Raw genomic sequence first — 72089 nt, forward strand, 5'->3', positions numbered from 1 at the left:
TTCGCTCCAAGGTAGATTGATACAGAAGCCATAGATGAAGCGATCAGAGCTTGCTTCGACTCTTTTGAAGGCTGGTGATTTTTCCCCTTGAATTTTTTCGCCCATTTCCTCCCAGCCTGGATCAACAAGTTTTTCTTCCTCAAGCTTTTGTTTCTTTGATGCACTTCGAGCAATTGGCCTATTCTGAGTTTTTTGGTAATGGGTTTGGTGAGGGTTTCTTGCTCGATGTCCATGGGTGAGTCTTTAGGTGGAGTGGTCTTAGTTTTTGGCGATACGTCCATGGGTGAAAAAGGTGAATCTGCTAGACGAAGGATATATTTGATTGAGTGAGGAGGTGAGGAAAAGTGACTAGGGTTTGGTTGCATTTTACAGGGGAAGGAATTTTAAAGGGTAAAAGAAGTCAGTAGAATTGTGTGGAAGGTGAATTGAATATGTTAGGTGTCATTAGAAGAAGAATGATAAATGCTTTTTGCTTGGCCTTGATCAGAACTTTAATATATGAGATTTTGAAGTTTAAGGGTCTAGGGTACTTAAACAAAAGATCTTGATAAATTTACATTTAAATATTTGAAGATATTTCAAAATCAGAATAAAGAGATAAGTTTTTCATAGATAAAATTAATTAACTTACTAGCTAATTAATTTGAAAGATAAAACAAATCTTGTTGAGATAGGATTTTGCGGAGGAACTTGGAACAAACCAACATAGTTTGTTAGCAACATATACATACTCAATGCAATTTGATTTCTTCACATACATCCACAATCCCATATGTAATGCCATGCTTTCTAATTCTCAGGACTATGTTTTCACATATTCAAGTAGTGTAAGACACATATGATGCATACAAGATTGACTTATACCTTTTGAGGGGGAACGAGGTCTTCTTAACTCAATTTTATCATGCCAAGTTCCATACGCATCTTTTCAAATTTATTCCTGCTCAAAGACTTAGTAAGAATATTAGTAACTTGATTTTTAGTATCTCAAAAATCTACTTTAATTAAACCTTCTTCCACATTATCCTTAAGGAAATGATGCCTTATGTGAATATGTTTCACATGAGAATGATGAACTGGATCTTTTGAAATGCATATGGCACTTGTATTATCACAATAACTGGGAATGTAATCATACTTCATACCATAATCCCTTAATTGTTGTTTTATCCAAAGGACTTGAGAACAAAAAGCTGCAGCAGCTACGTACTCAGTTTCAGCAGTTGATAAGGCCACGGTATTTTGTTTCTTAGAGCCCCAAGAAACTAGACATGGCCCGAGGAACTTGATCATTCCTGAAGTACTTTTTTTGTTCACCAAATCTCCTGCATAGTCAGCATCTGCAAAACCTTTCAAGTTAAAAGTATCACTTCTAGGATAGAAGAGACAGAGATTGTCAGTTCCTTTAAGGTATCTTAGGATCCTTTTAACTACAGTAAGGTGTGACTCTTTCGGGTTTGATTGAAATCTAGCACATAAGCCAACACTAAAAGCAATATCAGGTCTACTAGTAGTTATGTAAAGTAGAGATCTGATCATACCTCTATATTTGGTTTGATCTAACTAGTTCCTTATAGATATTCATCCAATCTTGTGCCAGTACCTATAGGAGTATGGTTGGCTTTTGCTAATCAAGATTGTACTTTTTCAGCAGTTCCTTGACATATTTTTGTTGGTGAATTGCAATTCCTCTTTCCGTTTGTTTGATTTGAAGTCCAAGAAAGAAATTGAGTTCTCCCGTCATACTCATCTCAAATTCACCACTCATTAAATCAACAAAATACTTGCACAAGGTTTCGTTAGTTGCTCCAAAAATAATATCATCAACATATATTTGAACAATTAATAAGTCAGTTCCTTCAGATTTCAAAAACAAGGTTTTATCAATTTTTCCTCTTTTAAAATCGTTTTGTAGAAGAAGCCTGGAAAGCCTTTCATACCAGGCTCTTGGTGCCTGCTTCAGCCCATAGAGAGCTTTATCAAGCTTAAAGACATGATTAGGAAAATGGGGGCTTTCAAAACCATGTGGTTGTTCCACAAAAACATTTTCTTCAAGAAAACCATTTAAGAAAGCACATTTGACATCCATTTGATATAATTTAAATCCCATAAATGAAGCAAAAGCAATTAACATTCTAATAGCTTCTAATCTAGCAACAGGAGCAAAAGTTTCTCCAAAGTCAATACCTTCTTGCTGATTATAGCATTTCACAACAAGTCTGGCCTTGTTCCTTACGATTGTTCCATACTCATCCAGCTTGTTTTTTAATACCCACTTGAGCCCTATCACCTTTTTGTTCATAAGTTTCTCCTCGAGATGCCAAACCTTGTTTCTTTCAAACTCATTGAGTTCATCTTGCATGGCAATTATCCAGTCAGCATCTTTGAGAGCTTCTTCATGATTTCTTAGGTCAATAATGGAAAGGAAAGCTTGAAAGGCACAAAAGTTCCACATTTGTCATCTGGTTTGATTTCCTCTACGTATATAACTTATTATGAGATCAGTAGGATGAGAGCCTTGATATTTGAATGGTTTTAGTTGAAACTCTCTTGTTAGAACTCCAATCTGAGGCACTTCTGACTTAATTCCTTCTGCCTCTTCTTCATGGCTAGATTCTTCATTTTCTTGTTCTTCATGGATTTTAGGTTGAGGAACTTCAGCATTTTCTTCTGGTTCTTGTACTGGTTCCTTCTCTCCATCTTTGGCTTGCTTAGAATTTTCATCTTCTTCATCCCTGTTTCTAATCATTCTAATTTCATAATCATTATAGTCTTGTTCCTGCATATTCATTAACACATTAGATTCATCAAAAATAACATGAATTCTTTCTTCGACACACATAATATTTTTATTGTAAACTCTATAAGCCTTGCTATGTGAGGCATAGCCTAGAAACACAGCTTCATCACTTCTTTCATCAAATTTTCCAATGTTCCTTTTTCCATTTTTATGAATAAAACACCAGCATCCAAAATCTTTAAAGTGAGAAATATTGGGTTTTCTGCCCTTAAACAATTCATATGGAGTTTTATTGATGAATGGTCTCATTATAACTCGATTAATAATGAAATAAGCAGTATTAATAGCTTCTGCCCAAAAGTTCCTGGGAAGACCACTGGCTATAAGCATCGTTCTTGCCATGTCTTCTAGGGTCCTGTTCTTCCTTTCAACAACCCTATTTTGTTGAAGGGTTCTTGGAGCTGAGAAATTATGATACGTGCTATTTTCCTTGCAAAAGTCATCAAAACTTGAATTTTCAAACTCTGTTCTGTTATCTGATCAAATGTGAACTATTTGATTTCCACTTGATTTTTGCACTCTCTTGGCAAAAGACACAAACTCATCAAAGGTTTCATCCTTGCTAGACAGAAAAATCACCCAGGTAAATCTAGAAAAATCATCAACTATAACTAAAACATATTTCTTTCCACTTCTTCTTTGAACATGCATGGGGCCACACAAATCCATGTGAATAAGTTCCAATGGTTTTGTGGTGCTGACCATGTTTTTACTTTTGAAAGAAGATCTAACTTGCACACATGCCTCACAAATATGTTGCACAAGGAACTTGACTGAGGGAAAACCTATGACCAAGTTCCTCGTACGAAGTTTATCCATGAGTGAGAAGCTAGCATGTCCAAAACATCTATGCCATAGTAAAGGATCATCATTAATGGCACTTAGGCAAGTAAGGTTGTTCTTGGGAACAGAATTGAGATCCACAATGTGTGTGTTTCCTCTTCTAGTTCCTTCGAGAACAACCCTTCCTGTCTTATCATTAATGATGTTGCATTTATCAGAAGTAAAACTTTCAGAGTTTCCTTTATCACAAAATTGTGATATGCTCAGCAAATTGTACATCAAACCCTCAACCAAAAGTACATTTTCAATTCAATGGAACTTGACCTTCCTACTTTTCCTTTTTCTATGACTTCACCTTTCTTGTTGTCTCTAAAGGTCACAGTTCCTCCTGAATAGGCCTCAAGTGAGATGAATTTTGATTTGTCTTCTGTCATATGCTTTGAATAACCGCTGTCGAGGTACCACGTGTTGTTCCCCCTCACTTAGAGCTGCAAAAGAACTTTATTGATTAGTTTCAAGAACCCAGGTTTCCTTGTGTTCCTTGGACGTTAAAGCAATGCCAGATTTTCTGACCCACACTTGCTTAACATTCTTATTAACAGATTGTTCCTTCTTATGACAAGTATTCACTAAGTGACCTGTTTTTCCACAAAAGGAACACACTTTGTAACTAGTCAAATCAACATACTTCTTTTGTTTACCTTTAAGCTTAGTTCGAATGTAACTTAGTCCTTCAGTTCTTTTGGTTTGAGCATTCTTAATGCACTTAAGTATACCATGCTGACTAGTGCTTCTTTCTTTTATGATAGCAAGTTCCTTTTCCAAATTTGCCTTTTCAATTCTTAACTCATTAAGATTATGTTTTAGTCTTTCAAAATCTTCATTAAATTTAGGCAATGATTCATAAGAGGAACTTGACGATTTCAAATCAGCATTAGCAAGCTTGTATTGAGTCAATTCTACATTAACCATAATATTTTCATACTTGAGTCTGTCATTCATTTCTTTTAGCAGGGAATTCTTGTCAAAGAGATCAAAGAATCTGCTTTGAACATCAGTACGTTGGTTCTTAATCCAGGTACTGTGTTCCTTGCAAACTTTGAGAGCTTTTTCACATTCATTTAGTCGTTTAATATCAATTCTCCAATCATCTTCCATTTCTAAAATAAAATCAATAAGCACTTCTTTAGAGAGAGTTCTAAGGTGGTTAGGATCGATGAATACCTCTTTAGCCAGTTCTTCATTGTAGGTCTTCTCATCATGCTTGGCCATTAGACAGAGATTAGTTGTTTCTTCTTCAGGTTGTTCCTCTTCATCTTCACTTTTAGAATCTCCCCAAGCAGCTATCATAGCCTTCCTGATTTTTGTCTTGTTGAAAGGAGTTTTGTTGCTTTTTCTTTGTTCTTTGGCCTTCCCTTTTCCTTTCTCAGTATCCCACAGTGGACATTCTCGAATAAAGTGTTCTAGAGATCCACATTTGTGACATCCAGAGTCAGCTTTTGAAGTAAAGGACTTTTTGGTGAAGTTCCTTATTCGATTATTTCAATTGAACATTCTTTTGAACCTTCTCACCAACATGGTAGCCTCTTCTTCGTCTACCTCTGAATCCTCTTGATCTCCAGCTTTGAGAGCCAAGCCTTTTCCTTTGTTCCCTTCACTGTTGCTAGTTCCCAAGTGTAGCTCATGGGTCATGAGAGAACCAGCAAGCTGCTCGATGTTGAACTTAGTGAAGTCTTTTGTTTCTTGTAATGCAGTCACCTTGGCTCTCCATCTGCTCATCAATTAGGATTTGCTTTCCAAGAGAAACTATCTCATTAATAATATTAGTAAATCTGGTTAACATTTCCTGGATAGTTTCTTTTGATTGCATTTCGAGAAGTTCATACTTAGACATAAGCAGATCAATTTTTGAACGTTTCACTTCATTAGTTCCTTCATGTGTAACTTGAAGTAAGTCCCAAATTTCTTTAGCGTTCTTGCACCCCATAACACGATTGTGTTCGTGAGGTCCAAGACCACAGTGAAGCTGTTTAACAGGAAGTGCATTAATTTCCACTTTTTTCAAAATCTTCCTTTTCAAATTTAGACATGGGTTTAGGAACTACCTCATTATTAGTAGTTGTTTTGGTGATTTCGAAGTCACCAACTTTAATGACTCTCTAGACTTGGTAGTTGTTTTTTTTGATAAAAATCTCCATCTTGTTCTTCTAGTAGGTTTAGAATTTTCCATTGAACAGAGGAGGTCTCTGCATAGAGTAACCTTCTTCCAACTTCTCGTGATTGTTCATCTTGATTCCAGGAACTTAACTTGTCAGGGTTTCCTGATTTCTTCGAGGAACTAGCTCTGATACCAATTGTTGACTCGAATGAACAATACAAGAAGGGGGTGAATTGTATTGTAGAGGAACTAAGGTAATTTTTTCGGAATTTGTAAAATAAACTCAAAGAAACTAAAGTGCAAAGATAGATTTTTACGAGGAAAACTTCTTGGCCCTAATCAAGAAGAAAAACCTTGACCACAAGGGATTTTAAACTCAACCCTTAATTATAATAGCGCAAACAACCTATTACAAACTAAGACACTAACCTAAGTTCCTTAACGAACTTGAGTTCCCTTCAACTGATTCCTCAACCAGTTGAACTCTCTAACTCTTTCTCTCTTTCTCTTTACTTCACTCAAAGTAAAAACACTTTAGAGTTTACCCAAACTCTAACCCAATACAACTCAAGATTAAACTCTAATACTAAGTACTAAGACACTCAAGGACTTAAGTGGATTATGACTCTTTTCGAAAACTAAAATATTACAATGCTCAAGTGTATTTTACTCAACAGAAAACCAAGCCTATTTATAGAAGATAAAGGAAGTTAAAACTGTCATTGCTCAATATCCACTAAGTCACAACTTCCTCAAAACTAGGAAGTGTAAGTAGTGGGATCTTGGGCAGCAAGCAAAATTGAACTTACATGTAGTGGTTTTACTGCTTCCCTAATTTTCTCTACTTCTTTGACAAGGTAAAACACACGTTTAAAACTATTTTCCAAAAACAGATTTTCCAAAAGATAAGCTTCAATAAAACAGAAAATTTCTTAACCCAAAATGATATTTTATACAAAAAGATATTTCACTAAATTATTTTCAAAAATAAGATAACCAAGTTAAGATATGGAAAATAAAACTTTATCATATAAAAGAAAATCCACTTAATTCCTATTAATCATCAAAGTACTTATCATAAACATAAGAGGCCTAAAATATAAAATAAATAAATTAGACTCCTTGAACTCTCTTTGAAGCTTCGACTCTAGAGCTTCAGTTCCTCACTTAAGGAACTCGTCTTCTGATTGTCTTCTTTATCAGACTTAGACCTTGTTACATGCTCCTTTCTTACTCCAGTAATTCGTAGCATAAAACTTGATTCAACTAAGAACCTGTGATCAATCACAGCTAAAATAGAAAGTTAAGCTATTATGAATTTCCTTAGGTTCCTTTGAGTCATCATCAAAACTTAGGGTCAACATTATCATTGTGCTTGGTTTGTAGGATGTTTGTTTATAAATGTGTTTGATTGAGTGTAGAATGTGCGACCGTTCTAACCACATCAAAATGACGCCCGATGATGAACAACCTTTCACCGCCATTATTGGTCGGGTGAAGTACTTAATCCCGGGAGTGTTTAAAGTCCATGTTCAATCAAACTCAGCCCACAAAATAGTTAACGGATCAGTCCTAATGTTTAGTCAAAGCATAGTCTAATTTGTATTTTGGCTCGAACCCTTTTAATTCATTTCGTATCATTTATTAATTGAGCCCGATTAAAGAATAATAAACCTAAATTGCCTGAAATTATGAAACGACACTTAAAAATACTGAGCGTAATTAGGTTAAAAATGAATTTGGACGCAAAATTAGAAAAACTGTACACCGTGACACGGCACCATGTGCCGCGCCACGGTGGACATTGCCGTGTCACGGCATTTAGCCCCGTGTCACGGAACACATACCACGACACGGGAATTTTCTGTGTTTTCTCCGCGTACACACCTGCACCGCGCTTTATCCATCTGAGTGTATTTAGGGAAAAATAGTGCACCGCGACACGGTAATCTGTACCGTTTCACGGCATTGATTGCCGTGTCGTGGCGCCCTAAAATTAGGGTTTTATCTTTTTAGTGTTCCTTGTGATCCCTCATTTTTGCAGTTCGGGGCATCAAATAATTCTCTATTCTATCTTCTATGCTCTAGCCTAAACACTAGCCTACCTTATTCTTCCACAATACTTCCCCCAAGCACTCCAAGGAGTCCGTACTTTACCCGAGGTTGTGTCCTTAAACCAAGGCGTGAAAGGTAGAACTGTTTGAGGGTTTGGCCCCAAATCAACCTTAATTTAATTTAATTTTAATTATTGTTTTATTGATTTTATTGAAGTTACTAATGCGGTTATTATTTTATAGTTGCAAGCAAAAAAAATCAAAGTAGGAACCATGTTCTTATTATTTCTATTATTTTTCTAACGATTGTTATTATGTTTGTCATATATTAATTATTGGATTATTGTTAAATTGCTTCCAATATTAATGTTAATTCTATTGTTATTATGATCACCTTATTGCATGTTAAAGGGAATATGTGATTGAAAATCACGCCTAATAAGATAATTTGGATAACCGATTTAGGTTCCTTTAATCTTGCTATTAATTCAAGTGATCACTAATATTATAGAATTATGTGTTGCATTAATATTTAACCAATTTAGCATAATAACTGTTTGGAGCGAATTGAATATTTTGTTTGTATGCCTTTGAGATCACAGGAATGCTTTTCACAATAAGAATCGAGTAGATGCCAATACAGGCGAATGACTCACTTCGTACCATCATCCCTGATCCTCCATTCATGGTTCCGAACCATATGGAGTTAGTAATCTCATGGGTTATGAATGGGGTGTAACCTTCACGGGTCAATCGTTGTTGCCTATCGTTGTCCCTTTATCGTGGTTACCTTTTATGATCCGTGAACGGTTTATAAGTTCCTTTAAAACTTGTTGGCGGCTCCCTACTTTGCTTTGTCCCTAATTGTATTATGTCCATTCCCACTTCCTATGAGTGCCAAGCATATTCACACATGCTTAACGTAGGCGCACTTCGAACAACGCCTACAATTTGGCGACTCCACTGGGGAGGATTCTTGGTTACTTATCGATTTGAGTGATCGGTATTTAATTAATTAAGATGAGTGGATGAAACTTTAAAGATTCTTGAATTGCATTCTTGTGATTAATTTGGCATTTTTGCATAGCATAAACGTTTTAACGTCGTATTCAGGTCTGTCCTGTAGGAAAAATTGGATAACTTGATCGTGAACGAAGAAAACATAAGCACCAGTCAGATTTCCTGACTGCCGCGCCACAACAGAGCATGCCGTGTCACGATGCAGGGCACCGTCACGGTATTCAGCACCGTGACACAGTATATTCTACCGTGTCGCGGAAGTCTTGAAATATTTCCAATGGCTTTATTTCTCTTCTCACGGTCACCTTCCTTCAATTTTTCTGAAAAAACGTGTGCGTTCTACATAGTCTTAGCGCTGGGGGATTTAAGCTCTATCAACCCAAAAATGCTCATGGAAATAATGGTTTATCCGAGTTATTAAATCCACCCAAACCATGGAGTCGAGTTCGATTTAATCACGAACTCGCGGAGTCGCCTGTTGGCATACACCCTCAAGGGAGGCTGCCTTGCTAAGGCGTCCAAACTCTTAACCATGGTACCCTTTGACACTAAAAGCTTGACCATAGTTGAACATAGATCTTGACCTTAGGTTGTGAACTTTTTTCTTTACATCATCATGACTAAGTGCTACGTGGTTTATTTGGTGCTAACCCCACATGTGTTTGGTCATTTTGTTTTTGGACTAACCTATGACCGAGGGTTTTTATTCCACATAGAATTTAATACGGACTTCAATCGAAGAAAATCTGGAAAAATCACAAAACTGAACCTAGAACTGTGCACCATGTCACGGCAAATATGACGCGCCACGGTGGTCAGTGTCGTAACAGTTAGCACCGTGACATGGTGCCCGGGAAAAGTACCCTGTCAGTCTTTTTTTTTTATTTGTGTGCATACTTATATGGTTTGTATGTCCATTTTAGTGTCATGTTTAGATGTACGGTTATAAAACGTGTCCATAACCTCACTTAATCACCCACAAGTCATGTCGAGTTCACACACTTCTTCTTGAGTCGTGCACCGTTTCGTTCATGACTGCACATTAGGAGGGTCTTGTGTTTTTTCTATTTTTTTTAGGAGTAAGTCGGATGGTATCCTCCCATACATACTTTTATTTTCTATAAAAAAAAATTCGAAAAGTTTCTTTTTCTTTGCCAGATGGGTCAAGGTTTAGTCTAGTCATTAAAGGTGCGTTTGTTTTTAATATGGCAGCGCTTGGTCGAGAAGCAGAGGTATATTGTTATGGTTCGAATCATTACCTCAACAACCTCTTAAACCTAAGAGGCGTACAAGGAAACCTCCACAATCATCTCCACATAAGCCACCTTCGTCTCCAGTTCATTTTGAGTTCATTCCAATGGCCACTAAGGAAGACATCGAGAACATCAACAAGACCATTGAGGCACTCGCTGCCATGGTGCAAACGCTCACTACTAAGGTCTCCACCATGGAACAGACTAATGTCACTGTGGCTACAATGGATAAGATCAAAGAACTAGTGAGTAAGATTTCTGAGGACTTCACCTATGTGGAGCAATCTGCCACTTCTCTGACTGTCAAGAACAAGCTTCCTGAGAAGTTTTCTACAACTGACATCCCAAAGTTCAAGCCTACTGATAACCCTATATTTCACTTGAAGGTTGTTTCTGCAACTATGGCTCTCAAGGATTAGATGTAGCACTCTTCCCTACTGTGTTCCCTCTTTCCTTGGAGCACGCTTATCAATAGTGGTTTTATTCTCTGGATTCCAAGCATACTGCGACTTGGGAGGATGTTACTGAAAGCTTCATGAGTCGTTTCAAGTGTAACATCCAAGCCAAGACTTCTAAACGTGAACTCTCCATTCTCAAACAGAAGGAGAATGAAGGCTTCACTACATATCTGAACAGGTGGAGAGAAACAGCTGCACTCTTGGTGGATCCTCCTGAGTAAAAGGAGATGGTTTGCCTCTTTATCCAGAATCTGACTCATAAGTACAAGTAGCATTTGAAGTTTCTGCCTTTAAACACTTTCGAAGCCGTGTACGATATTGGGATCAACATTGAGGACGAGTTGATAAAGACTGCAAGTAGAAATAATAACAATAATACTTGGAAAAACAAGAACAAAAGTCCTTCTTCTTAGTCTTCCAAGCCCAACAATGCTACCAACAACATCAACCTCAACGATGTGTTGGCTCTCAATGCTCCTACTAAGAAATTCCAAAGGAAAAGGAGGATTTATACACCTTTGGGAATAAGCTATGATACTGCTTTTGATCGCCTGCACAGTCAAGGATTGATCATGCCTATTGGGCCGTTTCTGGAGCCTAGACTTGTGAACAGAACTGTCAGTTATGACCCCAACACTCATTGCAAGTTTCACCAAGGAAAGGGTCATAATACTGAGCAATGCTGGAAGTTAAAAGAGGCAATTCAAGACCTGATTGATGCTAATTAGCTTCCTGTCCCTCTAGGGGCCAAGAAGCCTAATATTCAAACAGTTCCTCTTTCTGATGCTTTGGCTATCATAGGAGATGAATTCTCCTCTGAACAGTCACTACTCATCCAATCTGTGGATGAACCTCTACCAGAAGTAATTTTTGTTTCAAACTATGAAGAAGTGAATGGAATTTGGGATAGTGACGACGAAGACGAATATCTCAAAGACTTAGCCTGTTCATCTCTTGGCGCTATCAACCATGAAGATAGCGAAGATGTTTGGGGGGAACCTTAAGGTCAAGGTTCTCACCAGGAATGGAAGGTTACAGCAACATAATCTACCTCCACCGCAACCACAACAAATAGTTGATCACATCGATTCTGTAAGCGATGATGTGATCAAACAACTGCAAAAGACTAAGGTGGAAATGAATGTTTGGAAGCTTTTGGCTACTCCCATGAGCATCGAAAGGTTGTGATGAATGTTCTGGTGAAGATAGGAGTTGATAGTGATATGAATCCTCAAGGGCTAGTCAGTTTTGTCACTACTGAATTACGAAGTACTAACAATTTGATTTCCTTTTCTAATAAGGATCTGCCCCCGGAAGGGGATCAGCATAACAAGGCCTTACACCTTACTGTGGTGTGTAGGCAAATGAATGTTCTTATGAGCCTAGTTGATAATGGCCAAGCAATCAATGTATGCCCACTGCGCACTACGAAGAAGTTGGGCATAAAAGATGAAGAGTTGATTCCCTCTACTCAAGGGATTCGTTCTTATGATAATACTCGCCGTCAAGCCGTGGGTACTATCACATTGAATATCACTACTGGAGCCATTGAACGTCGCACCAAGTTTCAAGTGGTGGACATTAAGGCTTCTTTTAATCTGTTGTTAGGGCGCCCTTGGCTTCATGAGCTAAAGGCGATCCCATCATCGCTGCACTAGAGGGTCAAAGCTATAGTTGGAGGAAGATGAGGATCTCTGGAGTTTCTCTCTAGAAGACGTTCTCATGATCGAAGAAGATGAGAAGTGTCATCTCGACTTCGATCCCTATTCGAATGTCAACGTCAACGCAATTATTAAGAAGCAAGGGCATTTCCTTGGAATGACCCTTGGATTCAGAAAGAAAATGGCTGAACTTTGGGGCTATCTTGGTGCACACAAAAGGACACATTTGGCTAGGAAATCAAGCCAACAAAAGAAGACATGAAGGAAGCTGTGATCAAGATGGTTGCTCGCAACACAGCTCGTAATACAAATAAAGAGATGCCTATGAGTCCTTATCCCCTCACTCTGAATAGCCAATACATCAAGGAAGGGGAGAATTTCCCATGCTATGAATTTCCTAAGCCTTTCATCTACAATGGGAAGCGTGAGCCAGGGTTTGAGGTGTTCATGGATTGTAATTTCATCGACGAAGGTGATGTGTTCTCAACAGTTAGGGAACCAACTAGTCCAGGCTCTGATGATATGAATATTAGTCTACTTTTCGGGATGGAAAAGAATGAACCTAAGCACATCGACAATGATAATTCTGAGCTCATTCAAGCTGTCATGTCAAGCAAAGATTTTGACCCCTCTGAGTTGATTGTCCCAGCTGATGGTGTTCTGAAGGGTCGGCGCAAAACAGTGAAGATCACTAAGCCGAGTGGAGAAAAGCTGGAAGTGACCACCGGCGAAGGCCCTATGTTTGATGAATCTGAATCGTCTGAGTCCAAGTCCGAGTTTGAATCTGTTGATGACCCTGCAGGATCTAAGGCCGACCCCCTTTCTGCTATTGAGTCTTTTTCTATAGTTCCTCCTAGTGTTGAGCCTGTTGTCGAGTCTCCTCCCTCTATCCCAAATAATTCCATGGAGGTTGCAGCTGACCTCGCCCTCTTTGATGTAATGTTTAATGAATTCAATAAGATGAGTACCTTTGCTTATGATGCAAGTCATTCCCCTAACCCTGATCAATATTGCTTTGCTAATGATAAAAATGACAAAGAAATAATAAAAGCAATGGAAGAACATGAAAATAAAACTGCAACTATTGAAGATACAGAAAAAGTTAATATTTCCAACGATACGACTCTCAAAGAAGTTAAAATTGGATTAACACTAAGTCAAGACGAACGCAAAGAACTAATTAACTTGCTCAGTGAATTTGTTGATGTATTTTCTTGGTCATACCAAGATATGCCAGGTATTGACAAGGATATAACTCAGCATACGATACCACTCATTCCAGGTATGAAGCCTATCAAACAAAAGCTACGCCGTATGAAACCGGATGTGGCTCTCAAAATCAAGGAAGAAATCAGAAAGCAATTGGCTGTAGGTTTCATCAAAGTATCTAAGTATCCAGAGTGGATGGCTAATATGGTTCCAGTCCCAAAGAAAGATGGAAGGGTCAGAATGTGTGTTGATTACAGGGATCTCAACAAGGGAAGCCCAAAGGATGGGTTCCCTCTACCTCACATTGACATTCTGGTCGACAACATAGCAAACCATGTACTCCTCTCCTTCATGGACGGCTACGCTGGATATAATCAAGTACTGATGGCCGAGGAAGACATGGAGAAAACCACATTCATTACACAATGGGGTACATATTGCTATACGGTAATACCATTCAAGTTGAAAAATGTGGGTGCCACCTACCAAAGAGCAGCCACAGCATTGTTACATGATATGATGCATAAAGAGGTGGAGGTCTATGTTGATAATATCATCGTCAAGTCAAAAGATCGGCCAGGCCATATCATTGCATTTCGCAAATTCTTTGAACGACTCCGCAAATACAACATGAGATTGAATCCAGCAAAGTGTGCATTCGGAGTTACTTCAGGAAAACTCCTTGGCTATGTAATCAGTTCTCGAGGAATTGAAATAGATCCCACAAACGTAAAGGCAATCATGGCCATGCCACCACCCAAGACTGAGAATGAGATTTGAGGTTTTATTGGAAGGTTGCAATATATAAGTAGGTTTATATCAAAACTCACTGCGATATGTGAACTTATATTCAAGAAACTTAAGAAGAATGTTCCAGTCACATGGGATGATGATTGCCAAAAAGAATTCGACAAGATCAAAGAGTACTTGGAAAATCCACCTGTGTTAGCACCATCAATACCTGACATTCCTCTTCGACTCTATCTTACAGTCACAAGAGAAACGATGGGAGAAATGCTAGCACAAGAGATCGAGAGCAAAGAAAATGCAATATACTATTTGAGTAAGAAGCTTCAAGTCTATAAAACTCGGTACACACCACTCGAAAAGTTGTGTCTTGCACTCATGTGGGCCCCACAGAAATTAAGACATTACATGCTCACTCATACAGTGCATGTTGTATCAAAAATGGATCCTCTCAAGTACTTGTTCGAGAAGGCAACACTTAATGGTAGATTATCAAGTTGGATAGTCAACCTTGCTCAGTTTAATTTGAAATTCGTACCACAAAAGGCCATCAAAGGTTCTACAGTTACTGACTTCTTAGCAGATTTCCCACTGGAAGAAGTTGAGAAAGAAGAAGAAGAGTATGATTTCCCTGACGAAGATCTACTTATGACCGAAGATGATAGGTGGACGCTCTATTTTAATGGAGCTTCAAACCAAAAGGGTTGTGGTGTAGGAGTCTTGCTCGTATCACCCAACGAAGAACACATGCCAATTTCCGTGAAGCTCGATTTTGATGTCACCAACAACGCTGCAGAATATGAAGCGTGCATCTTGGGATTAGAAATAGCTAAGGCCTTGGGAATTAAGAAGCTTAGAATCTATAGGGACTCGTCATTAATCATCAACTAGATCTCTAAGAGATGGAAAGTGAGAAGTGAAAGTCTCGCTACGTATCAAGCTCATCTGGAAACTCTCATGGAGCAACTAGATAAAGTGGAATACACATACTTGCCTAGAGAAGAGAATCAGTTTGCCAACGCACTAGCTAAGTTGGCATCGATGGTGCGAATTCCAAGAGACACAATCAGAATGCCATTGACCATAGAAAGAAGATATGAGCCGGCGTATGTTCATGCACTTGATGATGAACAAGAATCACAAGAAGAAGACGAAGAAGAAGAGCAATGGTATACAGATATCCTTAACTATGTGACAACGGGATTACAATGAATATGTCAAGAAATGTATGAAATGTCAAGTCTACGCAAATCTGCAACACGTTCCACCTTCGATTCTCTACACATACACTTCTCCATGGCCTTTCTCTAATTGGGGAATTGACATCATTGGGAAGATAACGCCACCAGGACAAGGGGGACATGAGTTCATCCTTATAGCAATCGACTACTTCACCAAATGGGTCGAAGTTGTGTCCTATGTTAAGCTCACAACAAAACATGTAGCTCAATTCATTGAGAAAAACATCATATGTCGCTATGGTATATCGCACGAAATGATCAGTGATAATGGGACGCATTTCCAAGCCGAGTGCGCCGAACTATTACAGAAATATCATATCAAACATCACATATCATCACCTTACAGGCCACAAAATAATGGCGCGGTGGAATCAGCCAACAAGAATGTAAAGACCATCGTTGAAAAAATGACGGAAAACTATAAAGATTGGCCAAGCAAGCTACATTTCGCTCTTTGGGGTTATCGAACTTTTATTCGTACATCAACCGGGGCCACCCCCTTCTGTTTAGTCTGTGGAGTTGAAGCCATACAACCAATTGAGTTAGAGATCCCTTGTCTACGGATTGCGTTAGAAAGCCAACTAGATGAAGTCGACTGGATTAGAGCAAGATATGATGAACTAGTATTACTTGACGAAAAACGCTTGGAAGCTTTGTATCATGTCCAAACCTACCAGCAACGTATGGCACGACATTTCAATAAAAAAGTCAAGACTAGGAATATCAAAGAAGGTGATTTAGTGCTTAAAGCACTTCGAAAAAATGTGTTAGATCCAAGAGGAAAATTTAGACCAAATGGTCAGGTCCATACATTATCAAGTCCATCTTGTCAGGCGGAGCAGCACAGTTAGTAGACATGGATGGCAACGGCTTCCATAATTTAACTAATTTGGATCAACTCAAGAAATTTTATGTCTAATTACATGGGTTCAAGACCCAATAGAGCTACGTTTGGCCGATTCCTTTTAAGGATATGTAGGCAACCCCTCAAGGGGGCCCATCCACTTTAAAAATAAAAATTCCTTCTTCGTTAACCAAATACACCACACAAAGGCAGTGGAATACACAATAAAACCACCGCGCCATGGCACCATACACTGTGCCACAGTATTCAACACCGCGCCACGTCATCAACCACTGTGACACGGTAGAAACCCTACGACGCGGTGCACCAGATGGCAGTTCTTGGGGTTTGCAGTTACCAAGCCACGACAGGACAAACCGTGACACAACACCAACGCCGTGTTACGGCATTCACCACCGTAACACGGTGGGCCTTTTGGCGAAAAAACACAGCAGAGCTTCACCGCGTCACAGTAGCTGCTACCGTGTGACGACAGACATACCGTTACGCGGTAGAGGGTTTTTCCAGTTTTTGGTTAATTTTATGGTTTTACGCTTATTTTGTTCAATGAATATTATTATTCTTCCATCGCGTTCGACTTCTTGACTCGGATAAATAAATAAAATAAAATAAAATAAAACAATCAAAGTCATTGTAAGTTTTAATTAAGGCAAAAATAAATATACTATTATTAATGAAATAAATGTCACTACAACTATTGGCATCATACGCCTTATTTAAAAATTAAAACTTAAGTCATAAAAAGCAAAGCAATATTAGTCTAATCCTTTTTCACTTTAGGATCTTCCTTCTTCTTTTCAACGAACTAGGTCGGCCTTCACCATTAGTGTATCTTTTGTAGCTCGAACCGTCACACCTCTAGTTGAGCTTTCACCCTTTTCACCCCTTTTATAGTTCTTAGGTTGTTTTTCCCTATAAACCATCTTTTCTTTACCCTTTCCTTTCACATAACTCTAGCTCTTAGGCTTTATAGGAGTCTTAAATTCAATTCATTGTGTTCTCGGACCAAGACGATCTTTAAGAGGCGCCTTCTTACTTCCAAGTCATTCCTTCATATAACCGTCAAACTTACGTGATCCAACTCGCTCTCTCCTACTCTGAGGATTCAACCATGATTTGTATGCACTAGACAAGGGTGGAGGAGGTTAAGTACTCGCAGAAACGGTCCACAAAGGTCTTCCAATCCAATACGTCTCATAATTATACACATTACTTTCATGCAATGATACTTCACGAGGACTATCATTATAGCGTGGAACTACTTGTTCAAGTCCATATTGTTGCATCAATCGGGAAGGGCAATAAAAGTCAATTTCGAGAGACTAGGAATACGACAACACGGGGTATCATTCATCCCGACCATCCTAGAAAGCCTCCACCAAGGCAAAACCCATCAAATGGAAAATTCTCTCTTCGTAAAGAATAACTTCCAATCATCATAAGACATGTTTGTAGAGTAGTTTTTCTTTTTACGAACTAGATCATTGGGACCATATTTGACAATATCGTCGGGGGCTTCAAAGAGTTCCAAACTCTTCATCAACCAAATCTTAAAAAAAAAAGGGTGATGGTATACCGTGCCACGGCACACAGCACCGTGTCGCAGTATATGGCACAGTGCCAGCCACGTGTCACGGTTATTAAACAAAAGTCATTTTTACCTGCAACAGTATTATAAAGCCCTTCCTGACGGGTTTTCTGTTAGAATTTGCTTCGTCGAGACCACGCAGAGTTTCTCCAAGGCAAGTAGGCATATGGGATCTTCCAGATTCAACATGTTCAAGCACAGATGCTAAACTAGTATGTCCTTGATGAGTGACATTTTATGTCACTCCTAGGATAGTGTTTATGCCTTGTTTTAGCTTGTCTTAGGGTGTTCTGCAGTTTTTTTGTTCAAATAATGTGTGCATACATGTCTCGATGTATTTTTAATGAAATCGCGTATATTGTTGAATGCTTGCCTTCATTGCGTGTTTGCACCGTTCCCTATACCTTATTGCTTCCCTTGGTGTTTGTGCTTAGGTATTTGAAGTCTTGGATTGCAAAGAAGAAGCCAAGGAAGCATGAGAGAAGAATCGAAGAAAGCAAGGTGCAAGGGCGCGAATAATGTGCGGGCGCGCAGCCCTGTGAGAACCCGCGCAAAATTGGCGAAATTGCATAATCGAGGCAGAAAGTTTTGCGCGGCCTGTGCGCGACATGTGCGCTGGCGCAAACCCACACCGCGCGGGCGCGCAGCTACGGTGCGCAGGCGTGCATCCAGCAGCACGGGCGCGCACACCCAAGCACAAGCCGCGCAACCCACAAATGCGCGGGCGCGCAACTACATTGCGCGGGTGCGCAGGCTGCTGAGAGGGAGCACAGGCCGCTGTGAAGGCGCACGCGCGGGCGCACAGCGGGTCCTGTTCAGCGTTTTTGCGCGATTCTTTATATATTGCAGGGCTTGTTTTGTACGGGAGAATTTCATTCTTTTAGATCTTTTTCCCTTGTTTTAGGAGAGATTCTCTCTCTAGGTTTAGCTTAGGATTAGAGTAGTTTAGAGAGAGAAAGTGAGGGTTTCACCATTGTTGAGCTTGGATTTTGAAGAAGAAGATTGATCATCTTGTTTGTAGACTTTCATCTTCAATCAATGAGAATCTCTAACTCTCTCTCCTCTATTTTATTTGCTTTCTCTTGACTATTGTTTTTGTTGTTGGTATTGCTTGTTAATCATGTTGATTCTTGATTATTTGTTGATTAATCTTGTTATTATCATGATTAGTGAGTAATTTCCCCATTAAGGGGATGGTTGTGGTGTAGTTGGATCTTGAGCATGTTCTAGGTTAGAATTGATTTATTTGTGATTAAAGTCTTTACATGTTTGATATTCTTTAATCTTCTTGCAAATGCACATTGTTGGTTGATTAAAGGTGAATCTTTGCTAACAAGGAACGGAAGTTGACTTAGCTAAGGTTCATTATTATCGATTGTTATTTAATAGTACCTCCTAGTATATGGTTCTAATGTGGAAGCATAGAGGCTATGTTAGGAGAAGCCAATTGACCCCGGAAGGCGGCTAGATTGGATCCTTTATTTCGATATTTAAGCATGTTTAGTTCATAATTAATTCAATTTCTATGCCTTTGTGTATGTTCAAGTGAATGCTTTACCTAAACCATTTCCCTTAATGTTTTATTTCTTGTTTTAGCATATTTAGACTTTAGTTTATTTATCTCCTATTCCGGACTAGCTTAATTGTCGATAACATTTGGTGGTATTTATCCATTCTCTGTGGTTCGACCCCTATGCTTGCCTTATACTCGTATTAGGTTTGTTTAGGTTGTATAAATTGTATTTGATCTAGGGATAGACAATTGACGACGCGTTTATTCCTTTGTCAAATTGGCGCCGTTGTCGGGGAATGGCTTCCATTACCATTGTGTTATCTTATTGAGACTAGTCCATTGTGTATAGTTATCTCTCTATTTGTTGGTTTTTATTTGTGTTGCTTTATTTGAAAAAAATGGCTTGTATTTCTATTCCTCAATTTGATAATGAACCGTTTTGGGTGTATTTTAATAGACTTGAGGATTTTTTGGATGGTGTTAAGGGTTTTACCAAGGGTGATTATTGTGAAATCATTAATTTGGGATTAAATGAGCATTTTAGAGGAGTGGTTGATAATATGTTAAATGGTGATCTTGAAACTTTGTCTTCGGATGAAGCTTGGGATTTCTATTCATGGTTAGCTAGGGATAATTATGATTGGGAGAGGACCAATCATGAGACTTATGTTCGGGATTCTCATGCTTTTAATGTTGATGCTAATTGTCATGATTTGTCTAATATGAATTCCCATGATGTGCTTGATGCTCCCCATAGTGACCATGTAATGCATGATTTCAACTCCCCTCCCTCTATAGCTCAATGTAATGAGGTACATTCTAATGATGATGAAGTGCATGTTCTTTCTCATATTGCATCCGATTTTTGCATGAATTCTAAAGGTGTGTCCCATAGTTCCCTAGATGATTCCAATGAGCAAGCTTTTGACTCGTCTATCCATGATGATTTGGACTCATTTAAGATTATGGCCCAAATATTTCTTGCATTCCAAACGAAAGCCCATAACCTTTTGAGTGAATTCATTGATAATGCTTCATTAGAAAGAGATGAGTTTGAGAGGAATTTGCCCCCATTCACTCTTGGATTTGAGATGGTAGGACTTGAGAAATGTATGGGAGATGTTGTTCAAGATGATGAAGAGGAGGTTGAGGTTGAATCATTTGGAGTTTTTGAGCTTGAGGGAGATGTAGATCATGAGGGTTCTTCATTTGAGGATTCCATGATTGATTTCCATGCCCTCATTAGTGATGTGAGACCTTATGGTGAGGGAATAGCTACCCCTTTTCCCCTTTCTCATACACCTTTCTCCAAAAGGTTTAACCATATCCCCTACTATCCTATGTTCCTCCCTTCTTTTCTCAAAGAACCGCTTAGGAATCCTCTTCCTATCCATGCTTTCGAAGCCCCCAACTCTTTTATTGTTGATGAGGAAAAGAGTTATAATGCCAACCAAAAAGATTTTTGTGAGGATAGTTTGCCTCCCTATCTTTCTTTTTCTTCTTATTTTATTGATTTTTCTTTTGATTCTTTTACTTTTTCTTTTCCCCCTTCTCTCAAGCATAAAGTCTCCTTGTACTTTATGTTTTCTTGTCATATGAGCATCGCGTATGCTCTATTTCTTGATATGTTTGCCGGTGCCTATGACAAGCTTTTGCCTTCTTTGTCGGGTTATTTACTAGATTGGTCATGCTTGGACGTTAAGCAAGCCTTTGCGGGAAGTAACCCGTGTTTTATTGCTATCATTTTCTTTTCTTTTTAGATTAGATTTTCTCTCATGGACGTGTTTGTGTTCCTTGCTAGGTACACAACTTGTTATACTCTTGCGCATTGGTGATGATCAAGAATCAAGGAAATGTGCCTCAACTTACCTATCATGTGGAATTCAAGCCTTATTTGTAGAGATTGTGGCTCATATGAGGTTATTTCGGGTTTTTTGTGTGATTTTGCATTTATCCCATATCCGGTAATATCCTTCTTTTCCCTCTCTCTCTTACTTATTGTGACTTGAAGATCATGTGTGGGTAATGTTGGATTAATTTTTCCTTATTTTCCCCTCCTTGGTTTCATTGTTTATGATTTGAGAGCTTGGTTTCATTCAAGCTTGTGGGAGGGTATTCTATCATGTTTGGTGGGATGTTGATTCATATATGTCATGCACTTGAGTATATGCATTTCCATGTTTTTCATGCTTTTGGAAAATCCAAAAATATTTTTGTTTACTTCAAGGCAAGTTTAGCAAAATGTGTTTTGTTTGTACTTATTTTGGACATTATATCTTTTGGATTTGTTTACTCTTGAATGCCTTTCTTCTTAAGTGGTTAATGTGTGCACGGTTTGAGAGTGTCATTGGTTGACTCTAGGATATTACATGCTAAGGTAGTCGGGTTAAGAACTTTTAGGAATCCATGAAGCCCTAGTTCACGTGGTATGTGGTAAGATGGTGTTGCTCTCTATAGTGGATTTGGCACCCTTAGTTGGTATTTGCTTAGTTATAATCCCGTGTGAGGTAACATTGTTCTAGCCTTCATCACTTTGTTGTGTGGCACATTTGGATCCTTAGCTATGCATGTCTTGATCCTTGTTTTGACTTATAGCTCCCAAGATCGTGACCGAAGCACTCTACGGGAGGAAAAGGGCACTTCTTTCTCAATTTTTTTCTTTATCTTCTTTTTGTTTTGTTACAAATTTGATTTTCTATTGTGCATAAACCTACTTGCTAACCAATTTGAGCTTATGTTTCCCGCTCTTGTTTAAACCATGTTACAAACCTAATGGCCTATGTTTACCAACCCTTTTAGTTAGTGAAGCATTGGCATGTGAGGTTTGAGTTTTGAGTTGTTGATCATAAACAAGATGCATTTTGAGATTTGGTTAGAGTTGAGCTTGTAAAGAAATATGCAAATTTATGAAAATCAAGTGAAGTTTCAAGAAAAAGCCGTCCAAAATTAAAAAAGGCAAGGACAATGAATAAAGTTAAAATAAAAAAGAAAAAAAAATTGAAAAAAAAAAGCAAAACAACAAAAATAATTTAGATGGATTCATTTTCTTCCTTAGTTTAAGCATTGAGGACAATGCTTTGAACAAGCTTGGGGGGAATATTGTGTGTTTGTGTTGAATAAGCTTGGGGGAATGGTAGTAGTGGTATTCTTGCTTGATATTTAGAGACTTCTTGAGTTGTTTTTGAGTGTCGGCCGCACTTTTTGCTTCACTTAGGAATTATCACCAAATTTAAAATTTTTACCCCGCCTTAACCCTTAGCCTTACGTTACAACCAATAAAAAGACCCTTAGACTCTAGTGGGTTAGGTCAAAAGAACGGTGGAGGGAGATAGACTTCAAACCTATGGAAAGAGTATGCATAGTTGAGACGTCGGGATTACCTTCTCAAAGTTTTTCATTTCTTTATCTTTTTCCGGTTCCTGCGTGGAATCTTGAGAAGCTAGCTTAAGGGTTGATTTGAAGCTAGTGGAGAGAACGTGGCCCGATTGGTTGGGGCTAGGGTGGATTGAGTCCTAAGTAGTTCTCTATGCTTAGCATGTCTTATGTTTCAATCAACCATTGACATGTTGGAACGTGCATACATTTGTCTATTTAGAAAGGTTTGCATTCACTAGTACTTGTCCCTATCTCTTGTCCATATATGAACTTGTGTTTTGCTCTTTCTTTTCATGTTTCTTTTTCTTTTCCTTTTGTTGCCTTGCCTTGGTTTTTTTCAAGAGTTGTGGGTTAAGCTCTTAGGAAACCCTCACGAGACCTCACTCGTCCTCATAGGCGACTTTGGGGTTTTAAGGGCTTGTTGTAGCTAAAAACAACCGTGATTCCTACGTTAGTGAGTTAGTGTACATTCTTTCTCCTTGTTTCTATTTTGTTTCCTTTGCTTCCCATAATTTCGTCTTGTTCTCTTTTGCTCTAGCTTTGCTCGAGGACGAGCAAAGGTTTAGCTTGGGGAAATTTGATGAGTGACATTTTATGTCACTCCTAGGATAGTGTTTATGCCTTGTTTTAGCTTGTCTTAGGGTGTTCTAGAGTTGTTTTGTTCAAATAATGCGTGCATACATGTCTCGATGTATTTTTAATGAAATCGCGTATATTGTTGAATGCTTACCTTCATTCCGTGTTTGCACCGTTCCCTATACCTTATTGCTTCCCTTGGTGTTTGTGCTTAGGTATTTGAAGTCTTGGATTGCAAAGAAGAAGCCAAGGAAGCATGAGAGAAGAATCGAAGAAAGCAAGGTGCAAGGGCGCAAATAATGTGCGGGCACGCAGCCCTGTGAGAACCCGCGCAAAATTGGCGAAATAGCAAAATCGAGGCAGAAAGTTTTGCGCGGCCTGTGCGCGACATGTGCGCGGGCGAACACCCACACCGCGCGGGCGCGCACACCCAAGCACAAGCCGCGCAACCCACAAATGCGCGGGCGCGCAGCTACATTGCGCGGGCGCGCAGGCCGCTGAGAGGGAGCGCAGGCCGCTGCGAGGGCGCACGCGCGGGCGCACAACTACCATGCGCGGGCGCACAGCGGGTCCTGTTCAGCGTTTTTGCGCAATTCTTTATATATTGCAGGGCTTGTTTTGTACGGGAGAATTTCATTCTTTTAGATCTTTTTCCCTTGTTTTAGGAGAGATTCTCTCTCTAGGTTTAGCTTAGGATTAGAGTAGTTTAGAGAGAGAAAGTGAGGGTTTCACCATTGTTGAGCTTGGATTTTGAAGAAGAAGATTGATCATCTTGTTTGTAGACTTTCATATTCAATCAATGAGAATCTCTAACTCTCTCTCCTCTATTTTATTTGCTTTCTCTTGACTATTGTTTTTGTTGTTGGTATTGCTTGTTAATCATGTTGATTCTTGATTATTTGTTGATTAATCTTGTTATTATCATGATTAGTGAGTAATTTCCCCATTAAGGGGATGGTTGTGGTGTAGTTGGATCTTGAGCATGTTCTAGGTTAGAATTGATTTATTTGTGATTAAAGTCTTTACATGTTTGATATTCTTTAATCTTCTAGCAAGTGCACATTGTTGGTTGATTAAAGGTGAATCTTTGCTAACAAGGAACGGAAGTTGACTTAGCTAAGGTTCATTATTATCGATTGTTATTTAATAGTACCTCCTAGTATATGATTCTAATGTGGAAGCATAGAGGCTATGTTAGGAGAAGCCAATTGACCCCGGAAGGCGGCTAGATTGGATCCTTTATTTCGATATTTGAGCATGTTTAGTTCATAATTAATTCAATTTCTATGCCTTTGTGTATGTTCAAGTGAATGCTTTACCTAAACCATTTCCCTTAATGTTTTATTTCTTGTTTTAGCATATTTAGACTTTAGTTTATTTATCTCCTATTCCGGACTAGCTTAATTGTCGATAACATTTGGTGGTGTTTATCCGTTCTCTGTGGTTCGACCCCTATGCTTGCCTTATACTCGTATTAGGTTTGTTTAGGTTTTATAAATTGTATTTGATCTAGGGATAGACAAATGACGACGCGTTTATTCCTTTGTCAGTCCTACTCTACCGTTTGCAAATAAATGCTTGCTAAACATGCAAAAAATATAAGCTATCCTACGGTATACATGATGTGACTCAGAGACAGGGCGATTAAAATATAAATTTGCAAGCTTTTCTAGATCTACTTCATTACCACATAAAATCCTATTTAAATCTAGATCTGTTAGATTTAGATGACGTTCGAAATCTTGGTAATAATATTCACGCAAAGTAGGCATTGCAACGAGAAGTCTGGCGAGGAAGCCAAAGATAGCACCAAAGAGTCATCACGAGACTCAGAATAAGGGAACGTCAAGCCAAAGAGTCCCTCCATCATTCGAGTGTGAGGAGTAGTTTCCCTACTAGTCCCCACAACTCCAGCAGAAGACATAGTCAAGGCAAGTCCTGTCCAGCTGGTAAACCGCGTAGGCTGACTCGAAGATGTAGGCATCGTTGGTGGAGGCATCGTCCCAGATAATGGAACCGAAAATAAGCCCTGATCCATGGGAGTAATGATCGGCCTAAACTCAGGCGGTGAAGGCTAGAATGGCTGGGAAGACGGAGGACACTGCCACTGGGTCTGAAAGTGCTAGAACGACTGAGAAGAATTAGGCTGCTGCCACTGAGTCTGAAACTCTTAAAATGACTGAGAAGACTGAGGTTGCTACCACTGGGTTTGAGAATGCCGACGAATCTCAAGGGATCGTCTGCGGCGACTAGGCTCCCCTTCGTCCGAGCCTCTATGCCTCGAGCATGAGCGAGACCTCCGTCGCCTCCGTCGCTCCTAAAAGACACAAAACGAAAAGATATCAGTGGTGTAAGATAAAACGCAAGGTAAACATGGGAAAACAGGCGAATATACCTCACGAACATCGTCTGAACCACTCCGACAACTAGCACCACGTCGTAGCTTTATGACGTAATATTTTAGAGCATCAACCAGCTTTATTATGCTCATCATATCCGAGTGCGTGACCTGAAAGCAAAAAAATCAGTAACAAGCAATATTAAGAAGAATCAAAGTTGTGTCAGAAAGATTACCGGCTCGAACTCATCAGGCAGGGACTCCTATGCCTATCTAAAACCCTCTGGTGCATCAGAAATATGGTCCTCGACCATACCAATCGGCCCTGGGTAACGAACAGCGTGAGACGGATCTCGACCTTCCCCCTACGACGAGCAGTCACTTAAAACATGATCGAATAATCAGGTTATTCGACAATTCAAACAGGGACTACCATAAAAAATTCTTAAAAAATCAAACCTTGGGAAAACGGGGTGGACGAGCCAAGTAAGGAAGAAAGTCCTAAGAATAATCGTCGTCCATGCGCAGAAGCTCTCGCCAAGAAAACTGATAGCGCTCTCCTCTGCTCACCAGCTCCTCCAACAAGCGTGAGTGCAACATCGACGCAGGCGGAGGCAATGGCACCACAAAAAGGTCAACGCTGTGCTGTCGGACTATGCGCTCTCCAAGGTACCAGACAAGACGTGATGTACCAAAGAAGACGGTACGACACTCCGAGCGCTCCAAAGCCTCGGGAAGGTCAGTCAAACCAGCCCAAGGTCGATACCGGATCTCGATCGGGACCTGAAAACCATAAAAGAATACAGTGAATGTCGAGAAATAATATCGAAATAAAAGAAATACACTGTAAAGTCGATCCTTACGCTAACAATGGTGGTACCCTGACGCAGAAACCCTCGCAGACTCGGTACTGACTCCACTCGAGACTCGCCCCGGTCACGCCGGCTAGCACCAATAGGAAAGTCGTGGACTGCTCTGCGACGCCGTCGAGGGGCTAATCCTGGAAAGTACTCATAGAACCACAGCTGCAACAAGAATAATCTTTAAGTAGATGAGCGAAACCGGTAAAAGCAAAACAAGAAGAAAAAGGATCGTCACCTCCACAACTCTCCAAAGACCATAGACGCCAACAAGGGACTGATCGTTCAGCTGCCTACAGCCATGACGCAGTGACGAGAGCAGATCAACATACCCTACACTAGCCCAACTAAGGGATCCTATCTCAGCTATCCTGGTCAGAGATGGAAAATAGCAGAGAAGTGCGCGAGAACTCCTATCATGAGAAAGAGTCCAAGAAATAAGGATCAAGATGAAGATTTGTACCCGCAGCTCCGGTGTCGTCTCAGTAATCTCGAAACCATGGGAAAAAATAGAAACCAACTCTGACCGCCCACTCTGAGGACCACCTGAGGCACCGGTCGAGTCTAGATATGGTGAACAACAAGACCCAACAAGCCCACTACCTCACTTGCCCCCCAAGTGAGGTCCGAAATCTGTTGAACGGGGCGATCAGTGAAACGCAAGCCGCTGATCATGCTGAAGTCGGGAGGAGTCACCATCATCTCCCCCCAAGCAAAGTGGAAAGTGTTGGTAGTATCCCAAAAATACTCCAACAACGCTCGAACAACTATCGAACCACATCCTCAAGGGCTGCAAAATCCAACAACTGTTGAATAAAAATCGCCAAAACCAGCAGACTCCCACATTGCGTTGGTAACGGGATCCCCCGTGATGACCCCGTACAACAAGGGAATCAAGTCTCCAGCTCCTGAACCATGATGGCGAAGTACACCATCGACTAATCCGACAAGCGGACGGTGAGAAATGTGGTTCTCACGACATAAAACTAACTCATCTAGTGTCCACGAGGGTGGAGTCCACCTACCCCTGCTTGTAGAGGGGCGAGGCTCGGCCTCCAAGGCATCATCTATATCCTCAAGAACCTAGGGAGTGTCCTCTCTCAACGCCTGACGCCGGCCACGAGTAGAAATATCTCGATCTCGTTGTCTAGGCATACTATTATGTTCAAAAAAAAAGAGAAAAATCTAAATACTTAGCATCATTTCCTAAGTTATTTAATTATTTATTCAAAACAGCATTAACTGCTACCTCAAGTTGCATTTCCCATTACGTGCTAAATTTTTACCTCAAGGCTAAAAATTAGCAAAATAATAGAATCATTTATAGTAATTTCTCCATGACAAACTAATACTACAGTTCTCCTAATCGCATGATACTACGTTCTCCCTGACAATGTAGTACATACACAAAACAGAGCATGTTTTGAAATTGCACAAAAATAATAGATCGACACGTCATAGCATGTTTTACAAGATCTACCACAATTATATCATCATTTCAAGTGCAAGAAACAACAAGGAACAACAAGAACACATTCACGCACAAAGTAGTACCAAAAATGGTGATTTGCTCATTTCTTCACCAAATCATGCAAACTTGGTCTCAAATTGCTCACAAACCAACATACATTCATATACAAGCTAATTCATGGAACAATTTCAACATAAAATCTCAAAATCAAAAACCCTAATTTGATTTTTTAATGGTTTCATGCGAAAATGGCTCATTTACAGCAAAATTTGAGACAAAAGGCAAGGAAACATACATTGATCCTTGTAAGAATTTGAAAATGAGGAACGTTGCAAAAAAATTTAAGCGAAAATAGTGAAGAAATGAGTGAGGCGAGCTTGAAAAACCGTGGCAGCAGCGAAGAAATGAAAAAAAAATGAGGAAGAAACTTTTTTTTAATTTAAAGACAAAACCAAGGCACCGTGACACAGTACACCATGCCGCGTCATAGTAACATGTGCCGTGTCACGGTACCACCTAACGTCACGTGGAAAAACAGCAATAAAATATAATAAAAAAGAAGTGTGTGACTAATTCTGCAGGAAGAAAAATGCCGCGTCACGAAAAAGAATGTCGCGTGACGGCAGAAGCTGTCATATCACGACGCCCAGCCATGTGACACGGTGCACGAGCGTGCCCCTGGAATCTTTCAACGAATATTCCTGACATTTTTTACTAATTTCGCAGCAAGGAAAAAACGACGCGTCACGTTAACATACGTCGTTTTACGGTAAATTATACCGTGTCACGGCACTAAGCCACGTGACACAGTGTACGCGCGTAACCTGCACACCTCAGGAACTTTTCCAGCTAATATTCTAGGCATATTCCAAGCATCTTTTGACCAAGTTTGAATGATTATCCGCAGCTTTTGTCACTTATTTTTCCATCGAAAAACTCGCGGGAAATTATAACTGATATTTAAATGGTACCAGAATTACCATTTTGCCCCTAGCAAGCATCAAAGTCACTTTTTAAGCACCTAATACGGTCGAATAGTCGACTTGAAGGTCTAATCATTTACGGCCCACGTTTGGGGACAAGAGAACCATTTACAGCCCACGTTCGGGGACAAGCGAACCATCTACAGCCCCCGTTCGGGGACAATCGAACCATCTACGGCCCATGTTCGGGAATAATCAAACTATCATCATTTTAGTGATCATCTCCCAGGCGAAGACGATTCACGACGTAAGGTTCTCGATACACAGAGACTTGCAATCTCATCATCAGACAAGTTTTTCCTCAAGCATGGAAAATTGTGGGTCGTTGCCACCTCTCAAGGCGAAGAAGTCAGCGATTATATCATCTATCGACTTTCCTCAAGCATGGAAAGAATCTCAACAAACATCATCCGGTGGATTTCTTCACGCATAGAAAACTACCAAACTCGTTTGCCATCGATACACTGGTGTCATATACGCATTATATCCCTTTACCCTTTTATCTGTGCAACTAACATTTTTCTGCAGGTATCGGCGTATAAAAAGTGATTTAGGATAGCAGAACATCTTAAATCATTCTCCGTCCCTATCGACTACTTTGACTATCGTTTTCGAAACTGACGTTTCTACAAACTCAGTCAAAGTGGGGGCTTCTTTAGACACCTTAAAATGTCTCCCCGAATCCAAACCCGATGATGAGCAACCTTTCACCGCCATTATTGGTCGGGTTGAGTACTTAATCCCGGGAGTGCTTAAAGTCCATGTTCAATCAAACTCAACTCATAAAATAGTGAACGGATCAATCCTAATGTTTAGTCAAAGCATAGTCCAATTTATAGTTTGGTCCGAACCCTTTAAATTAATTTCGTATTATTTATTAATTGAACCTGATTAATGAACAATAAACCTAAATAGCCAGAAATTATGAAATGGCACTTAAAAATACCGAACGTAATTAGGCTACAAGTGAATTTGGACGCAAAATTGGAAAAACTATACACTGTGACACGGCGCCACGTGCCGCGCCACAGTGGACATTGCCGCGTCACGGCATTAATTCCCGTGTCAAGGTACACATACCGCGACACAGGAATTTTTTGTCTCTCCGCGTACACACCTGCACGCGCTCTATCCATCTGAGTGTATTTAGGGAAAAATAGTGCACCGCGACACGGTAATCTGTACCATGTCACGGCACTGATTGTCGTGTCGCGACAGGCATGCCGTGTCACGGCACCCCAAAATTAGGGTTTTATCTTTTTAGGGTTCCGTGTGATCCCTCCACTCATTTCCTCTATAAATACGAGCCTCGTTCCTGCAGTTTGGGAAATCAAATAATTCTCTATTCTCTCTTCTATTCTTTAGCCTAAACACCAGCCTTCCTTATTCTTCCACAATACTTCCCTCAAGCACTCCAAGGAGTCCATACTTTACATGAGGTTATGTCCTTAAACCAAAGTGTGAAAGGTAGAACTGTTTGAGGGTTTTTGGCCCTAAATTATTAACCTTAATTTATTTTAATTTTAATTATTGTTTTATTGATTTTATTGAAGTTACTAACGCGTTTATTATTTTATAGTTGCAAGCAAACAAAATCAAAGTAAGGAATCATGTTCCTTTTATTTCTATTATTTTTCTAACGATTGTTATTATGTTTGTCATATATTATTTGTTGGATTATTATTGAATTGCTTTCAATATTAATGTTAATTATGTTGTTATTATGATCACCATGTTGCATGTTAAAGGGAATATGTGATTTAAAATCACGCCTAATAAGATAATTTGGACAATCGGTTTAGGTTCCTTTAATCTTGCTATTAATTCAAGTGATTACTAATATTATAGAATTATGTGTTGCATTAATATTTAACCAATTTAGCATAATAATAGTTTGGAGCGAATTGAATATTTTGTTTGTATGCCTTTGAGATCACAGGAATGATTTTCACAATAAGAATCGCGTAGAGGCCAATACGGGCAAATGTGACTCCATGACTCACTTTGTACCATCATCCCTGATCTTCCTTTCGTGGTTCCGAACCTATGGAGTTAGTAATCTCATGGGTTATGAATGGGGTGTAACCTTCACGGGTTAATCGTTGTTGCCTATTGTTGTCCCTTTATCGTGGTTGCCTTTTATGATCCGTAAACGGTTTACAAGTTCCTTTAAAACTTGTTGGCGGCTCCCTACTTTACTTTGTCCCTAATCGTATTATGTCAGTTCCCACTTCCTATGAGTGCCAAGCATATTCACACATGCTTAAACTTCGAACGACGCCTACAAGGCCATTAACTACTTCCCCAACTAGAGAGTTTAATTTCGAGGAGCAACAAGATTAAATAGGTGAAGTCGATCCACCACTTCAAAGACCTTTGAAGGAGTTGGGAACTCCGGGAGCTTATAGAGATTCAAGCAGTATTGCTCCCCCTGTTAGCCAAGCCAATGATTTCGAGATTTGGCCCGCGATGATAAATTTGATTTAAAGGACGCAAATTAGTGGAGCGAAATATGAGAGTCCTCTTGCACACTTGAACGAGTTCAAACAGTATTGCAACACGATCAACGTAAATGGGGTCACTCAAGAATTTGTGAGACTAAAGCTTTTTCCTTTCTCCTTGATAGGAAGGGCTCTTAAATGGCTTGAGAAGGAGGTGAGACCTAACTCCTTGAGAACTTGGGATGAGGTCACCACGGCTTTCTTAGGGAAATTTTACTCTCAAAAGAAGACGGTCGAGGCAAGGGCATTGATCCAAGGTTTCCGTCAAAAAGCTAGTGAAACCATATACGAGGCATGGGAAAAATACAAAGAATATCAAAGGCAGTGTTCTCACCATGGTATTCCGACTTACCAAGTGCTTCAAATATTCTATGGAGGTTTGACCCCACAAGGAAAGACTAGCTTAGATGCGAAAGCGGGTGGCCCGATTATGAACAAGAGGAGGAGCAAGTCATTGAAATAATTGAGGATGTGGTGAGGCACCACATGGATTGGCAAGAAGGAGAGAGGGAATCTTTAAGCAAAAGAGGAAGTGCGATTTACTCTATCGATCACCTCAACGCCATCAATAATTTGACATATCAAATCGCCAACCTTGGCAAGGAGATGACATCTTTCAAGGAGAAACTTGATACCTCCACTTATTTTGTGAATTGTAACTCTTCTCCTTCTACATCTAATAACATGACAAATGGGTGCTTATTTTGGGAAAATTGTGGGTCGTATGACCATGACACCTCTTCTTGTAATTATGATTTCCAACCCCAACCCCAACCCCAATATGAAGATGGTAATGAGAATGAAAATGAACATGTCAATGCTTTGTCTTATGATAATAGACCTAGGAATGATAATCAAAGGTACTTACCACCTAATCGAAGAGAATAAGGGGGGTATTCTTATAACCAAAGAGGAAATGATTATGATTACCATAACAAAAAACAATGGAGGAATAGGAACCAAAGGGACCAAAATCCCCAAGGTAACTACAACCAACAAGGTGGTTATGGTAACCATAACCATAATAACCAAGGAAACTATGGGAATCAAGGCCAATATCACCAAGGGGGGAACTCTAATAATAGAAATAATTGGAACAACAATAAAAATAGAGGTTCTTCTCATCAAAATGCTTCTAATTCTAATGTGAGAGGGAATAGAGCTCCTCAATATAACTACTATACACAAGCACCACCTAGTAGGTCCAATTTAGAGGAAATGATGGAAAGCCAAACTAAATTATTCAATACTTTCATGGTCTCTAGTGATAAGAAATTTAGTGAAGTCATGACCCATAACAAGATGCTTGAAACACAAATTTTTCAATTGGCCAATGCTTTAAAGGAAGGGGCTAGCACTTCCAAACTCCCACCCCAAGGACTAGATCCTAAGAGACCCGTGAATGCTACATCAACTAGAAGCGGGAAGGTGTTGGAAGAGAGTGTCCCTAAAAGAAGCAATGAGAAAGTGAACTTGAGTGAGCCACCCCTTGAGAGTGATTTTTAGCAAGAAGGAGAGAAAAATCATGAGAAAGAAAGAGAAAAAAGTGAAAAAGAGAGTGAAGAGAAAAAGAGAAAAAGAGAAAAAAAGAGAGAAACAAAACAATTGCAAAAACTACCATATCCCCACAAATTTGTTAGAAATAAATTACATGTGCAATTTGGAAAGTTTCTTGAAACATTGAAACAAATTCACCTTTCAGTTCCTTTTACTAATGCTATCAAGCAAATGCCTAACTATGATAGGTTTTTAAAAGACATTTTGAGTGGAAGGAGAAAGTGTGAATTGGTGGAAACGGTGAATCTCACCGAGAATTATAGTGCAATCATCATGAATAAGATGCTACCGAAATTGAAAGACCCCAGTAACTTTTCTTTCCCTTGTGCAATATATAAAATGCAAATTGATAATGCTTTATTTGACCCTGGGGATAGTGTTAGCCTTATGCCATATTCGGTATATCAAAGACTTGAGATAGGGGAACTTCTACCCACCAACATTACCCTACAATTGGCTGATCGATCTATCAAATTTCCAAAGGGTAGGGTAGAGGATGTTCCTCTAAGGGTGGGAAAGTTTGTAATCCCGGTGGATTTTATTGTGTTAGAGATGGATGAAGATGTTAACATTTCAATAATTCTAGGAAGACCATTTCTTGCTACTGATGCTTTAATAGATGTTAAAAGTGCTTAAATTTCACTAAAAGTAGGAGATGAGGTGATAGAATGTGATTTGAATGAGAGCATGAAGTATCCAAGCTTTAATTTTGATAATTGTATGATGATTGATACTATTGATTCTATCGTGAATTCTATGCATGAGCACTTGCTCACTACTAACGATGCCCTTGAGAATGTCCTATTGAACAAGGAAAAGATAGGTTAGCAAAGCAAGGAGATGGCATTTTATGAAGAAATGCTTGAAGGAAGTACGGAAGGAAGCATTGAGCAAGTATGCAAGGGAATTGCGAGTCATGATTCATTGGAGATAGCTACTACAAGAGAAGGTAAGGGTGTTCCAATGGTAAAACTCAAACCTCTACCATCACACCTAAGGTATGTGTTTTTGGATCCTAATTCAACTTTTCCGGTAATTGTGAATTCCTCTTGAAACGAGTGTCAAACTCAAATGTTATGTGGTATGTTGAGAAACCACCAAGGTGCTTAAGGCTATACCATTGATAACCTCAAAGGTATTAGTCCCGCTTATGTATGCACCACATAACACTTGAGGAGGGCGCTAAGCCTTCCATTGAGAGGCAAAGGAAACTAAATCCTCAAATGGGGGAGGTGGTGAAGAAAGAAATCACCAAAATCCTTGATGCCGGCATCATCTTCCCCATTTTGAGTTCAAAATGGGTTTCCTCTGTTCATGTGGTCCCTAAAAAGGGAGGAATGACCGCAGTTGAAAATGAGAATAGGGATCTCATTTCAACTAGAACGGTAACCGGTTGGAGGATGTGCATAGACTATAGACGTCTAAATGCATCGACTAACAAGGATAATTTGCCCCTCCCTTTTATTGACCAAATGCTTGAGATACTAACCAAGCACAAGTATTATTACTTTTTTATGGTTATTCGGGTTTCTTTCAAATCCCCATAAACCCGGATGATCAAGAGAAGACAAATTTTACTTGTCCATATGGTACTTTTGCATATAGGAGATGACTTTCGGACTTTGCAATGCACCAGCAACCTTTCAAAGGTGCATGTTCAGTATCTTTGGAGATATGCTTGAAGCCGAGATGGAAGTGTTCATGGATGATTTCTCGGTAGGAGGCCTCTCATTTGAAGATTGTTTGTCTAATTTGGGCAAATGCTTAGCAAGATGTGAGAAGGTAAACTTGGTCCTAAATTGGGAGAAATGTCACTTCATGGTTGAAGAAGGAATCGTCCTTGGTCACAAGATTTCAAGTAAAGGGATTGAGGTTGATAAAGAAAAAGTTAAAGTGACTGAAAAATTGCCACCTTCAATCAATGTAAAAGGAGTATGATCCTTTTTGGGGCATGTCGGATTCTATAGGAGATTTATCAAGGATTTCTCACTCATTGCTAGACCCCTAAATGCCCTACTTTAAAAGGATGCCATCTATATTTTTGATGAAAAGTGTCTTCAAGATTTCAACAAATTGAAGGAGGCTTTGATCTCTACTCCAATTGTGTAAGGGCCAAGATGGGATTTTCCGTTTAAACTTATGTGCGATGCTAGTGATGTTGCAATTGGAGGCGTGTTGGGGCAAAGAATAGAGAAGAAGCTTCACATCATCTATTACATGTCTAAGACCTTAAATGAAACTCAACGGAACTACACCACAACGTAGAAAGAGTTTCTTGCCGTGGTACATGCTTTTGAGAAGTTTTGGAACTACCTCATTTGTTCCAAAACTATTGTCTACACCGACCATGTGGCTATTAGGTACCTTATGGCAAAGAAAGATTCCAAGCCTCGTCTTCTCCGTTGGGTCCTTTCTCTTCAACAATTTGATGTTGAAATTCGTGATAAAAAAGGGGCCGAGAATATAGTTGCGGATCATCTTTTCCGCCTAGAGAACGTGCAAGTAAGTGATAATGAGATCCCCATATGTAATGAATTAAGAGATGATGTGCTTCATATCTTGAATGAGAAAGAGCTTCCTTGGTTCGCCGATTTGGTGAATTACTTGGCATGTGGCGAATTTCCTCCTGTTTTCTGCAAGAATCAAAGGAATAAGCTTAAAATAGAAGCAAGGCATTATGTGTGGGATGACCCCATTCTCTACAAAAGAGGAGTAGATGGTTTGCTCCGAAGGTGTGTTCCGGATGAAGAAGTGCAAAGAGTGCTAAAGATGTGCCATTCCGATCCTTGTGGAGGCCATATGGAAGCAAACAAAATAGCCTTAAAAGTCTTGCATAGCGGTTTATAGTGGCCTTACATCTTTAAGGATGCTTAGGGGTTTGTGAAGACTTGTAACCGGTATTAACGAACTGGCAACATATCTAAGTGAAATAAGATGCCTCAACAACCGTTATTTGAGCTAGAGATATTTGATGTGTGGGGCATTGATTTTATGGGACCACTCCCTTCTTAATATAAGAATCAATACACCCTTGTAGCGTGCTTCGCTCGACCACCGGAGCTCATACTTGAGAAAGCTAAGCCTCGCAAGCGCAACGGCCTCCAACGATATCCACCCATAATAAGACCCCGACCGGTCTCTTACTTGGAGGTTAGCCAAGTCGGACCAAAACACTACTCGAGTAATTAATGAGCTTAAAGGTTTTCTCTCAAGTGGAGATGCCTTATTGAGCTCTTACTCAAGTGAACAATCCCAAGGTATGCCTTGGCTATTTATAAGGAGTGCTTCCTTGTGAATTACTCTCATCTTTCAATGTGGGACTTTTTCCCAAAAAGATCCCACATGGAAAGAATGTTGAATTCAATTCCTAGTTAAATAAACCAAGGAATAACTAAGTAACAAGTGTCACATGGTTAGGAGAGGACCACTTCCTCACTTGCTCCCCAAGGCAACTCACATCCATTGTGAGCTAACCATGTAGCACCCAACCTTGAGCCCTAATATAGGTTCGGTTGGGCCACTACCTTTCGGCCCGCGTCCATGACCTATCACCCGGGTCCGCGGCCCTTGCCACATGGCGCTGCCAACGTGGGGCGATGCCACTTGGTGGCTGCCAACGTGTGCTGCCACGTGGCGCACTTCTATTTGGCGTGCTTACCTAGCCTTTCGTGCAGCTAGGGTTTTTCCTTGTTACTTGAAGCATTTTCCTGTCTCGCCAATTCCTAAATTTTGGCTCGACTTTTAAGATTCGGTTCCTATGCTCTAAACTCGGAATCCGACGTCTTTGTTCACAATACTCGAGTGACTCATTAATTCCTTTTGGATTAATTCGTCATGTCAGGTCATTAGTTGCTTGGGTGTGACTCGAAGGATTCAGTCAACATTAAGCTGTAATATTAATTATGCATTAATATTACTGATTGGAAGCGGCCTCCACCTAGGCATTCCGATCACTTGAACTAACTAAATGATTAGCTTTCTAATAGCTCCGAACCCTCTATCGGAATAATACACTTGTTCAAAGGACACCATTCCTTTCAATCTCCTACTTGTCCTTCCGAACAAGTGTGCTTTTAGTGTATAGCCTTTTTCCTATGTCACTTAATGTCTCTTCATGAACTACAAGGTAAGATTATTCGTTATCCTTATTACATCCAGAAGTGTTTCTCGAAATCCGAGTTTGATTGTCAATAAACAATGATTTCTAAAATCCATCCGAGCACAACCATGCATTTTCACAGTCTCGCTCTTTGAGAGGCCTTATAAACAATAAAGACATGTTCACTATTGTTAGTAGGGGGACATTCCCAGTCTTGTACTGTCAGCTTCTCTTACTAAGAGGACCTAGCCGCCCGAGTGTTGCCGTTATAATCCCCATGCACGGCAGACGTTTGACAAAATTCAAAGCGGACTATTACTCAAACAAGAGAACTCACAATACTCATGGTCGAGGAAAGAGGTTCCGATAGCCATAATGAGAAGTATACTGATGACAATTTTTAAATCTCTTAAAGTATTCTCATAGGTCAATCCGGCATGGTTCTAAACCAATACCTGTGCAAATGATTTATGACAATCATGTCCTTGTAGCACAAGAAACGGTGCTATAAATCATACTACACACTAATCTCAAGAGGTCATTTATCGTCCATCATTTAAATGACCTCGAATAGGGATAATTTTCGATTATAATATTCATTGTTCATTTAATAGGTGTTTCTTTATCAAAGACTGGTATTTATACCTTATTTTGAATATCCTCATAATCGAATGGACTCAATATTTAATTCTAAACCATAATTAAATAGTTTTGTGGAATAATTAGTAATAATTTTTTATTCCACTATGAAACCTTTCAACGTTTCATCTTATGATAAATGGTTTTTCCAAATGTTTTAAGAGTAATACTCTTTATAAAACATTTATAGAAATCATACCCATATTTAATATGCTTGATTTCTTTCATTCAATTGTGAATGTTGTCGTTCACTTATTGCATAGGTTTAGTTATAATTACTTTGCGAATATTAGCATCTTCATTATTGATCACTTTCATAATAAGATGATAAAATTTGAGAGTGTTATGAATTATCTGTTATTTAGGATTTATTGTCCAAGTGATGACTCCCACTCATTTTCATGATTGAGATCTTCAGCTTGACAACCTGTAATCATCAACGTTCAACAACTAACTTTCCATTTAACATCTTCCTTATTATTGCCTTTAAGGCAACAATATTCTCAACATATATTTTAGTAGACTTCCTGATGATACTTTGCTTGGATTTTATTCCAAACGGGTCACATTGATTTGGAATACCTTAGTCACTTGTGATCATGGAAATTTCCCTTAAATTTCCGCACATTACCCATGGATACACATCCATGTTACCATTCTCAAGCCATGACGCTTCTCAGCTCGTGCTTATAAATAGCTTCCTTGTTAAGGATCTGATCCTTGTTAAAGTTTGTGCTTGCAACATCAATTCTCAAATTACATTTTTTTTCCATGCATCAAGAATCCATCCCTTTTACTTATCCAAGTACTTTGGATGTTCTTGATCATAATCTAACGAACCATGACTTAGATTTATTTTGATTGGTACTTTATTCTTCTCACGCTCCAAGCAAGTAAGTCGTGTGACGATTCCATGTCGTAACGCACATGATGGATTTAATTGTAGAATTATTCTCAACTTTATTCCAGTCATCTGACCTTTTAACTCATCCAGTTTCACTAAGTCTTTCTAAAACTGTTTGGTATGTGATACGGTTGAAAGTCTCTACTAGAGTCTTCCTTGTTTGACTTAGTATTTAGCCTATCTTATACTTAGTACAAAAATTTACGTAGTTTTATACATATGGGTCAAAATCCTTTCAAAGTCCTTCAATTCATGTTTAATACGGTAAATTCCTTTACTCGTTTAAACATTTTATTAAGTCTATACAATAGATCTTAATTCCCAATATGTACTAAGTATCATTTTTAGCTTGGTCCATTGTCGAAAATACTTTCAAATCTAAGCCTTTAGCATTTGATAGTTAATTTACAACAAAGTTCGTAAACTTCTTGTTGGAACTGACAAGATTGACTCTTGCTCCCACTAAACTTCTTATCCATAAGAATTTCTATGTTTCTCCATAAGTCAATCCTTTTATTAACTTTATGAGAAAACACGTTCCAATTCCTTTATGCAATCCTACCTTCAATCCCATAATGGATTTCGTGAGCTTGCTTTCAAATCTAGCATTATTTAGATTTTCAAAACCCTTAGACTATTTTCATAGTCACTTCAAAAATCCTATTTTAGGAAGGCGTTTTGGTATCTATTTTGCCATATTTCATATGTGCAATTTTGCTAGAATAATCAAGAAAATACTTGAGTATTCCGATTGGTGATTAGGTTTTTATTAAAATCAACTCCTTGGATTTAATTTTATCCTTTTCAACCACTCTAGCTATGTATGCATATACATTTCCACATTTGTTAGTTTTCTACTTGAAAACTTATTTTCGATTGATTGGTCTTTCACCCTTCATGCAAATTAATCAAGTTTTAAACATGATTTTCAAACATGGAGTCTATTTCAGATTTTATGGCTTCTAACCATTATTCGGAATTTGGATTTGTCGTAGCTATCTTACAAGGCATTATTCCCTTACTATCTAATAGTAAATATTATGCTTGTAAGTCTTAGGTTTATTTCTAACTTAATAGAAAATTTATAGGATTCAACCCAAACCTTTGTTGAATTCTATACCTATACGGGGTAATTGCATCAAACACTGAGTTTCAAGACGCTTTCAAAGCCCTTTCATTATGTTGATCTTATTCCAACTTTTTAGAAGTTTTATGAGTAATGAATTCTCTTTTAAGGCACTTGTAAAGTCCTTTTGAGTATTCTTGATCAATCATTCTCATGAAGCCCTTTTAAGTCTTCCGAGATTCTCAGTTCTAGTTTGTTGCTAAGCTCGATGGTCATCGAGTTCATTTTCCTCCCACTTGTCATTTTGGAAATGTGTTACTTTCCAGAAAGACACTACTTAGAGCAACAAACATTATGTTCTCAATTAGGTTGTGGAGGTATTGCCCGTAGTCTCACTTGAATGCTTACAAAGAGACATGTATATTATTTTTGGGTAAAAGTTCGTTGTGAAACAAATAGTTAGCTCCCACTTGAGCTATCTTAGCCTTTAATGAGCCATTAAGCTCCCACTGAGCCACCTAGCTCTCACTGAGCCAATGAGCTCCCACTAAGGTTAAGAGTTTTAGACATATACTTGAAAAGACGTTTAGAAGTTATTTCTATCCATAACTGAATATGGTGTCCTTTCTTAGCTTTGACATTTTTTTTAGTGTAACATTAGTCATTTGTGCAAATCTTTAAGAGTTTATAGGAAAGGATGTGATCTATCATTGTTCGAGTCATTTTCAAATGGCATCGAAGTCTCCGTGAAGACACACTATGTTCTTTGTGGAGTTATTTATGAAAATTTCAATTTCACAACTTTGAGAAGGTCACACTTAGCTCAAGCAAACATCTCTCGATCTAATGTAGACGTTTTGATATCTTGCCTAGGGCTAGCAAAAACTGACCCGACCCGAAAACCCGACCCGAACCTGACCCGAAAAAAGCGGGTTAGGGTTGAGATTTTCGACCCAAAAACTTAAATGGGTTGACACGAACCCGAACCCGAAATTAAATGGGTTAGGTTAAGGTTGAAAATCTCAACCCGAAAACGACCCACTTAACCCGAAATAAATTTCAGGTCAAAATCAGGTCGGGTCAACCCGAACCCGACCTGATAACCTGAACTATTTTAAGTAAAAAAAAAAATCGTAAAAAGCTTTAAAAGTCTAAATTAGCCCAGCCCAAATTCCTAAGAGGCTTCCATATATAAAATGAAAACCCTAAATTCTCTTTTTCTACCCTCATTTTCTTTCAGCCGCTTTACCCACTTCTCTCTCTTTAATTTTCTCTCTCCTCAAAAACCCTAAAATCACTTCACTAATGTTGAATCAGAGTTCTTCAAGTGTTCACAATTGTTGAATTCGACTACATTTGCTATCTTCTCACTCTCATACGGTATTTTTCAAGCTTATTGTTCTTAATTTATGAGTTTATACGAATTGATTTTGTTATTGTACAAGTATATACGAATTGATTTATGGCTTTATGCCAATTTATGCTGGTTTATGTATTTATACGAATTGATTTATGGCTTTATGCGAATTTATGCTAGTTTATGTAATTGTACGAAGTGATTTATGGATTTATGCGAATTTATGGTAGTTTATGTAATTATACGAAGTGATTTATGGATTTATGTGATTTGATGCTAGTTTTTGTAATTATATGAATTGATTTATGGATTTATGCGAATTTATGCTAGTTTATGTAATTATACGAATTGATTTATGGATTATACGAATTGATTTTGTTATTTTCATGCTAGTTATTGATTTTATGTAATTATACGAATTTATTTATGGATTATACTAATTATACGAATTGAGTTATTGATTTTGTTATGGATTATACGAATTAATTTTTTTGTTTATTTACAAGTATCCGATTTTTTGTATGATAAAGGAAGTAATTCTAGTTTATGTAATTTGGCAGGAAGTAATTATGTCCAACAATATTCAAGAACTTTCTTCCGGAGAGGAGGAAAAAATTGATTCAACAATGGATGATAAGGGAAAGAGCAAAAGCCACAAAGCTTCCCCTAAAAAACCTCGTGTGCTTCTTACAGGTAAGAAACGCCAACGTCGCCTTTCTTCTGATGTTTGGGTGCATTTTGAGTTTTTGGAAGAGCCTGATGAAAATGGTAATTTGATTTGCAAATGTAAAAAGTGTGGTGTATGCTTTAATGGTGATAGTAAGAATGGAACAAGAAATCTTCATCGTAATCTTAAAAACTGTAAACAGAGGACAATTAGGGATGTTCGTCAAATGATTTTAGAGAAAACATCTTCTGGTTTAGGAAATAGAATGCCTGAATTTGATGCTAATTATTTTCGTGAACTATTGTGTCTTGCTAGTGTTAAGCATGATTTGCCATTTCAATTTGTGGAGTATAAGGGTGTTAGGAGATTATTTACTTATCTGCATCCTGATTTCAAAGTTGTCACAAGAAACACCATTAAATCTGATGTGCTTAAGATGCATAAAAAAGAAAAAGAACAATTGAAAAATGTGTTGGCCTCTTCTTCTGGTAGAATTGCATTAACTTCCGATTGCTGGACTTCCTTAACCACTGATGGATACATTTCATTAACAACTCATTATGTTGATAAGTATAGGTGTTTGCAAAAAAAGATTCTGAACTTCTCTTACATTGCTCCTCCTCATACCGGTATTCATTTATGTGATCATGTGTATGGGTTGTTAAAGGAATGGGGTATTCAAAAAAAACATTTTTTTCAATCACATTAGATAATGCTTCTTCAAATGATGTTTTTGCTGAAAATCTTAAAGGGGAACTTGACTTGATTTGTGGTGGGGAATTTTTTCATGTAGGATGTTGTGCTCACATTCTTAATCTAGTTGTTCAAGATGGTTTAAAAGAGATTGATGGGGTTGTGTGTAAGATTAGAGAGAGTGTTAAATATTGTAAGAGTTTTCAAGCTAGAAAACAAAGATTCTTAAGTTATGTAGCACATGTTGAACTTCAATCAACTCGATTTTTACAACAAGATGTTCCCACTAAATGGAACTCCACTTACATGATGCTTGATAGTGCTTTGTATTTCAAAAAAGCCTTAATTCACTTTCAAAAAGTTGATGCCAACTATGTCCATTGTCCTTCCACAGAAGAATGGGGTAGAGTAGAGAAAATATGCAAGTTTTTGAAAGTTTTTCATGATGTGACACTAGCTTTCTCCGGAATCAAATATCCTACTTCCAATCTTTACTTTTCTAATGTCTTGAAGGTTAGATTGTTGTTAAAAGATGAAAAGAGAAGTTCAGATCTTTTTATGCAAAAAATGGCTAACAAGATGCTTGAAAAATTTTGAAAGTATTGGGCTGATTTCAGTACATTTATGGCTGTTGCTGTGGTGTTGGATCCACGATATAAGATTCAATGTGTCATATGGGGTTACAAGATGATCTATGGGGACGGTGTTGAATATGAGCTTGAGTTCCCTAAAGTTAGCGATTCTATAAGGGAATTGTACAATTCTTATGCTGCATCTCATTCTTCATCAAGCAATGCTAATCTCAAACCTACTGATTCCGAGGTTATGAAGGAACCTTGTGATGATTTTATGAAGGTAAACACTTGTTCCATTATTTGTTTTGGAGTATTATGAAATCTGAGATGATATATTCTGAATTTCTTATAATCTGATTTGTATATTCTGAGATTATTATCTATAATCTGATTTTATTATAATCTGACTTGTGTATTATGTGATTAATATTCTGAGTTTTTTTTTAGTTATAATCTGATTTTTATATATGATTTGATTTTCATATATAATTTGATTTTCATAGTGTGGTTGATTTATATAATCTGATTATAATGTGATTTATATTATCTGATTATAATCTGATTTATATAATCTAATTATAATCTGATTTATATAATCTGATTATAATCTGATAAGTATAATCTGTTTATAATCTGATTAATATATTCTGATTGTAATCTAATTCATATAATCTGATTCATATATTCTGATTCTAATCTGATTCATATAAATCAGATTATAATTAGATTTATATAATCTGATGTTTGTAATCTGATTTTTTTTATAGGATTTTAATGATTTTTTTATTGTAATCTAATTCATATTATCTGATTCATATATTCTGATTCTAATCTGATTCATTTAAATCAGATTATAATTAGATTTATATAATCTGATGTTTGTAATCTGATTTTTTTTATAGGATTTTGATGATTTTTCTGTGTTGAGCAATCAAGTGTGGCTATGAAATCAGAGATGGATATGTATTATGAGGAGCCACTTATACCTCAATCCAGCAACATTGTTATTTTGGCCTATTGGAGAACTTGTTCGGTTCGTTACCCTGTTTTAGCTCAAATGGCTAAGGATGTTCTTGCTGTCCCCGTATCAACTGTGGCTTCCGAATCAGCTTTTAGTACCGGAAGTCGGGTACTTAATTGTTATAGAAGTTCATTGAAGCCAGAAACAGTAGAGGCTATCATTTGCTTGAGAGATTGGGCCTTTGGGGAAGGTAGTAAATGATGTTGTATATAATTTAATCTGATTTTATGTATTATGTTATGTATTATTGATGGTAACTTTTGTTTTTTTGTGTGTTTTGTAGACTCTATGGATCCTCAATTGGAAATGCTTTGTGGATCAATTATGAAGCTTGAGGTGAACAAGAATGATACGCCAAGTACATCACCCGACTTTGAAAAATTTGACAGCCCTATTGCTTCCTCTAATGTTATTTGAGAACTTAAATATTTGAACTTGTTTGGTTTGTAACTTTGTAATTTGTTATTACTCTTGGTTTATAATTGATAATTAGGTACCATACTTGGACTATGTTGTGTTATTTTGGACTATTGTTAGGTTTGAAGTACTGGATGTTTGAACCTTTGCTCTTGTTTGTTTGAAAATTTGAGGGTTTGAAAATTTTAGGTGGTTTGAAACTTTGAAATTTTTGGATGTTCATTTATTTAGGTCAGTTTCAGGTCAGTTTCATGTTATTTTCAGGTTAATCTCAGGTTGAAATAACCTTATTTAAACCCAAACAAAAATTCAGGTCAAATTAGGTCATTTTCAAGTTGACCCGAACCTGAAATATTCAGGTTCAGGTTGAGGTTTTCAACCCGAATTGTTAAACGGATCAGGTTCAGGTCAGGGGGTAGCTGACCCGAACACGAACCTGACCCGACCTGATTCGATTGCCACCCCTAATCTTGCCAAGTCGATTTTGTACTTCATTGAACTCTTGAGCTACTCAAGGTCAAGTTTTGTTCACATTTGATGAATATAGCCATATTCTTTCAAATTCTTTGTGAAACATTGAAGTAATTGAATCCTCTTTAGCTTTCGGAGTCAATTGTCTATACCAAGAAGAATAGCTCTTTACTTTGTCGGTTTCAACAAGTAAGACTTACTTATCTTAGAACGATTCCAAATCGATCAACTGTCAAGAGCCTATATAGCCTTGAGTACGTTCTTGTTAACGTGACATTGCTAAAGATGTTTGGAACACAAATCATGCCTATGATTTGAACTTTGTGAGTTTTCATGTTAGTGAAATGTTTTTTAAAATCAGGCATTCTTGACTCATGGTTTAGATAACCAAGCCATTCAAAAAAAAAAATTCGCAGCTATTGCTCTTTACTTCGAATGTGACTCTTTCCGTGTGTAAACGGATTATTTGCTGATTATGGAACATAATAATAACCATTATTTATTCCAGCCTTAGCTTTAAAAGGTCTTTAAACAAAGCATACAACCTTACAACTGATGTAGCACCATTTTCTTCATTTGTAAGTCAATAACTTAGCTTTAATTCAATAGTTTGAGGTCACTTTTAAAGTGGAACACTCAAGCAGTATCCGATACTTATGAAGATAATGACTTGCTAAGTTAACTAGAATAACATGAACTCTTTAGTAGAAATGGAATTTATTCCTTTTCTTTGTTCCTTGTTTCCTATATTTCTTATCATATTTTTCTCATAATCTTTCATAATCATTTCTTTAAGAGTTTTGACTTTTATACTTTGTTAGGCATAATTAAGCATCTAGTGCGCCGTAAAACAAATTTCCATCTTTTCCTGTAATTCATGCTTGAATTACTACATTAATGAGTCATACTCATCTATGTATGAAGCGAAAAGATATGTTGGTTGTCAAAATTGACAATTTGTGTTTTCAACTCAATACTTCATGTTTATCAAAACTGCCTAGTATTTTGAATACATGATGTCCAACCGTCCTTTCGGACTTAGTTATAAAAGTCATTTATGAGAATTGTATTTTAGACATGCCTTTCCTTTCTTTAAGAACTATTCTCAAAGATTCCCTTTACCAATCATTGAAAACAATATAGTTTGATTTGGAATTCTACAAATATAAGTGCAAAGTATAACCATTTATCAAGAAAATAACATAATAAGTTTGAAATTTAAAGCATTCATGCAAGCTTTCAATCTTATTAATTGTCTTATCCACGCATTAAATTTGTCCCCATTTGGCGAGAATAAGGCGATTCCAAGATCCAAATAATTAATGAGTGATTAAGCATGCTTTGGCTTGTGTTAACACTTATTACTCTAAGGTAAGCAACTCTTTGCTAATGGCTCCAAGCCACTCTTGGTTAGATAAATCGTCGCATCTAATGCTCTCTCAACAATTTATCCCCTTTGCCACGACATGTTAGGACTCCATCACTCATATCGTTGAGTCTAACCAAAACCAACATGCATACCCAGTATGCCTTACGTATCCTAGGGAAAAATAGTGATGCCTCGCTTTGGCGTAGCCCATCACTACTCTCAATAGGTCGGTAAGTGTTGTTTTGGAATGGCAAGTTTTACTCAATATTATAGGGACTTAGGGTTTCTATGTTGGTTGATTTAAGTGAACTTAATTAATCATCGCAACATTCGAAATCCTAAACATGCATCTAACATATTATTCATATATATAATCATAAATATATATCGAAAACATAAGTAAATGATGCATTTGGAAACTAGCATGACCCCTTGAGTCTTCAAGTCTTCAAGGGTCTTCATTTGCAATTTCATGGCTTCTTCTTTTAAGAACCTCCGTCTTCAAGACATGACCAAAATAATGCAAATACTAGTATCTATGATTAGGACTAATCTAAACATTAAGGTACAAAAATACTAAACGGTTCACAGACCGTATTTAGATTTACAAAAATACATGACGGAACGCAGTCCGTATTTTCTATCCTAATCGGGCCCCACTAGTTGCCATTTTATAAAACTTGTAAGAGAATATACATTCCATTCATCCATTCACTATTTGTGAATGGCCCACTATAGGGAATATTTCAAGCATTAACCCAAACTTGAACCCCACTGTGATCATACACTTAAGCATGGTGGCGTCCAAAGGGAAGGAAGCTAAAGCAAAAGAGTCGCCAACAAGTTTTAGAAACTTGTAAACCGTTCACAAGGTGAAGATTACACCCCTTAACGATCCATGAGACTGTCAACTCCAAAAGGTCTTAAACCAAATAGGGTTCGGGGATGAGGGTACGAATCCAACCTACAAAAGAAAGAACTCGCCCTATAAAATAGGCCTCTACTTTATTCTTCTCGTATTCATGTGCGCTTTTTGACTAGCATGCAAACAACAGATTAACCCTAAACATGTTTATCTATGTTGGTTGAATTATTAATGCACAAGAAAACTATTATTGGCGATCACTTGAATTATAATCAAATTAACCTAAACAAGATTATTAATTATCTTATTAAGAGTTATTACAAGTGCCAATTCCCTTTAAACCTGTAAGAGAGGGCGTGATCAAGCAATAACAATAAATAAGCATCAAGCAACATAATAATCATCATAATTATAATCATAATCATAATAACAATCATTTTAATCATAACCATAATCATGTTAAAGCATAATAATAGCAAGATCCTAGGCATGATACTAACAAGATTAATAACAAATACTAGCATGTCACTAAACAATAAAAATCAAAGCTTCAACCCTACCATGATACTAAAATAATATTAGAAAAGAGTAAAAGGCACCCTAAACATGATACTAGAAAGCAACAGAAACATCCTAACATGATACTAGGAATTAAACAAATTTAAACATGCTTTCTACAAGAATAGAGCAATAAGATTACATACTTTGATGCCTCGTGCCTCTTTCTCATAACAAAATACACGCGTTGGTAACTTCAAGGAAAATAATAAATCAAACAATTAAATCAAATAATTGAAATAGAGATTATGGACCAAACCCTCAGAAATTATAACCTTTCACGTCTAGGGCGAAGGCAACTTCGAACTTGGCTAGGTGTTTCTAGATCTCGTGTATGCGGAATTTTGTTTGTGAAAAACTAGAGGCATGAGAGCATAGAGAGAATTGATTATTGTAGAATGATGATTGTAGATTGTGAATGAATAAAAACGGAGGTTCAGGACCCTATTTATAAGAAAACAGTCCGGAAATAGGTAGAATTTGATAAGGAATAAAACTCCACTCTGTCGCTGCAAAACCGACCTTGTCGCGTGGCGACAGGCCTGTCGTTTGGCGACAGCCTGGATTCCTATGCGCTTTCAAACACGGAGTCCACTTATCAATCAAAATTGATTTGTAAAGTCCGGATGAAAACTGAAATCGTATTTTCATAAAATAATATTTTATTCCAAATAAAACTTATCAAAATATCTAATTATTAATTCTAATTCTAATAGGACTTAAAAGAACCTTCTAGAGAATTCTAGAAGACTATAATTAATTCTAATAATTTCAGGAATAATAATTAACATTGGGCCCTCCCCTAGATCATTGGGCCGCATGTAAAGATCAAACCGGGCCCAGTTTAATATTTTGGCCATAACTTCCTCATTATTCATCGGAATTGGGCTTATAATATGTCGTTGGAAAGCTCTTTGCAAGCCCCATCCAACTACACTATTATTGGACCCTTTTCGTGGACGAAACTAAACAGGATTGGCTGTTTTCATAAAATAAAGTTATTTTTCGAAAACAAAAAGAAAGAATTTTTAATAAAAACCAATCGCAACACTTGACCTTTCACACTTTCACCTCGTTCGATTATCATTCGACGCAAAAGGTATTCATCACTGGGTTTGGTTTTGGGGAGACACAAATGGGTGTCTACACCCACGCATTTTACAACAATAATCAAGTAACAATGCACAAACACGCGTAAACTAGTAACTAACTTAGGTGGTTAATCCGATTAACGCGCCTAATTAAAACTAGTCAAAGTTGTTTAACCGATTATGTAATTGTAGGGAATATTTCAAGCATTACCCCATACTTGAGCCCTAATGTGATCATACACTTAAGCATGGTGGCGGCCAAAGGGAAAGAAGCTAGAGCAAAAGAGTCGCCAACAAGTTTTAGGAACTTGTAAACCGTTCACATGGTAAAGGTTACACCCCTTAACGATCCATGAGATCGTCAACTCCAATAGGTCTGGAACCATGACTGGTGTTCGGGGATGAAGGTACAAATCCAACCTAAAAGAGATTGAACCTGCCCTAATAATAGGCCTCTACTTTATTCTTCTCGTATTCATGTGCGCTTTCTGACTAACATGCAACCAATAGGTTAACCCTAAACCTGTTTATCTATGTTGGTGGAACATTAATGCACAAATAAAACTATCATTGGCGATCACTTGAATTATAATCAAATTAGCCTAAACAAGATTATTAATTATCTTATTAAGCGTGATTACAAGTACAAATTCCCTTTAAACATGCATAAAAGGTGTGATCAAGCAATAACAAATAATAATAAATATCAAGCAACATAATAATCATCATAATTATAATCATAATCATAATAACAATCATAATTAAAACAATCATGTTAACGCATAAAGCATAATAATATTAGCAAGATCTTAGGCATGATACTAACAAGATTAATAACAAACCCTAGCATGTCACTAAGCATTAAAGATCAAAGTTTTATTCCTAACATGATACTAACATGCTATTAGGAAAGAAATAAGAAGCATCATAATAATATCAGAAATATTAGTTAATCCTAAACATGATACTAGGAAGAAATAAAACATCCTCACATGATACTAGGAATCAACAAAATAATTTAAGCATGAATTCTATGTCAAAAGATCAATTAAACAATTAAAGTACTTACTTGAATGCCTCATACCTCTTTTTAATAACAAAATACACACGTTAATAACTTCAAGGAAAAGTATAAAATTAAACAATTAAATTAAATAATGGAAATAGAGATTTGGGACCAAACCCTCAGAAATTATAACCTTTCACGTCTAGGGCAAAGGCAACTTCACACTTGGCTAGGTGTGTCTAGTGCTAATGAATGTGGAATTTTGTTTGTGAAAAGGTTTAGAAAAAGAATAGAGAGAGAAGAAAGCTTCTAGCTTTAGAGAGAGAAAGAGAGAGATGATGATTGTTGATTGTAGATGATTGAAAAAAGGGAGATATGACCTCTATTTATAGGAAAAAAGAGAGTCGAAGAATAAGAAAAGAATCCGAATTCGAATCGAAATAAAACTCGTCGGTCAACAGTTTTTGCAAATTTTGTTTTTATCATATCTTTTGATTCAGAAGTCCAAATAAGTCATATAACATGTCGTTGGAAAGCTCTTTAAGTCTACTTTCCAACCCAATTCAAATCAGATTAAAATCTTTTTTAGATAAAAATATATGGCTGAAATAGTGGGACAGTATCAATTTTGGATAGAGTTTCATATTCCATTCATATCTTTTTCGTTATAGCTTGGAATTAATATTATAATATATCATTGGAAAGATAATTTCAAGATCTATCCAACCATATAAGATTTGGATAAAGATTATGAGGCACGAAAATAATATCTGACTGTCTTTGAACATCTTTAAATTCGAATAGAATTAGGACTTAAAAAAGGAAAGTTTTAAAAAAGGAAAGTTTTTATTCAATTTCAAATTATATGATCTTATCTTTTCAAAAAGGATAATTAAGATCTTTTAGAAACTCGTAGAAGCTTCTAATAAATCCTAATTAGTTTAGGAATGGGATTAAACCTTTGGACCCTCCACATGATCATTGGGTCGTAGGTAAAATCCGGTTTGGGCCCAGTTTAGTATTTTGGCCATAAATTCCTCATTATTATCGGAATTGGGCTTATAATATATCGTTGGAAAGGTCTTCTCGAGCATTTATGGTCGGATTTTGGCTTTTTCACAGTCCTCAAAGGGTTGAAAACTTTCTTGAACGCTGTTTCCACCCAAAATTCACTATTTTTGGGCAAAAATCTGGGTTCAGGGCCAAAAATCACATTAAACGGGATTAAAATTAATAAAATTGAGCTACTGATATAATTAGTAACATAAACTGGAAATTAAAATCATAAAATACCTTGAAAATTTTTAGTTATAAAAATAAATGAGCAAGGCTCCGATACCGATGTTGGGTTTCGATGAGTCTAACTTACCGCGGAAATAAAACCCGAGCCCAAGGAAAAACTCACAATTAATATAACCAAAACGCATAAATAACAAGATTAGAGAAAATACTAAATTACCTTTGTAGCGTGCTTCGCTCGACCACCGGAGCTCTTACTTGAGAAAGCTAAGCCTTGCAAGCGCAACGGCCTCCAACGATATCCACCCACAACACGACCCTGGCCGGTCTCTTACTTGGATGTTAGCCAAGTCGGACCAAAACACTACTCAAGTAATTAATGAGCTTAAAGGTTTTCTCTCAAGTGGAGATGCCTTATAAAGCTCTTACTCAAGTGAACAATCCCAAGGTATGGCTTGGCTATTTATAAGGAGTGCTTCCTTGTGAATTCCTCTAATCTTTCAATGTGGGACTTTTTCAGAAAAAGATCCCACATGGAAAGAATGTTGAATTCAATTTCTAGTTAAATAAACCAAGGAATAACTAAGTAACAAGTGTCACATGGTTAGGTGAGGACCACTTCCTCACTTGCTCCCCAAGGCAACTCACATCCATTGTGAGCTAACCATGTGGCACCCAATCTTGAGCCCCAAGAAGGGTTTGGTTGGGCAGCCACCTTTCGGCCCGCGTCCATGACCCATCACCCGGGTCTGCGGCCCTTGCCACATGGCGCTGCTACTTGGTGGCTGCCAACGTGTGCTGCCATATGGCGCTGCCACGTGGTGCACTTCTATTTGGCGTGCTTCCCTATCCTTTCGCCCGGCTAGGGTTTTTACTTGTTACTTGAAACCTTTTCCCGTCTCGCCAATTCCTAAATTTTTGCTCGACTTTTAAGATTCGGTTCTGATGCTCTAAGCTCGAAATCCGACTCTTTGTTCACAATACTCGAGTGACTCATTAATTCCTTTCGGATTAATTCGTCGTGTCGGATCGTTAGTTGCTTGGGTGTGACCCGAAGGACACCATTCCTTTACCTGTGGTAAGTGACAACGGTTCACATTTCGTTCATAGTGCTTTCCAAAAGATGCTAAGAAAGCATGGAGTTCATCAAAGGTTTGGTCTTACCTACCATCCACAATCTAGTGGACAAGCGAAAGTGTCCAACCGTCAAATCAAGTTAATCCTTGAGAAGACGGTTACAAGGAATAGGAAATATTAGTCGGAAAAACTTGATGATGCTCTATGGGCATATAGAACGGCATATAAAACCCCAATAGGCACAACTCCATATCGTCTAGTGTATGAAAAATCTTGTCATCTTTCGGTGGAGCTTGAACACCGAACTCAACGGGACATTAAGAAGATTAACTTCGATTTGGCTAGTGCGGGAGAGCAAAGATGGCTTGATTTACATGGGCTTGAAGAGCTTCGATTGGAGGCCTACGAGTGTGCTAGCAACTACAAGAATCGCACAAAAGAATGCCATGATCGTAATATTGAAAAGAAAACATTTCTTGTAGGCGAGAAGATACTTGTCTACAATTCTAGGATGAAATTGTTCCCCGTTAAACTTTTATCAAGGTGGAGTGGTTCTTCTGTTGTTTAGGAAGTGTTTCCCCATGGAGCCATGGAAATTACGAATTTGGACGGAATGAGATCTTTTAAGGTCAATGGGCATCGCCTCAAGCTCTACTATGAGGGTACTCATGTTAGTTTAGTTGAATCTTTACAATGTAATCTTACCTCTTGAGTGTGAAGATCGTCAAGATATTGGCGTTAAAGAAGCGCTTCCGGGAGGCAACCTTAGTAAAAAAAAAAGAAAAAAAGAAGAAGAGAAAAGAAAGAGAGTGAGAAATAAAAAATTGAGTGAGTGAGATAATGGAGAAGAGAGAGGGTTATTTCTGATTTGGCTAACAATGTAGTTGAACTTATGTTCTTATGGCTTGTTATAGGCATTTGGAGCAAAAAGAAGCAAAGAAAAGAAGTTAATGAAGCTGTCAACAGCTTGGAGCGGGTGCTCCTACACCAATGCACGCCCGCTCCAAGCTCAATTACGTAATCAACAGCCTTCAAGCCAGGAAGGAGCAGGCGCTCCTCTAAGCCTGCACGCCCGCTCCTTCTGTCAAATACAAACAGGAAGCAAAATAATGATATGGAGCGGGCGCTCCAAAGAACATGCACGCCCGTTCCAGTCTGGGGTGATGGTAACAAGAGCTTTCAAGGTTTAGAGCCGGCGCAGCTGTGTACCTGCACGCCCGCTCCAAGAAATGCATTTTCGACCAGGAATTATTTTTGAATTTGGAGCAGGCACTCCAAGAGTAATGCACGCCCGCTTCGAATTGGCCAAAAACAATCAAGAACTTAATTTCGATTTGGAGCGGGCGCTCCAAGTTAGCTGCACGCCCGCTCCAAAACGAGCAATTGAAAGCAGGAACTTCTGAAGAGATTTGGAGCGGGCGCTCCACACCCTCAGCACGCCCGCTCCAATCAAAAAGCCATAGCTAAAATAATGTTTGGAGCGGGCGCTCTAGGGCACATGCACGCTCGCTCCAAACTATCCAGATGAATCAGAAGTTTTTCTTCAGGGTAGGAGCGGGTGTTCCTTCCTCGCTGCAAGCCCACTCCTTGCTGGGAAGGTAGAACCAGAACGCCTTTTAAAGGCTGGAGCGGGCACTCCACCCCACCTGCATGCCCACTCCAGCCTATCTGGGTAAAAAAAAAAAAATAGATTCTCTTCCTCCTCTTTATCCTATTTCACCCATTTTTCACCAATCATTCAAAATTTCATCTTCTCTCTCCTCTTCCCATCTCCTTCTCTCTCTAAAACCCCCAATTTTCTCCAACTTCTCTCTTCATTTTCATCATCAAATCTCAATATTTTCCACTAAAAATTCACAAAATCCTCTTCTCCACTAAATTCTCTTTCCAACAACACAAAATTTACCCAATTTCAAACACAAATTTTTAAAACCCTAAAAGACCACCATTGTTAAACAAGGAAAAGCTTGAATTTTTCAAGAGATTGGAGCAATGGAAGAAAGAATTGAGCAAAGCTTGGAAGTTTAAGAGTATTTCATACTCTTTTTGGTATAAATTCCCTCACTTCTTCTTTCTTGTTCTTAAGTCTAGTGATTTTTCTTCAAACTTTATTTTTCTTGATTATTTTTGATAAATTGTGTGGTATGATTCATGATTTGTTGAGAATTTGAGAATTATTGTGTTTGAAGTTAGTTTAAGCTTGTGGTAAAATTGGTGATTAAAAATTGTGATTGTTGTGGATTGGAATTATTGAGTGTTGATTAGAATCCTTGCTGATTGTTAATTTGTGTGTTGGAAAATCTTTGTTAGCTGTGTTAGAATATATATACTTGGAATTGCTTAAACAGGTACTTGGTTGTAATCGGGGGTTTATATTTTAAAGGAGGTTGTGTGTGGTGAATTTTTGGTGTTTGTGTGAGGTGTGTTGAGTGACCCTTCTTGAACCCTTTCTCACATTTATCAAAATGGTTCTTAGATTATTTAGAGGTGCGGGAGGAAAGAAGAGAAAGACTTTCGGCATCCAAATAAATATGAACCGTTCCACCGAAAACCAAAACCATAACCAAAACCAAACACAAAACCAAAGCAATGGTCCTCCTTCCATTAAAATTCCCGAAAAATATAAAAAGTATCATGCCGAGCTTTCCAAACGAAAAATCCTTCCTACAAGATTTTACAACCAGGAAGCTTGCCAACTCTTAGGTATAGATGACGGAATTCGGCGAGTGGCTGAGAATTTTGGATGGTTAAACTTACTCAAGAAGAGGGAGCTAACCTATGAATCGCTCACTCTCGAGTTCCTTTCCACCCTAACCATGCGCCAAATCAATGGTGAGGGAGAGCCTCTTGAGTGCGAAATTAAGTTTAAAATGTTCAATCAAGATAAAACTTTAACCTTAACTCGCCTCAATGAAATATTTGAATGGCCCGTGTATAATCAAATTGACAACCCTGATAGTTTCTACCTCTCTAACTATGAGGAGTATAATTGGTAGAACACTATTGTGGGGTACCCTAATTCACAACCCGTTCTAGCCACGCTAGCTACATTATCCACCCCGTACTCCGTATATTCATGAGAATTATGGGGTACGCTTGCTTCTCGAAGGAAGACCTCGGGAAGCTAACCAAAGAGGAGCTAAAATGTCTCTTCATAGCTTCCCGATTTGAGGGGGATCTTGAGGGTAACGTGAATATAGGGTACTTGTTTATCAATAGGTGCCTTGAAATTAAAAGGAGTACGGAGTTGAGAGGGGAGATAAAATGTGGTGGGATGATCACAATAATTGCCAAGGCTTTGGGCTTCACCAATTGGGTTGACCAATTGACCCTGGTGAACGGGTCCAATGTCCTTGACATTCCCAGACTTGCCTCAATGCACATGCTTGTGGAACTCCGTGGTAATGTGACCACAAACTTCTGGTTGGTCAAGGGTAAGCACCGTTGCATTCTCCCAATTGCGGCGGTAATGAACACCGAGGCGAACACTTGGCAAGTGCCAAGTGAGCCACTCTCCGGGAATGTTCCTGACCTCGCCGCTATAGCATTTGTACCATTCCTAGCTTTATGGGTGGCCCCTCCTCTTCTTCTTCCTCTTTCAACCTTGAATCGGTCTTCCACCATCTAAATCTAACCAACCAAAGAATTTTACAAGAAAATGAATACCAAAGCTATGTCTCCCAAATATCCTATCAAAACCAAGTTGAGAGGGGAGACTTTCTCCCCTATGTCAACTATCATCACCGCCCCGTTCAAGAGGGGCCGGTTCTGGGTTGGAACAACAACCAACCCACCTACTCTTATTGGCAAGGACCTCATAGCTCCATTTCGGAGTTACAATCCTTCCCTCCCTACGATTATACACAACCCGGGGGTTGTGATTTTAGGGGGGGGGGGGGGGGGGGGGCTTCTTATTACCACGTCCTCGAGACATGTGGTACTATAGCTCCCGAGGAGATTGATAACCACTCCTTAAGGGAATACTTCGGGTTTCCACCCGGGTATGATGGTGGTTGGGGCACTAGTAGCACACCGGATTTCGGACACTACCGAAGTAGCCCCAACTATGATCTTCCTCCATACGTGGATCAACCCTCCTATTCCGGCGATGTAGAGCCAAACTACAATTACATGCCATTTCCGCCAAGATGGGATGATTGGGAGTAGCCATTGGACATTTGTTTTTACCGTTCCCTTCTCTTCCTTCCCGTCATTTGTAACACCGAGGCCGGTGTCGATTTTTAGCTTGGGGGGGAGATGTTTCTCATTGTATTCACTTTTTGTGGGAACAGTAATCAAATGTCTAGCTTGGGGGAGGTCTTGAGGTCCTTGTGTCTAGGGTAGTTTTCGATTTTAATAGGATATGTGCTTTCATGTGATGCTTTTTTGCAATGTATGGAGAAGTTTGAGTTTGTATGTGGAATGTTTGGTATGAAAGGATTAGCTTAGCCTTTGGGACTTGAGGTAGGATTCATGTTGTTTTATGTTCTAGATTGCGTGCCTATTTTAGGTTGGTTGTTGTTCTATTCATGATGATATGGCACACCTAGGCTAGAACTATTGCATATTGATGTATTTGTCTCACTTCTCCACTATATGTGTGCTTTGGAGCATCTTATTTCTATGATTAGCTTTGGTATATTTATTGGTTGGATTGTGATGGTTGAATGCATGGTATGATTGCCTTGCTTGTGGTCTCCGTGATGAATCTTTGATGATGATTTGTGATGATTGATGATGTTGATTTTTCCCCTAATATCCAAATTTCTTTACTCCTCTAATATCCAAATCCCTAACATCCAAACCCCTAATATCCAAATTCTTTAATTAGCTTTCTTATCCCCCATTTTCACCTTCATCTAAAAAATAATAAATAAATAAATAAATAAAACGGAAAAATGAGCTTTGAAAAACAGAAAAAATTGTTTTGTCTTTGATCGGTTTGCAATGATGATATTGGATTGTATGTGGTGGATACTTGCTTTCTTTTTGTAATAAAATTTCGAGCACGGTTTAGATGCCCTTGGTTGAACATAGAATTGGCTAGTTTAGGCTAGTGTTAGAATAACCTTACCAAATGTACGAGACTTAAAGTCTAGGTTTGTGGTAAGATGGTGTCGCCTATCTTAAAGGAATTTGAACCCCGAAAGGTAGTATTTGATCCCACATTGTCCCCAAAAGTGAGGTTTTAATATTTTTCAAGACTACTACATTTTGAATGAGTGGCAAGGATCGTCTTTGATTTAGTACCTAGATCGAGAACTTGAGTCTCAACTCCCAAGATCGCTGCCTAAACTACTCTTAGTGTTGATGAAGGTTGTTATGTATTGTTTATTCACAAAAAGTTAAGGCATATCATTCTTGTTTCCTTAGCTCAATATTTAGTTTATTGTAATTAGTAGTTTGTGATGTAAATGTCCAAGTTTGAATTAAAAACAATGATAATGATGAAAAGAAAAAGAAAAAAAAAAGTAAGAAAGAAAGGAAAGAAGTGATGAATATCCACCACCCTAGCAATTAAACAAGCTTGGGGGTGCGTTTTTGTTTCAAGTTTATTCATAGTTTGTAATTTGGGTCAATGTTAGAAACCTCTTTAGGTTTGTTCTTAGTGTTATACATCTTAGCTTGACTTTAATTGCAAAACACTTCTAGTTTTCTCTATGCCTTAACTTTGTGCCGTAATCTTTGAGTTTCGTAATGTTAGTAGAGTATTAGAAGCCATTGTCGGTGGAGGGAGTTAACTCACAAGCATATGGAGAGAGTACTTTTTCATTCAGATGTTGAGTGTTTTAAAACCCGCTTTATCTATGTTTTTCCAGCTCCTTCGAGGAGTCATGAGGCACTACCTTTAGGGGGGATTTGGACTTTTTGATGGGGACGCGGTAAGATGTGTTGAATAGGCCTAGGTTGAGTATTTTTGGGAAGGTTAGCTAGGCCTTGGCTAGTCATGACCGTGGTTGATCTTAGGCATAACCTCATGCTCGAGTTTTATTGCTTAAGGATTCTTGTATCTATGCATGTGCTTTTCTTTGAGCAAATTGATCTTTTGGTTTGTTTTTTGGCAATGTGAATTGCTTGAGGACAAGCATTTGGCTAGCTTGGGGGGATTTGATAAGTGGTTTATTTGACCACTTATTGTGGTGATTTTAACTTGGTTTTGCAATCCTTTCCCCTCTTTATAACCCTTTTTGTATATAAATGTTGTGTCTCGGCCTTGCCCCCTCTTTGTATGTGTTTGTCCATGATTTGCAGGTATTATGACTCCCTTTTGACAAGCAATCAAAGTTCGTGGGTGATTTAAGTCAAGAAAACAGAGAAATGAGAGCCCGCTCTTGAAGGAGCAGGCGTGAACCTCTCCTGGAGCAGGCGCTCCTTCATCATAACAATATTCTGCCCAAGTTCTAAGCCTACTAGGAGCGGGCATACACCCGATCAAGAAAGGGCACTCCTAGCCACTCCATCACATTCTACCCTTCTCATGGCCTGAGAGTAACGGGCGTGCATTAATTAAGGAGCGGGCGCTCCTCCCCCTTCATGCTGAACCTAACTTATGCTAAGGAACAGGGGAGCGGGCGCGCACACTCTCAGGAGCGGGCGCTCCTCCTTGATGATTTGAATTCTGCCTTCTTCTGTTGCTGAAGAAGCGGGCATGCAGCATTTAGGAGCTGGCGCTCCTCATTCTGGAGCGGGCGCTACTCTCTGGAAATCCGTTTTATTTTGACGAATTAACCTATGTAATTCAGGGAGTATAAATACTTCCCCTTTAGTTCATTTGTACAACAGAGAGCAGTAGCATAGTTTGTAGCAGGTCCTTTTAGTTTGAAACAATCCACTTTGGTAATTTAGTTTAGTTTTCCTCAAATTAATCATTGTAATAGTGAGTTTCAAAGATTATTCTCAAGATTTGACACATTGTACTCAACATTTGAAGCTTCAATTAGTAATTTCTTCCACCTTCATCTATTTAATTTCTGATTTCATTTTGTATTTGCATGTCACTTGAATCTCTTTAGTTCTTGATAATTTGTTGTTGGATGATAGTTTATTCATTAGTTAATCACTTTTCCCCAATTATTGGAGTAATTAGAACCCTAACCCTTGTTTGCATGTCACTTAAGATGAGTTGTGAGTAGTCTTCTTTGTTAGGGGTTGGGTGAAGCTTAACCTATTGGTTAGTTATGTATATGTGGGAGAAGTATTAATGTTTGTATTACAATTAAATTGATTGTATGAGATTGCTTGTTAGTTCTTCATGATAGGATTAGCTACCCTTGATTTAGGAGCTTGATAGCATGGTATGCTTAGTTTGACATGGAAATGTGAATTGAGTATGTCATTACTTATTGCAATTTGATTATGTATCTTCTATTGCTAAACTAAAAAGGAATCTAAGTTTAGTAGTATGAGTTTTTTCCTAATTGCATGAGGTTGATCTTGCATATAGTCTTTGCTATATCTTGTCTATTTTACTCTCTATTTGCCTAATTGCCATGGTTGAGTGGATCCCACACCCTAGTGTCTTTAATCCATTGAATTAGAACTATAGTTTGTTTTTCTACTTGACGAATCCCAAATCACTAAAGACTTCGAATTAGCTTAAGTGTTAAGATCTTTAGCAACCATATCCCGTTCCTTGTGGACCGAACTCTTACTCGTCAATGTGCTTGGTTTGTAGGATGTTTGTTTATAAATGTGTTTGATTGAGTGTAGAATGTGCGACCGTTCTAACGCCCATCAGCCATGTGTTTCAAATTTACAACAATCACATAATATCTCCTTAGTGTTCGTGTTTAATGTTGCACAATAGAATCGACAATGATCAGTTAATACTTCCTCACTAGATCCTTCAGGGACTATCCACACACAGTCCTCAATAACGAATTGAATTTCATTCTCAGACACTCTAATTTCATCTCAAGGATAGCAGTACATCATCTTATAATATTCAGTTTGTACCACTTGAAACTTTGTGTCAGTGTACAACTTTTGAAAAACCTTCTCCACATTGAACCCAATGACTAATCTTCTGAGGTACTTTGAGCATTTTGCATCTGCGTCGGTCTTATCCTGAACCCGCTTTGTCATTGCTCTAGAGTATTTCTGGGGAATTCGAACAATTTTGTGTGATGCTTAACAAACCCATCGAAAAAGCTGTTGATACTCTCAACTCTTTGTGTTGTTTTCATTCTTGCCCAAAAATATTCCTTCATAAAAGCAGGCACCCACATATGTCGTTCCTTGTAAAGCCGGTTCAACCAGTCATTATCGTGCAGTGCATACTCTTTTACAAATGATAACCACCGACTTTCAAACTCTTTCACTGTAAAGCTTTCATATACATTTGCCTTAAGCTCAGTTTTGAACTCCTTATACCTGAAAATCATAGAGCAACTTTAATGAGTGAATCAACAATGTTAGTCTTACTAGGTATATCTTATATTATAATAACAATTGGTTTCACCTATAATGATACACATATGTTAAAATTGGGTAAAACTTTAAGATACACGAATGTTAAACTTCAATAGGGTTTTGTTCATTAATTTTTAAAAGAAAATTATACGAGTATCAAATACATATATACTATCTACCAATGATACGCATATTGGTACACCACATACCTTTTACATTTACAAAGCTTCTCTGGAATTTTTTTCATTATGTCCCCATGCACCAACGATGCCTTGTTGATGGCATTATTTCCTCTAGTGGCTTCCGTATTGCAGCCGCTTGATCTATTATTATTGCTACTGGTGCACGATTATTCATGCATTCTAATCATTATTTAAAAATCTAATTATATGTATCGCAATCCTCGTGGAAAACCAAAGCACAACCCAACAAAATTGATTGTCCATGGTGGTTAACACCTACAAAATTGAAAAATGGTAAATCATACTCATTTGTCAAATATGTAGCATCAAAACGCACGACATCTCCAAACTCTTCATACGCAGCACGGCTCCTTGCATCAACCCATAAAACATCTTTCAGTCGTCCTTCATTATCTAACCTCTGTGAATGATAAAAATTCTGATTTCCAACTTGAATTTTTGCAAAATAAACCATCATAGCGGTTGAATCACCCCCCACCATTTGTCACCTCCGTTCCTTGTAGACCTCGCGTTAAAGGTCTTTCACGGTAAATGCAATGTTCTCTGGTCCACTACTCTCATTAACCATACAATAACCATGAATTTGAGATACAGGAACACCCTCCTTAAAATAATTTAACAGCTTCCTCCTAACCCTTGATGTGAAATTCTTCATCCAGTACTCTTTAACTAGCTTTGCCATACCTGGTAAAGTTAAGTGGGTATGTTCCAACTCGACTTTCCTTAAAGTCCACTCACCATCCCTATCAACACTACCATAGATCATTGCATGGCAACCACATTTTTTCAACCTCCTTTTTCAACGACTAAGTCCATCCTCACATACTACTCCATCAATAACTCCAGTAGACCTGCCACATCGATTGATTTTGCCCATTTCTTTGCCTCCCTCTGAGCCCTCATGTCTGGTCCCCCCAACACTCACACCTCCAAGTTGTTGTTGTACGATGTCTATTCGGACCCTTAGAATACACCCCTTGCACTCTACATACCCCAAATCCTTTTTGTTCTGCATATTCTTTGTAATAAGCTTCTATATCTTGCCATTTTTAAACACCATTCCAATTTTAGGAGCCTCAACATATATGACTACACTAACATGATTACTAGCCACAGTGGTTTCAACCGTCTCAACTGTTTTGATGGAGGACTTATGGGTTACAACATTCGGCCTTGGTGATCCACGGAAGATAGATGGAGTGAATTCCCTCTCTACATAAGATACAATTTCATCTCCGATTTCACAACAATGCTTTCCATCAACTTCCAAAAGCTCCTCTCTACATCTGCACCTAACGCCACTCCCCTTATCTTGCAAACCACTATCTACGCAGCCACCAACTACGGGCGAGACATTACAGTTCTCCATGGATAGTTTATATGTCTTCAATATTCTAACACAAACATAAAAAAATTCTAGTTAGAGTTAACCAAAACAATAATATCAATGTCCAACTAATCGAACGATTTTTATCACACTTTCTTATATACTGATTCGAATACTTCACATTAAAATCTACATCATGAATCCATCCATTTCAATAATACTTAATAAACAGATAAGAATATACTCCATTAATATGATTAAAAAAAACCAATTGTTCAATGATGCTATTCAATACTCCTTAATTTCAAATGTAATCCTTATATAAGATTCGAATATGACAATACTCCTACTCAATAATACTTCTCATCAAACCATAAATAAGAAACAATTATAACATGTATAATCACTTTCATTAATCCTTGAAAAAGAAAGGGCTATAAAAAAAATTTCTACACATCCTCAATACCACGCGATTATAGCATAAATCCTTTTCAATAGCACCTACATAAACACCAGATATACCACAATCCACCAAATCACCGCAGCTCCCAACTAATCAATAATTACCAATAAGTCACTAACGTCCATCTTAAACATTAATCCTTTTCAGTACTCCTTATTAAAAGTTGCAAACATGTATACAAATATTCCGTATCAAATTCCTATCATCATTCACGCACATCTCTAACACCAATGTTTATCACAAGTCCATTAATGGTTAACAGATATAACTATAAAAAGTTCGATTGGCACTCCTTAACAATAACCATATTAAGCAATGTATATGTTAATAAGGACGATATGATACAAGTTATTATAAATCAATATTCATTTTCACTCCATATACATCCTCAATAATGTGTCAACTACATATTTTTTTATTAAGCAAATGTATTTGCTATTTTATGTCTTGAAAATTTGATATATTCTACCTTAATGAACTATTTAATTTAATATTTAATGGTTCAGCTATATATTTGCCACATTCATCATCAACCAAGATGTACAAGCTAAACATGATCTACATTAATCAACTAATCAAATATTTAGCTGACTAAATGATTAAAATTGTTATAATATCTACATTCTTCAATCTCGCACATCTACAACCTGATATGCTAAAAAGTAAAATAATAACCGAAGTTACATATGCCACAAAAATATTTTGCACAATAAACATGAATCGTTTTGTTAATAAGGATGATATGATTCAAGTAAATTCATTATTATCTACCTAAATTGCTCACATTTTTTTGTGAGGATCAACAAAGTTTTTGAAATCACTCAAATTAAAAATAAAAAGTGAACATAGTTTGTATTCGACTTACCCAACAATCCGACTGATTTGATACCAAAATCACTCACATCAAGCTCATCGTTGCGAAATTACTTGCTAGAACAATGGATATGAAGGAAGTGTAGATTTTTAATCTACGACACCAAACAAGATGAACATGATATGTGGATATAAATAAGACAAATCATTGAGATAATAATTTGACAGTGAGGCTCTGCTACAGAACTAACGAACTCGGCTACAGCACACACTAACGCAATTACATCAAATGCTATCCTACTCAACAGCTGACTAAGTGCTATCATTCATAGCCCCCCTTATGTGAATGTTTGTTGTTCACTTTATTTCCAAAAGAGCCATTTTCATTGACAAGTTAAATTGATCAAGAAGATCAATGGGGGCGCGCTCTAAAGAGTTTAAGTAGCACTACCACTCTAACAATTTTGGCTAGAATCTCCGACATTTGGATCTCACTTTTTATCACTTTTTACCTTTATGAAGGGTAATTTAGTCAATTTAGATGGTGATTTTATGAGGTAAGGATAAAAAGTGGAACCTACATGCCGAATATTCTAGTTGGAATTATTAGATTGGTAGTGCTATTTAAACTTTTTACAACTTTGTGGTAGTTTTTTAAAAAAATAAATTTAATAGGTAGTTGTTTTCAAAACACACACTTTCACTACTAGAAATAGGCTTATTTCCGACAGACTTATTCCGAAGGACCCTTATTTCCGTCGTAACATTATAATTTTACGACGAATTAAATTTTTAGGAGAAATCCGTTGGAAAAATCAATTTCCGACGGAATGTCCCTCAAAAACTTTCCGACGGAATTAATTTCGGTCGGAAACTAAATTTTTCGACGGAATATCCGTCGGAAAATTTAGTTTTTGACCAAAATTCATTCCGTTGGAAACTACATTTAAAAAAAAAGGGGCTCTTAGAGTTTAGTTCACAATTCTGAAACAGAAAAAAGGGGGAAGAGAGAGAACGAAATAATGGGAGAAAGAGAGAGAAAGAGGAAGAGGTCGGGAGGGAATCGTTGATCTGCTACCGCCACCGTCGTCACCATCGATCTTCCACCACCGCCTGCGTTCTTCCTCGCGTTTATCTCGGCCGCCGGTGGGTTAATTTTTTTTAATTTAAAATACTCGGTAAACCCTAACCACCACCTTTGTCAACAGCCACCAGCAGCTCATAACTGGCACCGCTCACAGCAACCACCATTCACAGGCGTTCATAACAATCGCCGCTCGGTAATTTTTTTTTTGTTTAAACCCTAACCACCATAATTTTTTCTACAGGTTCCTCCTTTTATCCGTCGTTTCTACGACCAGAACCACCACCACCTTTATCCTCCCGTCGTTCTTCCGCCGGTAAGTGTTCCTTTTTTTTAATTTTTTTTTTTTTGAATAAATATTGACATCATAAACCCTAAATAAGGTTTAATTTTTATGATTTGTAGGATTTGTACAATTACTTGCTTTGAATCTCAATAAAAAGTGCAGATCTAGAGGTTAGTGACATTATAAACCCTAAAATTCTTAGTTTAGTTTAGACTTGGAATGTTAGTGACTTAGATATATGTTAGTTTATTATTGTTTTTATTTTATGTTAGTTTAGTTTGGTTTAGTTTATTATAATAATGTATGATATGTTAGTTTAGTTTGGTTTATTATAATAATGTATGGCATGATATGTTAGTTTAGTTTGGTTTATTATAATAATTTATGGCATGATATGTTAGTTTAGTTTGATATTTTATCATAATAATGTATGGCATGATATGTTAGTTTAGTTTGGTTTAGTTTATTATAATAATGTATGTTAGTTTACTTTAGTTTAATATAATGTATGTTAGTTAATTTAGTTAAATATATTTGTTTTATATAATGTTTAATGTAATGATTAATAATTGTTTATATCAATTTAATTATGAACACTAATTGTTTATATATTTGTTTATATCAATTTGATTATGATATATTTTTTTAATATAATGGATGTGTTATTTACTTTATATATTTTTAAATGAGTCATTTGCATAAACATATGCCTAGATACCCGTTCAAGGCATATACATTAGGAGTATGTCTTGAATAGTCCCCGGTTGGGACTGTCCTTGTACGTTTATTCTCACTTAGGTGGTGAATGTATGTCTTGTTATTAATTCTAGGGAATATCCTGGCTTGTCATTTCTCTACAATGTTCTCTAGGTACATATGGCGGGTTATCTAATCGCCTACATCGTGTACTTGGAGAACTAAAGGGAAATGCTGCCGGATTTTCCATAAAACTGAAAACCTAACATACATTCACTAGTGAGATTAAACGTCTAAGGATGGGTTAGGTTGGAGTGATAAGAACCTTTGGACATCATTTACAATCTCATTTGCATTTCCATAACACTTTGATGGATAATGAATATTCAATACGCTTTGTGACTAATATGATTATACATTTGCGTGAGTTGTGTAGAAGTTGTAATCATGAAACGAATAGAATGTAGCTGGATGTATGAAAGGAAAGTTGGCCATTCTATTAACCCAGACTTTGTGAAAGGGGTAGATGAATTCCTTAAATACATGAAAGATCATCCCGAGAGCAGCAACCCGAATTAAGTTAGTTGTCCATGTTTATAATGTAAGAACAAACGGCTATGGGATGCGAAAACAGTTAAAATTCATTTGTATCGCAAAGGTTTTGTACCTAATTACTATGAGTGGATGTGTCATGGGGAAGGGTTTCCAAGAGTTCCTAAACGACAGTCAAATGAATATCGTGAAATGGTTTTCGATGCTTTGATCAAGGGCATTCCAAAGAGGCTGGGGGTTCCTTAGAAGGCGATCCTAATGCACAAGCTAAGCATTTTTTGGATTTGTTAAAGGCTTTCGAACAACCATTATACAAAGGGAGTTCATTGTCTGTGTTAGAGATGGCTGCCAGAATTACTAGTCTTAAGTGCGAGTATAATTTGCTCCACAAATGTGTTGATGGGTTTGCTTCTTTGGTCAATGAGACGATTCCTAACAACAACCATATGGCCGACAAATTCTATGAGGTGAAGAATATTGTGAAGGGGTTGGAGTTGCCTCATGAAAAGATTCATGCATGTCCGAAAGGATGTATGCTGTTTTGGAAGGATGATGCTCAGCTATCTACATGTACGGTGTGTGTTAGAGACCGATACAAGAAGCCTTTTAAAGGTATCTTAGTGCCTTTGAATGATATATTTTATTTCCCGATAACACCCAGGTTGCAAAGGCTCTACGCAACCAAAGAACATTTCGGAGGAAATGACATGGCATTCGAAAACTAGAAGGCACCTATAACTAGCTTAAACTTAGAAAATAGCTTCTTTTATGTGATTACAAGTCATAGGCACCTATAAGTATGTAAAAAATGAATGATTTGAGAAAGAATGACTTCATTAGTTAATAAATGAAGAAAATAGGCAAACTAGAAGACGTTTTTGCCTTACTTGGCTCTATTTTGGTGAAAATGATCCCTATAACTTAGAAAATAGCTTCTTTTATGTGATTACAAGGTGTAGGCACCTATAACTATGTAAAAGTGACATGATTTGAGAAAGAATAAGTTCATTAGTTAATAAATGAAGAAAATAGGCAAACTAGAAGACATTTTTGCCTTACTTGGCTCTATTTTGGTGAAAATGATCCCTGTAACTTAGAAAATAGCTTCTTTGATGTGATTACAAGTCATAGACACCTATAACTATGTAAAAGTGACATGATTTGAGAAATAATGAGTTCATTAGTTAATAAATGAAGAAAATAGGCAACTTATAAGGCATTTTTGCCTTACTTGGCTCTATTATGATGAAAATGATCCCTTAAACTTAGAAAATAGCTTCTTTTATGTGATTAAAAGTCAAAGACACCTATAAATATGCAAAAGTGACATGATTTGAGAAAGAATGAGTTCATTAGTTAATAAATGAAGAAAATAGGCAACTTATAAGGCATTTTTGCCTCACTTGGCTCTATTATGATGAAAATGATCCCTTAAACTTCGAAAATAGCTTCTTTTATATGATTAAAAGTCATAGGAACCTATAACTATGCAAAAGTGACATGATTTAAGAAAGAATGAGTTCATTAGTTAATAAATGAAGAAAATAGGCAACTTATAAGGCATTTTTGCCTTACTTGGCTCTATTTTGATGAAAATGATCCCTTAAACTTAGAAAATAGCTTCTTTTATGTGATTACAAGTCATAGGCACCTATAAGTATGTAAAAAATGAATGATTTGAGAAAGAATGACTTCATTAGTTAATAAATGAAGAAAATAGGCAAACTAGAAGACGTTTTTGCCTTACTTGGCTCTATTTTGGTGAAAATGATCCCTATAACTTAGAAAATAGCTTCTTTTATGTGATTACAAGGTGTAGGCACCTATAACTATGTAAAAGTGACATGATTTGAGAAAGAATGATTTCATTAGTTAATAAATGAAGAAAATAGGCAAACTAGAAGACATTTTTGCCTTACTTGGCTCTATTTTGGTGAAAATGATCCCTGTAACTTAGAAAATAACTTCTTTTATGTGATTATAGGTCATAGGCACCTAAGACTATGAAAAAGTGACATGATTTGAGAAATAATGAGTTCATTAGTTAATAAATGAAGAAAATAGGCAAATTAGAAGGCATTTTTGCCTTACTTAGCTCTATTTTGATGAAAATGATCCCCAAAACTTTGAAAATAGCTTCTATTATGTGATTACAAGTCATAGGCACCTATAACTATGTAAAATTTACATGATTTGAGAAAGAATAAATTCATTAGTTAAGACATGAAGAATATAAGCAAACTAAAAGTCACTTAAGCCATTTTAGGATGTGTTTGGAGTAAAATGGTTCCTAAACTTAAGTAATTGGTCTAGTTAAGTGTTTTCAAGTCATAGACACCTTCAAATACTTAAAATATGAATGATTTGAGAAAGAATGAGTTCATTAGTTAATAAATGAAGAAAATAGGCAAGCTAGAAGACATTCTTGCCTTACTTTGCTCTATTTTGGTGAAAATGATCCCTATAACTTAGAAAATAGCTTCTTTGATGTGATTACAAGTCATAGGCACCTATAACTATGTAAAAGTGACATGATTTGAGAAAGAATGAGTTCATTAGTTAATAAATGAAGAAAATAGGCAAATTATAAGGCATTTTTGCCTTACTTGGCTGTAATTTGATGAAAATGATCCCTTAAACTTAGAAAATAGCTTCTTTTATGCGATTGCAAGTCATAGACACCCTAAACTACTTATAACTTATGTTGTTTGTAATTTTTTTAAACAATATATGTTTGTATAATGTATATCTTGTAAGAGACCTACCAGAAGAAGGTTGAAGAAGCAACTACTCAAGGGATTAAGAAGAGTCCGAACGAGTTGTATTGGGAGACTGTGGGTGGTCGCAACAAGAAGGGTCGTGTAAGGGGACTTGGCCAAAGTGCAGAGTTGTACTATGGCAACAGGTTGGGTTGAGTTTCCAGGTCTTCACAGCAGTACACACCGTCCGTTGTTTCTCAGATGCAGGATCAGATTGAGCATAGGGTGCAGGCTCTTTGTAGTGAAATCCGGAGTGAAATGGAAGTTGAGATGCAAACCCGAATTCAAGCTGAAGTGGCCGAAATAGAGAGGAGAAACCAGGAGAGGTGGGATGAGTTCATGAGTCGATTCGCCAGCAACGACACATGTTCCACCATTCAGCCTCATCATCGAGACCCCAGGGACGACACGGGAAGTGGATGAGCAGGTCAGGGTACCCCAGCGATAATTTAGCCTAGATTTTGTTTATGTAGTATGGACATGTACTTAATTAGAATTATGTAGCTTTTGATTATGTTCCCGCTATTGTGGAAATGACTATATATTATGTAGCTTTTGATTAGCTTCAGCTTAGCTTTTGTGGAAATATATATAAATATTTTCGTAATTCAATTATGATTTTAATTATAACAGGAATTAGGTGCAGCAGTATAAGTTATGAATGATGCTAATTTTTTAAAAAAAAATAAAATCTGAATTTGTTGAATTGAAATAAAATTTCCGACGGAAATTTTGCGGCTTAAATCCGTCGAAAATAAGCACTTTGCGATAGAATTACTGGATGAAAAATCCGTCGCAAACAGCAAACATTGCGAGGGAATAAATTCCGTTGCAAATTTGCGACACTTATTTCCGTCGTAAAAGCGTCGCAAATTTGCGACGAAATTTATTCCCTCGCAATGTTTGTTGTTTGCGACAGATACATTCTGTCGGAAATAACTAGTTTACGACCGAAAATTTTGTCGGGAAAGCAAATCAACGACAGAATTTATCTGTCGGATAATAGCGACGGATTTTGAATAAAAGTTAAAATTCTCATCGACATAATTAAATCCGTCGAAAAGTCTGTCGAAAATCACCTTTCCAACGGAATTTTCCTCGAAAAATTCACTTTTTCCTACGAACAGTTTTTCGACGAACCGTAACGACAGAATTCCGTCGGAAAGATGATTTCCGACGGATTTCAATCTCTACCGACGGATATCTTCGGTCGAAAAATAGCCTAATTCTAGTAGTGTTTAATTGGTAGTTCTTGACAAAATTTCCTTATCATTTCACAGATGGAGTGAGGTTGATAATGTGATTCCCGTAATCATGATCTTATAGTTTAATATGGATGAACAATTCAAACATATTTCGTGTTTGAATTTTTCATCCATATTATACAACAAGATCTTGATAATAGGAATCACATCATTAATCTCACTTCATCTGTTAAATAATAAATCTGTCAGCACCATTTTAATTTATTCACTATATTTAAATTTTTCTTCTAGTAATAAAAATTGCCCAATTAAATAGGCCGTTAACACAGACGGGTATTTTGTATTTAGCTTATAATAAGTGTGAGGCAACCTTACCTTGTTTGATTTGTGCTCTAACTATCACAATTTCAATTATTTATTTTTATTTTTTTTATTTTTTTTTTTAAATTGATTTAATCTTTCAGTGAATCGACTTATACCCTCAAGTGCGTAAAGTAAACATTTGTGCACCGTTTTCGAATACTAGAAACAAGGGCGTATTCTACAGTAAGCAGATAGTTTAACGTAGTCCGAAGGGAATGTATTTTGTAGTAAACATGAGCGCATTCTGTAATTAGCATATAGTTATATGCAGATGATTATTCAGATTTATTAATATATTTTTTGATAAAATAATGGATAAATATTACTTGTGCATCATTTTTATTACATAGTAACAATTTTATTGGTAATCCCTTTAATATCACAATTTTACAAATTACACTCGGGACATAATTAAAAAATTTTATAAAAACATATACTTTTAAATTGGTATCATTGTCTAATTTACAGGTTGATTAATGTCTAAATAAAGATAAAGTTAGTAACAAGTCCTCCTAATGTTGATTCAATATTTTTTATTTAGTTGCTCTACGAAAATAATCCATGATATAAAATTTCCCACTTATATAACAAGTTTGAAGTCCTTAATTAAGCCAAAATGAAAATGTTTGAAAAAAGTGAAATTTAACTTAATTATGATTTGTACTATTTTTCCCAAAATGTATTACTCATAATATAGTTGATCAGCACACAATTACAAGAGCTTGTTATATATACACCTGGGTGTATCGTACACTCATGGGTATTTTAATCTCATTTTGATGATTGTTTTTTATTCAATCATCAAATGAAGAGCAAAACTAGCCTTGGGCTGGTTGGGTGTACGGTGCACCCAGGTACATATAAAAAATTCTACACATTTGCCTATTTGGTTGACATTTGGCTTTTTTGTGTGTGTTTGAAGGAAGATGAGATTGCAGAAGAACGGGCATCGAAGATTAGAGAGAGAAACAAACCCAGTTCAAATTGAAAACTATTAGTAACATTTCTCCATCATTGGATTATTAATAAATCCTCATAAACATGATAAACCAAATAATACTTAAAAATAAAATTGATTGGACTGTAGTTTATAGGACAAAAATATTAAACCAAAAACAAAATTAATTGACACAAATTGGAACAATATATTAGGCTACAAGGAATAAAACATCCATGAAATTGTAAAATGGATTAGCCGACATCTCAAGTAGATGAGAATTGTCACAAAAGATACAGTGCGGAAAAGGAAAACAAATGTGAAGTATAAATTAAAAACATACAAAAATTGAGACATCAATATCCATCTACGTAAACAATCACTTCTGCTTCTTTAATACGTATTCGACAATAGGGGTCCAAATATTTCCCTTGTTAGCGTTGCTTTTGTCTTTCAATCCCCCATGAGTCTTGGTGTAGTATTCAACCCCTTTGTTGAAAGTGTATGTCTTCCAATTCATGGACCACGAACAAACCCTGCAGTTGTAAACCTGTACAATGGTTTTATGCATATTTGGACACGACATCACGGAGTTCTGGCATAATATCTTCTCAAGATCACTCCAGTCAACGTCCTTATTGGAGTTTATTCTTATACCTGCCTTCTCCTTCCAACATTTATTAGTTACTGGAGTTTCATGAAGTCAAAACATCCTGTTATTTTGGGGTAGATTTTATGTTCAAATATTTCTTCCTATTTACCATAAGCTTCATGGTCTGGGTAGTATGCATCGTCCTCAACAATGTCATCCACGCTCGACATTATTTGTTGATTTAATTTGCTGTAAATATGGTTCTAAGTGAT

At 37.5% G+C, this 72089-nt stretch overlaps 1 non-coding gene and 1 pseudogene across 1 annotated transcript; one reads left to right on the top strand and one right to left on the bottom strand.

Moving 5' to 3' along the window:
* The first annotated feature begins 12445 nt into the window (after nt 1–12445).
* On the top strand, nt 12446–44591 carry LOC145571221 (zinc finger BED domain-containing protein RICESLEEPER 2-like; annotated as a pseudogene).
* On the bottom strand, nt 31691–31796 carry LOC145573516 (small nucleolar RNA R71). The gene has a single exon (XR_014097518.1). It is a non-coding gene; the product is annotated as a small nucleolar RNA R71 (small nucleolar RNA).
* Nucleotides 44592–72089: the final 27498 nt, after the last annotated feature.

Source organism: Chenopodium album, chromosome 12, assembly GCF_948465745.1.
Source record: "Chenopodium album chromosome 12, dcCheAlbu1.1, whole genome shotgun sequence".
Taxonomy (NCBI): domain Eukaryota; kingdom Viridiplantae; phylum Streptophyta; class Magnoliopsida; order Caryophyllales; family Amaranthaceae; genus Chenopodium; species Chenopodium album.